We start from the raw sequence: 70,152 nt of genomic DNA on the forward strand, positions 1-70,152 counted from the left end.
AAACCAAAAATAAATAAATAAAGAAAGAAAGAAAGAAAGAAAGAAAGAAAGAAAGGAAGGAAGGGAAACTAGAATACTGTGTTGCCTTATGCTAAAATGAAAACCCCAGTGTAAGCTGTTAGGCAATGGTGCTCTATAGCCCCGCCCCACAGAAAACATAAAAGGCCATTGCCAACGCTGTCCATTAGCCTCTAGTACTTGACAATACGACCCTATATTGCTGAAGACACCAGAAATGAGTCAGAAGATGGAAGGGTTCGTCCTTACAGGCTTACTTCCATAGTGCTAGGAAGGTACTACTTCCTGGTCTACATGGCGAGTGTGAAATCAGACTGAGCTGTTAAATGGAAAGATCCTGTCTCAAAACAACAATAAACAAAAGACATAAGCCTCCGAGTCTGGGGACAAGCAGCATTTCCTTTCCTACGTTTGTTTTGTCTGGCCAAACCACCCTCTGCTCTTAAAGGCCAAGCTGAAGGTTTGTCCCCGTGGTCACGGATGAGGGAGAGCTTCTACCTGTGCTGGCCTGACATCAACCCACCCTGTGTATTAGTGACTCCCTCACTGCTGTGACCAAATGACTGACAAGAAGCCATTTAAATGCTGGGCATGGTGGCACAGCCTTTAACCCCAGAGTTCGAGGCCATCCTGGTCTACAGAGTGGCTTCCAGGACAGCCAAAGCTACACAAAGAAACCCTATCTGGAAAAAAACAAAACAAAACCACATTCCTGGACTGTGCTTTGAATTGCAAAGGCAACTGTGGGCGTGTTACTTTTCTCATCTCTGCCTAACCAACAACTTAAGTAAAGAGGGGTTTATTCTGGCTCACAGCCGCTTTACCTCAGAGATCTGCCTGCCTCTACGTCCCAAGTGCTGGGACTCAGGATGCGCGCCACCACCACCTGGCTTATAAATATGAATTATCATCATCATCATTTGTTTTTCAAGACAGGGTTTCTCTGTGTAGCCTTGACCATCCTGTATTCATTTGTAGACAATGCTGACCTCGAACCCACAGACATCCCCCTGCCTCTGCCTCCCCACTTAAGTATGCTGCACCCGGCTTAAATATGGATTTTTAGACCCAGTTCTCAAGGCTAGCATTAACTGCTTCGTTCTTCAGAACTGGTCAGCTATTGACCAACCAAACGTATCTTCTTTCCGAAGTCCCCTCCATGTCAGGCCCTTCACACTGAGGACCTCAGAGCTGTCAGGGTGTCTGCACTGTTCACATAACACAAGGCTATCTGCACACTGGACACACACTATCTAGAACATTATACAAACTAGACGATGAGGAGACCAAGAGCTGTGTCTTCTACCACATTAGAGGGCCTCAGCAGGAAGGACAGCAGGACTCTCCCTCAGGCTCTTTAACAGAGGCAAGCTGCTCCTGCAAACCCCGCCGCGGGCCTGTGCTTCAGGATGACCCTTTCTGGGCTAGGCTGACAGAGTACTTGCCCTGTAAGCATGAAGACCTGAGTTCAGGAGCTCCAGAAGCTCGGTAAGAGAAAAGCCCATGAGCCGGGCGTGGTGGTGCACGCCTTTAATCCCAGTACTCGGGAGGCAGAGGTAGGCGGATCACTGTGAGTTCGAGGCCAGCCTGGTCTACAAAGTGAGTCCACAGAGAAACCCTGTCTCGAAAAACCAAAAAAAAAAAGAGAGAGAGAAAAGCCCATGGCAGGCACCGGGCACCTCAGCGTGGGAGAGGAGGAGGAGATGGAAGCAACCTGGGGCTCACTGGCCAGTCGGAGGCTGAGCCATCCAGCTCTGGTTCTGTAAGAACCCTGTCTCAACGCATAGGAAAGAGGGCAGCCGAGGAGAGTACCCAATACCAGCCTCTTGATGCCTCACAAGCCACACCATGTCCTTTCCAAAGATTTTAGAGATGCCAGTGGGATGTGAACACAGCAGGCAGCAAGCCTCTGCAGCCCTGACGGCCGGGGAGTCCAGGAAGCTTGGGCCAAGCTTTTGCCGGAGTTCCCTGGCCCCACTTCTTAGCTGATTGACTTGATCGTGTGTCTTTTCATCTTGTTGGTCTGTTTCCTCAATTCTGTAATACGAAGGCCAGGCCAGTTGCAAGGATCCTTCCAGGTCTAGGAGGGTGATACCAATCTGGGTCCCATCTACAGAAGGAGCATCAAGGAGGCGTCATCTTGCTGGTCTCCAGTCTGGTCAGTGTGCTGAGGGGATGCTAAGGTGCCAGTGGGGCCGCCTCTCCAGCACAGCTCGCAAACGACCTCGGACAGAAGATGCAGCTGAGGCCTGGCAGCCCGGCAGGACGCTCTTCAGCCCCGAGCCCGAGCTGCTCCTCACGCCCATCCACTGTTAATGACTGCCTTCAGAGAAGCGGGGGAGTGAGGCTAGGAGGCCCCACCAAGGACACCAAACACAGCACAGCAAACCAGTGCCCATTGGAACATTTATTTCTCAGAGAGAAAATATGACGTCATATTATGGTAGGTAAAATTATCTCTCGTATTCTTTACAGGCATAGACTTTTCTGTTTATTACCTCTCTTATAACCATCTGTTATAAACAATTCTAGAAGGCAAATAAAGTCACTTTCTACAATAAATAGAGCATTGTGTGCTTCGCAGCAGACGCGACAGAGACATGAGGCCCCGTGCCACACAGGATCTGAGCCGCACCCTGTTCTGAAAGAGCAGTTTTTAAAATGGGACTCAGAGAGAGAGAGAGAAAGGGACTGAAAAATAGAGACAGAGTAGATAGTGCTGGGGGAAGGAAATAGAGAGAGAGGGAGAAAGCCCCGAGATCTTACAACACAGGTTTAGACAAGGGTCACAGAGTCCACAGCTGACCAACTACCTGGGGAGAGGGGGACACAACGGCTCCTTTAACTAGACCGCCCTGCGTGGCCGCACAATGGAGGATCCCGATAAAGGAGGGCACGGGCCTGAATAACTTACGACAGTATCTTACAGTTATGTACACCGCGTCCTGTCCCAGCTGTCGCTGCACTGTTTACTGGACAGATTCCCGCCCTCTCGATGAGTTTGTTGGTTCCCTTTTAAACGCTGGTTCATGTCCCAAATGTGTAAGAAGTTGGTGGTTGGTTGTATTTTAAAAAGTTTGAGTATGTAAAAATGGCAGTGGTCTCCCCAGGGACTTTGTTTTGCCCAAAACTCCCCTATGAAAAAATGTAAAACAATTAAAAATAACATCAAGGTAGAAGTGAACATGGCAATCAGCGGTCTGCAAACCCGCCTGCGGCTTTGGTGCTTAAGAGGTGAAAATTCAAGAGCAGAAGCCTCAACCGTCTGCTTGGTTTGTCAGTCAGCATTCCTCATTCACAGTTTTCTTTTCCTTCCTTTTGAAGGGGAGGGGAGGAGGCTGAGGAGGTGAAGGTAGGGAAGAGGTCGAAAGTAGGATTTCAAAGAAAAGGGCTGTGTTCCCTGTTCTGGGAGGCAGGAGCAGCCAAGCTGGGGGACAGGGGTGCTGGAGGGTAGTGCCATGCCGCCTGCGGTCATGTGACCCAGTAAGGCTTAAGGCTGCTGCAAGATGATAAAACCCCAAGAGGTAGGGTACGCAGCACACCAGCTGAGGGGCACGCGCCACTCACGGTATCCGCCCAGCCTTGTGCCCACCCTCAGCACTCTTCACAGCAAGCCGAAGGAAGGGCAGGAAGCCCAGTCCACCCACACAGCACATGCGTGCAGCTGGGCTCCGTGTGTGGCAGCACAAGCGGACCTCTATGGGTGTGGGGAAGGGTCCTTCCGGGCGGGACTGGAGTACCTGGCAGACACCTATCTAATATAGCAGCTGGCCAGGAAGAGAATGGGGCATCAGAGAAAAAGATCAATTTGGTGAGGTTGCTGTCAGTTTGGCACAAGGGAGAGATGTGGGAACGTGGGGAGGAGAGCCTGGCTGGGTGTGGGAGATGAGGTGGGAGGTGTGAAAATGGGTGATGTGGGGGGAGGGGAGTCAGTGGGTTCCCGAGGGACCCTGGCACATCTCTGGGATCAGTGTCAGAACCTTGCCTGCCCTGAGGTATGGTTAGTGGGGAGAGGCATGGGGGGAGCCAGCTGGCCCCAGAAAAGCAGCCTAGTACCTCTTGCCTTGTGAGCCAGGTCCATCTCCCTGGCTGGCCAAGACTCTCAACTGTTTCTACTTCTAAGAGGTTCTTCAGTGGAATACCCCAGGGACCTCGGTGGGGGTTTTTGGCACGCAGCGGCCCTCCAGGGGAACCACATGATTGGTCAATATTGGGTCTTGCCCTTGGAGACCCAGTCCAGTCAGGGCCTGCCATGAGACAGAAGCTGCCAGCCACATACTTGGCAGAGGCAGAAGAGGCTTCTCATGCCTCAGGGACAGAGGAGAGGTGAAGAGGCAGACACAGGCCCAGTCCACTCTTACAGGTAGCTGGAAGTGACGAAGGAGTGGGTTCCACGCACTCGGCTCAGATGCATCATGGCGCGGTCATAGGCCACCTGTACTGACTTGCGGATGCTGGTCTTGCGGCCTTCTAGCATCTTGAGCTTGTCCACAGTATCCTCCACACCCAGGGGCAGGACTTTGTCCCTTGGAAGCCATTGCCTGAAATGCAAGCACAGCCAAGATGCAGCTGCACCTCAGGGGCTTGAGGGCTCCTCTGGACCCAGCTACCAGGCCAAGGTCAAGAGGCAGGCAGAGTGGAGAGCCCCTTTGTCATGCCACAGGCAGGCTTCTTACACCTGCAGGGTTAAGCCTCGCTCTTGGGCATTGCTGTTACCAGCAATTCTATCTCCTTTCTACAGAGATATGGGTGACACCACACTGCCCAGACTCCCTCGGGACTGAGACATAAGTTCCCCAGCTGCTAGAGTGCTGCGTTGCGTTTCCAGCTTAGTTGGAAACTCTCTCAAGTTGACTAGCTACCATGGGAGCTGCCCACCGCAGGATCAGGTGAGTTAGTGACTGTTGGCTTACGGGCACAGAGAGCCCCAATTCCCAACGCCTCTCCTGAGCTCTACTCAAAGCGTACTGCAGCTGGACTTCCTCCTCTGCCCGAGGCTGGAGCCCTTATTCCATCGCTATCTGGGACACCTGATGAAATGCTCCCCTAGGAGAGCTCCCAAGGAGGCCGCTCCACCCTCACGGAAGCACCTTAGCTAGTGTCATCAGGAACAGCTACCACAGGCAGCATGGCCGGCCAAAGCGTCTTCCTCATATGGGGTGGAGCCTGCAAGGGTCCTGCGGCGGCTGTGTCACCTACCAGGTTCGTTTGTTGTCAAAGAAGAGGACAAGGAAGAGCTTCTCTCCAGCCTCTGCCTGCTTCTGCTCGCCCAGCTTCAGCACGTCCAGCGGAGGGACAGGAATGGGGACACCATTGTGCAGGAGGCCCTCCCGGGGCATCTTGGGATCGATGATCTGGAGGCAGAAAAGGAGACTGGCACTGAGCAGGCAACTGGGACATCTAAGGCAGAGAAGTAACCCTTCTTCACAGCGTGTCAGAGAAAGCCTACAGGCTGCTTCCCTCTCCGCCTCTCTTTACCACCTTTGCAAGTCACCTGCAGTCCTCAGGGCCTTGCTCCATTGGGCACCTAGGCTGTGACCATGCAGAAAGCTCAGCCAGGCACAAGGGCAACACCTTTGGTCTGTGTAACAGCCTCTGGCTACCTGCCACCTTCCCAAGGGCTCTGGGGCCAGTTACCTCTGCGGTATGATTGGAGAGGAGACAAAAAGACCGCTGAAAGGCTCAGGGTTTAAAGGGAAAACCAGAGCCCCGGAGGGACTAATCTCCAGAAGGGCCCATCTTATTCTGAGCAGGAGTGTCAGCCACAGCGCAGGAGCTCTCTCCCGGTCTGTGGAGCATCCCAGCGCTCTTAACTACCCACACACCAACTCACTTCGATCGCCTGTTGAGGTGGGAAGTCCGCAATAGGTGTTAGCAAACAGGGAAACACCAGCACAGGAAGATGGGAAACTATGGCTGAGACTGGAACCAGCTGCTCGCAGAGGCTGGAGCCTCAGCGGTGGGCAGGCAGTCAGGCCTGTGCTGCAGGCAGCCTCCACCCCAGCTGCCTCGTAACCTCTGTGCAGAGGCCAGAGAGACTTGGACACTGACAGAGGACCTAGCCTTCTCTAGAGACAGAGCAATCTTCCTTCCCATGCCCTGTTCCAGGGGACCTCCTCTCATAAGCCAGCACCCTCAGCCCCTCCAGGGTAGGCAGCTAAGAGAGGTGCTCTGCCTCAGAGTTGAAGGTACTGAGAGGCAGCCCAGCTGTGAGAGCATGTGCTGCCATTCTACAAGACCTAGTCTGGCTCCTCAACCCCACAGGTGGCTCACAACCGTCTGTAACTCAGGTTCAGGAGAATATGAGGCTCTCTGGCCTCCTCGGGCACCGGACATGCATGAGGTGCACACACACACATCCATACATGGAAGCAGAGCACTCGTACACATACACAGTGAATAAATACATCTAAACAGATTGTTTAAGACTCTAAGAAAGAACGACATAGCTGGGTGTGATGGCGCACGCCTTTAATCCCAGCACTTGGGAGGCAGAGGCAGGTAGATAGCTGTGAGTTCGAGGCCAGCCTGGTCTACAAAGTGAGTCCAGGACGGCCAAGGCCACACAGAGAAACCCTGTCTCAAAAAACAAAACAAAAAGGAAGAAGGACGTCTGGCCCAGCCACAGCTACTCGGTGGCCAAAGCTGTCCCCCAGGCTGTCACTCTTCCTAGGGCTGAAGCGGGAGATATAATGACAACAGAATCAACAGTCCTGGGCTTCCTCAGCCACCCAAGAGGCCGCAGGGCGCTCTGCTGTCTCCACCAGACCAGAGGACCCGCGGAGGAGGAGGAGGTGGAGGAGGAGAAGAAGGAAGAAGAGGAGGAGTCTGATCTGAGAACAGCTTTCACAGCCCAGAATGCTAATGGACCATTTGCACAATGAACATGATGCAGGGTTACAGAGCATGGACACACAGCTCGTGCTAAGGTCTGACGTAACATACAGGAAGTGTGCGTATACACTGTCACAGCTGCAATACATTAGCACCAATAAAGAGAACAGTACAAACATTTAGTCCAGGTAGTAGAAAGGGCTCTTAGACTTTTTTTTTCTTCTTCTCCCTTTCCTATTTTCCCAAAACTCCTGGAATGTGCATATTACTTTTTGAAAAGCAAAACAAAACACATGACACTCCCCGCGCCCCACCCCCGGTTTGTTTTAAAGAGACTGACATAGAGTGTAACATGCAGAATCTCCATGCACAGGCAAAGGGCTGCACAGCCTGTGGCAAAACAGAAGCACAGATTGTGTTCAGGTGGTGACTGCATTTCTTCTTCTTTTTTTTTTTTTTTTTTTTTTTTGAGACAGGGTCTCACTACATCGCCCTAGCTGGCCTGGAACTATAGAGACCAGACTGGCCTCAAACTCAGTGAGATCCACCTGCCAATGCTGAGCTCAATGGCAGATGCCACCAAGTCCCAGTGTTTTGTTTATGATTGTCTCTCTTGCATTGTGAAGTTTAAAAACAAAACAAACAAACAAACAAACCACTCCAACCCTGTCAGCACTATCACTTCCTACTGACTAAGCTAGGTCCTGTGGCCTCATTTTTACAGGGCTCCCACTTTAGTGCTCCAGCTGCCGGGCCAGTGTGAATTTTCCACACCTGCCATAGCTAAGGAGGGGCCGAGGCAGGCAAACCAGGAAGTGGTGTAACTTCATCACTACAGGATTCTTCATCACAAACAGGATCAGCGTTCCCTCCTGTATCTCAGGGGGCTGCTGTCCCGCTCAAGAATCACAGAGAGAGGCAGGGCTAGGAACGGACCAGAGCTGTGCATGTGAGAGGCTGCTGGGTGGCTCCCACCCGTGCTATAAAAGCCTGAGAAAGCACTGATGCCCGGCCCAGCCTGTGGAAGACTTATTTAGTGTTCTAGGGTGGAGCTGACTTTACACAGCTTTTAAAATCTCCCCAGATGGTTCTCACAAGACCCAAAGGTCTCCAGTGGTAGTGTCCTCCAGAGCCTGTGGCCATTCTCTCCCGACCTGGGAAAGCTTTGGGAGATAGCAGCCTACCCGTAGGAGCATAAGCCAGAACTAGCCTCTGGGCAATTTGGCAACTTGTGCCAGAGTTCTGTATGGATGCTGCCCCGGTGGGCACGCCTACGAAACAATCACACTTGTACACCAAGATAAAGCTAAGATATTCACTGACAACTGCTGACCACACTGAACAAGTAAACCTACACAGGGAACCAGGAAACGTCAAGGCATGGTACAGGAGAGCATCTGAAAGACGACGTTATCATTAAAAATGACATCACGAAAGTTTTTCATCACGTGAGATGGACATGTAAGGTTAAAGGCGGTTCTGCCTCATATGCACAGGCTTGTGTGGGGGAAAGGGGCTGAGTGCAATCCTGAGAGCACAGGACTGAGGAAGAGTGTTAATGCAGTGGCTCAAATCAAAGGCTTTACATCACACTGAGCCCCAGAATCACACCCTATCTGCTGCTTATTGTCTGGCTGACAGCAGTTACCAAACCCTGCTCTCTTCCCTACAAACAAGGTTCTATCCCTGGCCTCTCAAGGACTTAGTACGGCAGGTGGTTAGCAACACCACTAAGCATTAGCAGTGCTCTGACACTACACTGAGCAATGTTCCTCCTACACAGAAGCAAACGAACAGTGCTGCAAAGCCCTACGAGCCTGGTCTCTGAACACCTGGAGCCGTGTGTGTGTGTGTGTGTGTGTGTGTGTGTGTGTGTGTGTGTGTAGGTGGGGCTCTGCCGTTGTGTGTCTGTCTGTCTGTGGGGGGGTGGGGCTCTGCCATTGTGTGTATGTGTCTGTGTGTAGGTGGGACTTCTGTTGTGTGTGTGTGTGTCTATGTCTCTGTGTGTGTAGGTGGGGCTTTGCTGGTTTGCCCCAGGAAAGCTAGAGTAAAGCCCCCCTCCCCTCTGCAGCTAAGGGTCACTGACTCTGACCACATTGATCGGATAACCCCTCAAGGCAAGGCAGGGGCCAGATCCGCCAAGGGGAGGGGGACAGGAGGGTGTCTCTGGGGCAGACTCACCAAGGCAGGGTAGGAGGGGTAGCCTCGGCACTTGGCCCACACCAGCTCCAGGGGCTCCAGGTCTCCGCGGTCTTCAAAGGGCATCAGGAGGCTTCTGCCTGGGGTGGGGGAGGGGAGGAGACAGTGCCCAAAGGGGACTTGGCATGGTGCCCCAAAGCCCTGCCTGTGGCTTCCATCTGACTGGAAGAGCCCAGGACTGAGCCAGCAGCGCCCCTCCACCCTTCCTTCACCCTGCCCCTTCCTTGGGAATTCTAATACTGGGTCAGGGGTCAGCAAAGTAGCCTGCAAATGGCCAAACAGTAAATGTCTCATCCTTTTAGGAGGTGCACGGTTCCTGTGGCTGTAGCATGAAAAACAGCCATAGTCTAAACAATAAAACTTGTGTTTCTGACACTGAAATTTGAATTTCATACAATCTTCATGCTATCAAACACCATGTTTTGCATAATTTAAAATGGAAAGCCACTCTTAGCTCATGAGCCACATCAAAGCAGACAACAAGCTGTAGCTTACCAACCTCTGACCCTGAATTCTGGGGTAGCTTCTGTGGGAAAATATAGGGCCTCATAGGGCGACAGGCCATACCCCAGCCTGAGCCGACTCAGCACTGTCTGGACCTGACCCCTTCTCATGGAGGCTTCATGGGGAGAAATGCCAAGAACGTCTCAACAGAACCACTCACTAAATGTTTTTCTGACCAGGCTGTAATGGGCCATCCAGAGTCCCTGGCTGCACCGCAAACCAGCAAAGCCAAGCAGGGTAGCAGATCTTTGGTGACCCTAGGTATCTCGCCTGGGACAGGGCTGCAGGTCCTCAGCTTCAGGAATGCTCTGAGCCCCACACCTGTGAACAGCGAGGCGGCCGCTCCACCCACTAAGGAAAAGGCTCAAATCTGAGAGCAGAGATGCATAGTTAACTACGATGAAAGAGACCCGTGCTGTCACGACGCCACGGAGGGAAAAGCATTCACAGCAGACCCATCCACTGCAACTTCGAGGGAGGATGAGCAGAAACCAGTGCAGCCGCGTGATGGTGAAAACACAAACCAGTCCAGTCCTTCTGGAACGCAATTCCATTCAACATCCCAGGAGCATTAAAATAAATGTTTGAACCATCTGCTCCAGTGGACATCTCTAGCAAGTCATTCTAAGAAAGGTGGAGTCAACCCATGTCCACTAGAACACTCGAGTCACTCACAAAACATTAGAGGTTAGATGGGTCCAGTACAAAAGCCCAGGAAAAGCATGAGCCGACAAGAGAAAACATCCGAGCAAAAACCGGTGGATACAAAAGCGCATGCCTAAGAGGAAGGGAGGCAGCACAGAAACAGAGGCGGCTGTGTTCAGATGGGGAAGCCACAGGAGCGCAATTCTTTTTAAATATCCTTTGGTGTCGCTTTTACTTTGTCGGTTTAAAAAGTAAGAAAAAAAAATGTCACCACCAGAAGCACAAAGTGTGTCAGAGCCACTTCCTGGCTTCATGCTTAGATGTACAAATTCATCTGGACATGAGACCTGTCATCTGAGTGCCGACAGTCACAACGTAATGGAACTCAAAGGCATGCATCCGTCCACAGACATCGACATCAGGAAAGGGGACATGACACTAAGGCTGAAGGAAATGGCTGGACCAGAGAGAACCCCCGTGTGTTAGAGGAAAACATCGAAGGCGGGCCATCAGAGTGCGCGTGACAGATAGCGAGAGTTAAGAAGCCACTCTGGACCTGCTCCACCCTGTTGCTCCTGCCATGCCCTCACGTCCACTAGGCCACACAGACACGGTCTACAAGCCAGGTTTATTAGTGACACGACATTACTGAGGAAGGACTCTTAAGGGTACAGCTGTGAACAGGGCCTTCCTCCAGCCTGACATTGCAGCAGTGGCCTGACCTATGCACCAGGTCGCTCAGTGCAGCGCTCAGCATGGAGACACGCCGAATGTCTACCTCTGGAGGGCTTTGCTGAGTCCTCCCATCTGATGGGCCACTGGGCCGCCGAGAGAAAGCAAAGTTCCCAGGGTGCACTGTGAACCAAAGGCAGGAACGGTGGGCCCTCCACACTTCTCCTAAACATACACACAGGTTTCAGCTTGGAGACACATTAGCTCTGAAAAAACAACAGAAAAGCTAGCAGCTCATGTTCTAGAGGGAAATGCTGGCTTTTGTGAGAGTGGCTGGGCTTCTGTTACCATGGGTACATGTTAACTATTCAAATTGTGCTGGCTAGTTTTTGTTTCATTTTTCAATCAACTTATACACAAGCTAGGGTCGACTGGGAAGAGGGAATCTCGACTGAGAAAATGCCTCTATCACACTGGCCTGTGGGCAAGTCATGGACATTTTTTTTAACTGATGACTGATGGCGGAGGGCACAGCCCACTGTGGTTGATGCTATCCCTGGGCCATCTAAGAAAGCAGGCTGAGCAAGCCATGGGCAGCAAGCCGGCGAGCAGTGTTCCTCTACAGCCCCCGCTGCGGCTCCTGCCCTGGCTTCCCTCCACAGTGGACCCTGAAGCTCTCCCGTGAAGATCCCCTCTGCCTCCAGTTGCTTTTGCCATGACCATTAGCACAGCAACAGAAACTCAAATACAACACAAAGCGAAGATAGTTAAAAACAAAGACAAAACAGAAACCAAGAGCCAAGGCCATCTCTCTAGCCAGTGTCTGTGGGTGTGGGCCCTCACAGACTGGCAGCCAGGCTGAGCTCTGCCGGGGCAGCTCGTAGAGCATGCTCCTCAGAACAGGATTCCCGGCTCCACCCACACTCTCCTCACCTGAGCCACTGTGGTCAGAGTCTCCGTTCACACCTTCCAGGAAGGGCACTCGGGACAGGGCTGGCTTCCCACGACTGCGTTTGGGAGGTGTCAGGCCGCTGCACACAGAGCACAGGTGACATGAGCAGTTTTAATGTAACAAGGCCGCCCCTGCTTCCCCATGCCTAATGGAGCTACAGAAGCGCAGCGGCAAAGGCCAACGGTAACCCACGGCACGTGTGACCTGGGCGTTTCCACAGAACCCTCTATGTGGAGGGGCTGCTTCTCCTATGAAGGGGTGCATTTCATGGGCACAGGATCGCAGAGTTTTAATCACAGATCTCTGTGAGCTCCGGGCCAGCCTGGTCTACAGCAGGAGACCCTGTCTCAAAGACCCCAAAGCACAAGAACAGCAGCAGCACAAAGAGAAGGCGTCACCCAGTCTCCGCTCAGCCTCTGAGAGGACAGGCTGGCCACAAGGAGGCCCTTGCTCCTCCATCCGAATTGGTACTCTGTGCTTCACAGGTCTAGAGAAACCAATTTACTTTTGAAGTCCAAAAATTTGCCTCTTTTCCAAATGTTCTATAACAGGCATGTCTTCTTTCTAGAATTAGCAAAGACATTTTTAAACTGGAAAAAAAAAAAAGTCTATTTCTCACTTCCAAGCGGTTTGTGTGTGAAGCTTTTCCTGAATAGGGGTAGATTTTTTTTAAAAAACCTAACTAAAAAGGAGACCAATTTCTTTCTTTAAACAAAGCTACTGCAAAGAGGTAAAGTCCAGTGGGTAATATGGGTTTGTGGGTAAGGGGAATTGACGCCAAGCCTGAGTTTGATGCGCAGACCCACATGGGAGAGTCCTAACTCCTACAACCTGTCCTCTCATGTCCACAAACATCAACACACACACACACATGCTGTAAGCATTTTTAAGAAAGTTAAGTGCTGGACATGGTGGGCACACGCCTTTAATCCCAACATTTGGAAGGCGGAGGCGGAGGCAGAGGCAGAAGCAGGTGGATCTTGGTGAGTTTGAGGCCAGCCTGATCTACACAGCAAGTTCAAGTTCATCGCCACCCAGGGATATATAGTAACACTTTGTCTCAAAAGAAAAAAAATAAAGAAAGAAAGGTAAACGATGTATTTGACAAAGACAGGAAGTGATAATCAAGGCTGAGCAGAGGCCACTACCGCACTGGGATTTTACAACAGCTCCACATGCAGTCTTAAAGCACAAGCGAGAGCTGAGAGCTCCGGGGCAGCAATTCTGTGGCTGGGAAACCCCACCCCCACCAAACTGAGTAACATTCCTGCTGCTGGATGTGGTGGTGCACACTTTTTTTGTTGTTGTTTTTTGTTTTGTTTTTCGAGACAGGGTTTCTCTGTGTATCCTTGACTGTCCTGGACTCACTTTGTAGACCAGGCTGGCCTTGAACTCACAGCGATCCGCCTGCCTCTGCCTCCCGAGTGCTGGGATTAAAGGCGTGTGCCACCACGCCCGGCCTGTGGTGCGCACTTTTAATGCCAGCACTCGGGAGGCAGAGGCAGAGGCAGGTGATCTCTGCGATTTTTGACTAGAAAATCTACAGAATGAGTTCCAGACCAGCTGAGCTGCAAAGTAAGACTGTCTCAAAAATAAATAAAAATATTGCCTGTCTATCAGTTTTTTTAAAAAAAGGTTTATTTATCTTATATACAAGTGGTCTATCTGGAGGTCACCTGCTGCCAGAAGAGGGCATCAGATCTCATTATAGATGGTTGTGAGCCACCAGGTGGATGCTGGGAATTGAACTCAGGACCACCAGAGGGGAGCAGTCAGTGCTCTTAACCTCTGAGCCATCTCTTCAGCCCATCTATAACTTTTCAACCAGAAAAAGTGGTTAAAAGATGAGTCAAAGGGTGGCGCGTGGTGGCTCACGCCTTTAATCCCAACACTCGGGAGGCAGAGCACTGTGGGGTACACAGGCGGATCACTGTGAGGGTGAAGCCAGCCTGGTCTACAAAGTGATTCCAGAATAGCCAAGGCTATACAGAGAAACACTGTCTCAAAAAAAAAAAAACAAAAAACAAAAAACAAAAACAAAACAAAACAAAAAAGTAGTCAAATTTTTACAGAAAAGACAAAAGGCTTGCAAAACCCTGGACAGGATCAGATAAAGCAAGGGGTGGGAACGGCTAGAGTGTGGAGCTTGGCCTCACCGAGTCAGAACTGAATGTATGCTAAACCCAGCGTAACCAAAACCTGTGTGGGAAGCAAACCAGCAAAGCCCGATTCATAGGGAAGATCCAGTCCACTCCCTACAAAACCTGCTAGTGACGTCAGCAGGAAGTCTCTCAGTTCACACCCTGGACCTGGAGACACCTTAGGATACGGCAGGAAAGAGCAGGGCGAGGCAACCAGTCTCGGTCACTCCTGCGGCCCTGAGCAGCCGGGGCCTGTGTGGAGCTGTGGAAACCCACACAACCACACACTCTGTGAGTGGGCTCATGTTTCCAGGTCTAGAGCAGCACAGATTACTACAGCTCTACGACAGAGTGCCAGTGCAGACAGGAAAGGCCTCGGAGACTGGGCTGCAGCAGACAAGCTGTGTGTGGCTCTGAGGAGGCAGGCAACGCCGCTGAGGCTTGCTGTGCAGAGACCCAGGCCAACACAGGGCAGCCTGTCTGCAGTCCATCCGGACAGTCCATCTGTCTGCAAGGTAACCTATGGGAACTGACAGGTATCTTAACGAGTGGCTCACACCACAGCTGGAGGAATGACCCAGGAGAACGGGTGTGGTGGGGCACCAATGTCACCCTAGCGCTGCGGAGGAGGAGCAGAGGGACCAGGAGCCCAAGGGCCAGCCTCAGTCATAGTGAGGTCACAGCCTGCCATGGGAGTGCAGCAGCCAATGGAAGAGCCACTGGGAAAGACCAACCACAGAGCAAATGGCCAAGGGGGAGGGGGATAGGCTCGCGATCAGCACACACCTTCATCCCAGGGAAGGGGTGGGAGGGGAGAAAGAACCCTTGGATCTCCCACGTGAAGGTGCTGGCACCTCCTGTGTAGTTGGCTCTCTACTTCCATCCTGTGATCCTGGGGCCTGAACCCGCTAGGGCCCAATCTCTCATTTTAAACTCTGAGAAGCAGACTGAGTGGGAGAGGAAACATCTTTCCAGGAAACTGCTCCTCTAGCAAGCAGAAGCCAGGGGGAAGCAAAAAGTGGCAGCTGACTGGAGCTCGCCTCTCTTCACAAAGGCGAGCTTCACCCGAACCAGCAGGCTAGCTAGCCGGCCTGTTTCTTGTGACTCACAGGCGGGAAGTGTGCCCTTCGGTGAGGGAAAACAGTACCTTTTCCAACCCAGCCAAGCGCTGGAAGGGACAGATGGCTGACCTCACTCTTACCACAACTCAAGTAAACTGACCTCTCAGACACTCCCATGTTCCCTTAGCCTGAGTGGATTTTTCTTTTGTGTTTTGGCAGGGCTTTGCTACACAGCCTAGGTTGGGCTTGTACTCATCATTCTCCCATGTCAGTCCTAAGTGTGGCGGTTACCGATGTGGGCCACCGTGCCTGGCCTAAGTCCCTATCTTTGAAGGAAGCCAGGAACCCCAACCTGAGAGCCAGCAAGGAGCACCACCTTCCGACATTTTCTAGCCCTGGTAAACTGTCTCTGCCCCCATCTACTCGCTCTATGTCTCTGGAGGCTTCAGCAGACAGAGAGGGAGCCAAGGCAATCTTGAGGTCTCAGGGGGAGGAAAACCCCAAAGAAACTGAAGCAGGAAGCCAGCACAGGGCCAGTGTGTAACCGGAGGCCGCAGGCCAGCACAGCTGCCCCAGAAAATCACAGGTAAGTGAGTGTCCAGGCTCATGGCAGTGAGGACTGCTTTGGAAGGCTTGGGATGGAGGCCAGCGTTTCGGTGTCTTCCTAAAGCAGGGCTTGCCTCAGCTCTCACCTCCCGCTGTGGCACCAAGGAAGGCCCTCTCATGCAAGCACCCCTCTCTACTCAGTCTGGGGGGCGGGGTCATAAGGCAATGAGCTCAGTAAACGCTTAGACTTCGGAGAAATGAAGGCCCTGGCCTCAGAAGTCCTCCCTTCAGGTTGAAGAGCAACAAAAAGCCCAGCCCCCTCAACTATGACAGGCAACCTGAACCTCTGAAAAAAAGGCCTTAAAAACATCACGTTTGCTCTCCCCTCAGTCCCACACAATGTCCCTAAAGAGGCCACTGCTTTGGGCACTGGGTGTCGCTGGCCCATGCTTGGGATGCAGGGGTGCAAGGGCTCAGACTTGGAGGCTTGAGCTGTTTAGTTACAGCCTATTCCAAAGAGCTGAGGGGTGAATCCAGGCCTGGTGGTACACCTGCAAGCTCAGCACCTGCGGCAGCAACAATGCTTGGAATTCCAGCCCAGCCAGGCCTACACAACAAGATCCTGTATCAAGAAACAAAACATAGCCAAAAACGGCTCCGGCTGAAGCCTACTGGTAGGGAGAGCACTTGCCCAGGCACATGTGAGGCCCAGGGTCCAATCCTAAGCACCACAGAACAGAAGCCAAAACAAACCAAAGAGAGCAATCCTATGGAACCCTAGGGGGCTTCAGTCAAAGCCACGTGCAGCAAGCTAGGTTTTCCACATGAGCATGTCCTGGGCAACAGGAGATGGAAGGCACACACTCAACATCAACACCGCTCCACTCCATTAGAACAGACCTGAGAATCAAGAGCACCTCATTCCCTCAGGGCTCAGACCAGAGCCTAAAGAAATACCAGCAGTCACAGCCAAGTAAGGAAGCCCCTCCTGTCACTGAGTGGAGGTGAAGAAATGGAGGTCTCAAGGCTCCCCGGGCTTTGGGGATAAACATCCTTACCTGCCAGCTTCAAACGCCAGTCCTCCACTGAGACCCAAACTACATTCCGAGTCAGACCCGCTCTCAGTGTGTTTTCCAAAGCCGTTAGTAACGCCTGCCAAGGACACACAGCATGAGGCCGGAGTGAAGAAGCCCCCCCCCACACTTCCCTGTCTCAGGGGACTGGAGTGGGTGGGTGGTTTCCCTCCCCTGTAAGGAGCGCATTTTAGGGGGCATAAAAAAAGATGAAGTCAAAAAAAAAAAAAAAAAAAAGATGAAGTCAGCACACACTTGACCACACTGAGGAAAAAGAAAAGGCTTCTCTACCCAGGCAGGCTCACAAGCCCCTCAATTATCAGGGAGTTCCCTCCCCAAGCTCTGGAGAAGCCACCTGCCTCCCCTCTTCTGATAAGCACTCCTAAGCCCTCCCATCCCAGCTGGCAACAGTGGCTTCCTTCTTCAGAAAAGATGGCAGGAGAAGCTAAGACAGGGTAAGGCTCAGTGTCAGCCACACCCAGTGCTGTCTCCAAGAGCTGGTGAGCTGAAGAGGGCAGACTTTGGGGACTATGGCAGTCCAGAGCATAGCTGAATGGAGCATTAGAACCCCACCCTCCCCACCCCGTGAAGTGGAGGAAGCTGTTTGGTGGGAGCCTGGTTGGGGCAGCGAGGGCGGTTTCATCCTGGGCTCACCTTGCTGCGAAGGCTTCCTTTTCCCTGTCTACTGATTTCCTGCCTCCAGAGTCCTACAGCTCTGACCACTGAACCAAGTCTTAACCAAGTCTTAACAGTGGACCAGAGACACTGTGAGGCCAGCCACACGTGCCTGAGCCAGAATGTGTGTTTCCTATCCTGGCCCTTCCTCTAAGATGATGACCTCAAAGGGAGTCAAGAGCTCAACTGTGCCTTCCCAGCAAAAGGTCAGCGCCTGCTTTCTGAGCTCCAACTAAGGCGCCTTTGCTGCTCTGAGGACATGAAAGCGCGCGCTTCTCTGTCCTTCTGGAATCTCTGTCCCCTAAACACAAACAGCTCAGACCTTCAACTCCTTCGCTCTCTGATCTTTACTCCAATGTCCCCTTCCCTGGCCACTTGTCACACCTCCCGGCACTATGCCCTCTTCTCTGACGGTTTACTCTGTGTTTTACGACTGTCTCCAAAGCTTCTAGTACAAGAAACCTCATTTGCCTTTGGTCTATCTCTCCCTTAAGAGAGATTCTCATGGCTTGTTCAGTAATTTTCCTCCAGTGCCCAAGACAGTGTCTGATAAAAATATCTTGAGCAAACTGAAGGTAGAAACATTAAGTCCCCTTCCCTCGAGGCCTGAGAAAGCCCAGGATATAATCTGGCCCTTTGAAAACACCTACTCCAAGCCTGTTTCTTTCCTCACAGGGGCCACTACAGATGGCTGACAGGGGACGGTGGCCTCTGGCAAGGCAAAGCAGCAAAGCCGATGGGAACTAGCAAAAGAAGTCACAGGCAGCGTCACCTGTCTCTTCCTCCCCTTCGCTGTCACTGCAGCTCCTGCTCCTTGGCCGCTTCCTGGAGTAGTGCTCGTCCTCCGCGCTGGCTGCAGAGGCAGGGGAGTCGGCCAAGCCCAGGTCCTCGCCGTTCTCCGGGCTCCCGTCTGGAGTCCTCCGTAGCTTAGCTCCATTCTCAGCCTTCTTGAAGAGGATGGCTGCAGGGCGGCCTGCACTGCTGAGAGGGGTGCCAGGGGGGCTGTCAGGGTTTGTGAGAGACAGTCTATCGATGCCATTGTCACTAAGCAAGCACTGCAGGGGCTCGCTCCCCAGCTGCAGGGCTGGCGTTTCTGAGAGCTCATCATCTTCCACCTTGCGGGACTTTGGGAAGCGGACTGCTGGTTTGCTGTCACTGATGGGTTTCAGGGTGGGGGGATCTGGAGGAGAGTCCTGTTCGGACAAGGAAGGTGCAGGCCCAGTGGGTTCCAGGGTTGGTGGGGCGGGCAATTTGGAATCATCTGTTAGAGAAAAAGAGAACCTGCTTGAACATTCTAGAAACGGTCTGCTCCTATGAGCCAGATACAGACTCTGATAAGCAAGAGCCAAAAGCACGGGCTGTTCCATGGCTTTGACGCCTCGTAGGCCTTAAATCTGAGCGAAAACTTAATAGCTTTTTTTTTTCCTTTTGGTTTTTTCGTGACAGGGTTTCTCTATGTAGCCTTGGCTGTCCTGGACTCGCTTTGTAGATCAGGCTGGCCTCGAACTCACCACCTGCCACCTCTCTAAGTGCTGGGATTACAGGCGCGTGCCACCACACCGGCTTACTTAATAGTTCTTAATCCTTGCTGTGTGCTGTGACCCTTTAATGCAGTTCATGTTATAGTGATTCCCAACCATTAAATTATTTTTGTTACTTCATAATTTTAATTTTGCTACTGTTATGGATCATAATGTAAATATCTTTGGAGATAGAGGTTTGCCAAAGGGGCAGCAACTCACAGGTTGAGACCCACTGAACCAGGAAGTTCTGTGAGAATTCTAAGCCTAGGATACAGTCCAGACCAAACGAAGGCAGATCACCGAGAGACGATGGATGTATTGCACAGAGCTTATAAGGTAAGCCTCACAATGTGTGTTGCAAATGTCACTCAGGCCTTAGAAAGCCACCTGTGCAGTCACTAATTAGGTGAGGTTTCAGCTTGCCAGACTGGAGGATTCCGTTTCTCACAGGATGTCAGTGTTTTCTCTTTCTCACCTGTCCTGGGTTCTGTCTTGTGAGGGCACGCGGCAGGCAGAAAGTGATTGCAGACATAGGGAACCCAGGCCAAGCACATTAAGTCAGCAGCTCGCAAACAAGTGTGCTCCACTTGACACTTCACAAGCCGCAGCCCAGATCTCCATAGGGACCTCTGCGACTTGATCGTGAGGACCCTCTGGGCAATGCTGGGCAACAGGTCCACTGAGCACGACCCTGCCCTGCCACAGGCAAGGAGTGTGACTCAAGTGACACACTGACTGCCATCTCAGAGTATGAAGAGACACAATGGTCACGTGGCCTTCTGATGTCATGCGGCTTCTCTAGCATGCCTCTGATCTACGATAAAACAGGCCAGTATCTGCAATTTCAGCCTTACAAAACCCATGTTTAAACTAGGTGAGTGAGCAGGGCGTGGTGGTGCACGCCTTTAATCCCAGCACTCAGGAGGCAGAGGCAGGTGGATCGCTGTGAGTTCGAGGCCAGCCTGGTCTACAGAGTGAGTCCAGGACAGCCAAGGCTACACAGGGAAACCCTGTCTCGAAAAACCAAAAAAAAAAAAAAAAAAAAAAAGGACGAGGAGACACGGGAAGCGGCTCAGCTCATGAAGGGCACCTGGGTTCTGAGACCCGCCTCCTCAGTCAGTAGGGAGGGGGTGCTCAAAAAGCTTCCCAGGCATCTCTAATAAACCGTTGGCTGTCAATGCTGCTTCCACTTGAGAAGCCACCTGCTTAAATCAGTGAGGCCTTTTCCTGGGATGGGCCTACAGCCTTGGCCAGCTGGGATTCAAACCAAGAGTCCGTGCCACAAGAAGGGGCTCACTTCTCTGCGTGTCCTCCCACATGCAGTGTAAGCTGCTCTCGGAGCTTCTCCACAGAGCAGCAGAGTAAGCTGACTTAGCCGGGCATGCCATGCAGCTGTATCAGCTGCAAAGCCGCCTAGAACGAAGCTCCTGGGCTCCAGCACCCTATTTCTCCGAACCTCTCACAGTCCTGCAACTGGCCACGCTGGACCGTCTGGGTCCCCTGGGAACACAGACAATACAAGAGCCAATGTCTACTCTGACAAATCCATTTCGTTTTCTACTGATTGCAAAATATTTGTAAAAGCATCTCAATTGTTATGAGGAGAGACCCCAGGGGCTTTGCTAACCTGCAAAGTCAGATGGACACGCAGGGAAAGATACTCTCAAGCTATTTTAGCCCGTTACTCCTCCTGGCTCCCTACCCGCCCTGGCAGCCTGCCTGCCAGTCTGTGGTCTCTCACCTCGGTCCCTGTCGTCCTCTGGCTCCTCGTGCAAGGCCTGCCCCAGCACAATTGCATCCCCGCGAGGTCCTGCTGGCAGCTCCCCATTGGGCACGGTCTTGTTCAGTGACAGCAGCTGTGCTGGCGGCGGCGGTGGCTGTGCTAGCTTTTGCCGAAGAGCATTGATCTCCCTGCGCAGCATGCGGACACGACGGGTGCGGGCCCCGCTGGACCGCATGGCGCTCACCAGGTCCAGTTTCTCCAACAGCTCCTTCAGCTGCACTTCCGGGGACAGATGGGCCCGGTTCTCTGGGATGAGGATGTTGTCCACTGCCAGGGAGAAGAGAGGACAGAAGAGGCTGAAGGACCTGCCCAGCACATGGCCAGTGACTTCCAGCAGGGTCAGCATGGGAGAGATGGGGATGTGGGACACGTCTGTAGGAAGCGAGTCACAGACGGGGCTGTGGCCACCCAGCAGGCATGCAGTGGCTTAGCAACCCTGGCCTGAGCGACTGTGGTGCTCAGAAGTATTCTGCTGTCTGGTCCTCCCATCCCATGCTCTTGGGCTACAGAGCAGGGACCACAGGAGACTCCTGAAGAGGCTTTAGCCTTACAAACACACAGCTCCCCCTTTCCTGCACCAGTTTACCCCTCAGAGTTCCTCCAGCTACTCACACCCTCGGTTCCCAGCCGCGGCTTCGCACCTCTGAGGCCCACCCGAGTCCTGGCCTTTCGGGGCCCCGTTCTTGTGCCCCTCTTCCTGATGCTTCTCCTCCCTACCCATCCAGGCTTCTCACCGTCCTCCCAGGAGAATCGGTAAAAGTCTTCCAATTTGGGTGATTCGGGCAAGTGGGTGCCCCTCTCAGGATCATAGCCGATGCTCTCCGCCTGCCGCCGGGCATGCCGCAGGATGGCCCCTCCCAGGTCCCGTAGGCGGACAGCTGCTCGGTGGAAAATTGTGTCTTTAGCATTATACTTCATGCAGTTGGTAACTATAAGGTTAAAGTCCTCCTCAAACTCCTCCAAGGTGTGGTACAGGTGAGATTCCAGCTTCCGCCTCATAGTAGAAAAATCCATTGGCTTGGATATGAATTCCAGGTAATCTGGAACCTAAACATATAAAACCTGTAGAATGACAATAACCACTGACGAGCCACACAGGCACACCCTGCACTGCTGCTCCCGGCCCCAGCTCTGCTGTGGCCACGGCTGGCTCACCGAGAGCCTCGGGGCCTGGTCCACCCAGACCGACAGCAAGTCTGCTCGCCTGCCCGACAGCACCCCACCCTCAGTTCTGGATGGCCTGTGGCCCAGCCCCTTCCTTGGCCTACTCCGCGGCTGTTTCCAGGGCAGGCTCGCTACGTGGAGGGGTGACTTGCCTCACTCAGGTTGACGGGCTCGGCAAAGATGTGCGCAGGGTCCTTCTCCTGCAGCAGGTCCAGAGTCGTCCTCAGCAGAACGGTGAACGGCATCAGCTCCAGCTCCATGGCAGCCTGCTGCACTTTGACCTGGAAAGAGGGCAGGCGTGATCACAGTGCCTCCACAAAGAGGCACTCCATCTCTTTAACCTGACTGTCATCAATCCTGTGGAACAAATCTTCACAAGGAATGAGGCTGACCACCGCCACCCCGAGGAAGACACAAACAGTGCTGACTTCATGTGGGCTTCACCCATACAAGGGACTAAGGCAAGCTCTCCCACATGCTTGCTCACCCATCTGCTCTTCCATCAAGGCACACGGCACTACGGAGCCTACTCACTAGCCTGCAGCCGTGCCCTTACTTTCCAGCCTCCAGAACTGGAAGCCACAGCAACTCAGTCTGTGATCATCTACGAGAGCGGCAGAGAACAGACTAGAACAAACAGCTACTTAAAAAATGTTTCTAAGCCAGGAGCAGTGACGTACACCTTTAATCTCAGCACTCCTCGAGGCAGAGGGCAGAGGCAGGCAGATCTCTGTGAGTTTGAGTCCAGGAAAGCCAGGGCTACACAGAGAGACCCTGTCTTGAAAAACCAAAAACCAAAAAATGAAAGAAAAAAAGGGGGAAAAAGTTTTCTACAAATCAAGAACCATAACAAGACTTATAGAAGTAATAATTATTAATTATAACAACTAGCACTTTTGCCGGTGTGGTGGTGCACACCTTTAACCCCAGCACTCAGGAGGCAGAGGCAGGTGGATCACTGTGAGTTCAAGGCCAGCCTGGTCTACAAAGTGAGTCCAGGACAGTGAAGGCTAACACAGAGAGACCCTGTCTCTAAAAACAACAAAAAAAACAAAAACAACCAAAAACCAATTAGCACTTTTATGGTCCCATACTAGGTCTCAAGTAATGACCTAGGCATTTTTATTTTCAGTTGTGTGTATACATGTGTTGGGAGGTGTCTAAGCATTTTATGTAACATTATAGTGAGTATGCAAGGTATCTACAGAGAGACATTTCACAACAAGGAAGTGGAGACAGAGAGCTCCAGGTCCCATAGCTAACGAGCAGTTAGCAGAGGGCTCCAGTCAGCACCCACAGAGTACGCCTGCCACGAGGTCGCACTGCTCTTCTGTTGGTGATGCAGCAACTGCAGCAGAGATTGATGCCCTCGCCTTACAAATATGGCACATGGAGTTTGGTGACAACATGACTGAGTTACCACAGGTTATCTGGTTGGGAAGCAAACTGAGAAAGCCTTTGAAGCCGGGCCTTACACCAAGCACCCCGAATGTGAGCAGATGTGTGAGCGCCAAGAGCTCTCACTGACAGCATCTGTGTGGGCCCAGGGTGACCAGGGAGCCCAGGCTCGCCCCTCAGGCACCACCTACACAGTTACAGTAGAGCCCTGTACAGTGTTATCTTTTATGAGTGCTCTGACATGAAACACCACAAAGCCGTGAGTGAAACAGATGAGCTCCTGCCTCTTGTCCACATCAACATAAACCTGCCTAGCTACCATGAGCCAGGGCCGCCTCCTCCGCTCAGTTCTCTGAACTAGAGGCAGGAAGACCGTCTATGCTACAGGACCAAGCCTGGTTACAAATTACAGTCTGAGCTGTGGAGATCTTGAGATATCCCCCCAGGCACTCATGCTCAACACACTGAGAGCTGCTCAGACATGGAGGACTCAAGCTGTTGACCTAGAAGAATAGGGCTTGTGCTTACACTGACTGAAAGGGGAAGACAGCTTTAACCCACGCCTGGAAAGCATTCGAGTAGTAGCTGCTATTCTTGGATTAGAGAGAAGAGTTTGGGCTTGTCATCTGTTCAATTAATAATATTTGCTGTGTGCCATGTTCGGAGCGCACCAGCAGACACTCCAGCAGGACAGAGTATCAGCACCACCGTTAATAACAACAGTGACCACCACCTCTCCACCCTGACTATGTGCCAGGCCTGTCCTCAACTTTCTTTTTTAATGATTTTTTTAAAAATGTGCACTGCTGGTCTACCTGCATACATGTCTGTGTGAGGGCATCAAATCCCTTGGAAATGGACTTACAGACAGTTGTGAGTGCTGGCTGGGTGTTGGGAATTGAACTCAGGACCTCCAGAAGAGCAGCCACTACTCTTAACCGCTGAGCCATCTCTCCAGCCCCACTATTCCCAACCTTTACAAACATGAATTAATCCATCTTATAATGTCAGCTCTGCCGTTATCTCTATACTAAAGAGAAGGCAGGTATTCAGGTTCCACAGTTTAATGCTATAGACACAGGAAGTAACAGGGCTAGGCTGGAGACCTGCTCTAGCAATAACATAGGTCAACCCTCTTAACCACGTGCTACGCCACGCCTTCTCAGCCCTGTGGTCGGGGACCTTGAATGTTCTTGAACTGAGAACAGTTTGAGTGACTGCAAGCCCACAACTGCGTAAGGCCCAGGGAGACCCTCAGATTGTCATCTGGCAAGGTCACGTGATGGCCCCAGAAGCTTGTCGAAACATCCAGGTCAGTCTCCCCCCAAAACACATCCAAGCCAGAAACTCCAGTCATGGGCTCAGCTTGTGGGACTACGTGAAGCACAGAGGTGGGCGGCAGTGTCTCCCCCTCCCCTAACACCAAGCGAGCAGAGCATGGCGGAGAAGGCCGCCAGCCCTCACACCGTCAGCTCACCTGCTCGCGCTTCAGCTTTTCCCTCTTGCGGATGAGCTCGATGAGCAGCCGCGCCCGCTCTAGGTCGTGCCTCAGTTTCTGCCAGTACTTCAGCTCCTCCTTCACCGCGCTGGTCTTCTCATCCTGCTCCCGCTGGACAAGGCAAGCACACGGGGGCTGTGGCCTCCTCCACTGGGAACCCTGCCCTCCAGCTCCCCTCCACCACCCCCCATGGCCTTTCTTCCAAGCTCCTTAAGCGATGCTCAGGAGCACACAGGGAAGAGTCACGTCAGATGGCTTCCCGGCCCCAGGGACGCCGCTGCCGGCTATGGCCCTCCGAGCTGGGGAAAACTAGTCCGACTGGGGGTGGAAATTAGTGCACCCCAGAGCTTTTTGCCTTGGCTAGAAAACAGAGTGAAGTTGTACTCGTGGTAGCTCGTGGTTTAGAAATATTTTGGTAAAACAGTGAGAATCAGTGAATCCTGGGCTGGAGAAATGTTCAGTGCTCCAGAGTGGGTGGTGCTCTCTAGTCAACAGGAGAATCCGTCTCTAGTCTCTACAGGCACCTGCACTCCTGTAAACACACGCACACACGCATGTATGCACGCACACACTTAAAAAATTTTTTAAAATGGATTTAAAAAAAAAAAAACAAGCCAAGCATGGTAGCACGGACCTGTAATCCCAGCACTTGGGAGACAGAGACAGGGGGATCTCTGTGAGTTCGAGGCCAACCTGGTCTACGAAACAAGTCGAGGACAGCCCAGGGCTGCACAGAAAAACCCTGTCTCAGGGAAAAAAAAAAAAAAAAATCAGAGAATCCTGTTCTGGAAGAGGTCACTGTTGCTGAGGGAAGGAGCACCCTCCTCTGGCCTCTGAGGTACATGTTCTCAGGTGTGTACAGTCTCACACACTCACACACACACACACACACACACACACACACACACACAGAGAACAAGAAGAGATCAGCACAGGGTACAGTTGAGGGTGTGTGTGGGGGGAAAAGGTTGTAAAGGATGTCATGGAGCTCTGTGGACACAGTGATCCACACTGTCAAATGTAGGACAATGTGAGGTGACAATCTGAGGGAAGACTTGCTGGGAAGAGCTTGCTGATGCTGCAGAGACTTCAGGGAAGCAGAGGTCCAAGAGTTCAGACTCAGAGACTGAGAAGCTGGTGACTCCGGAACTTAAGAGATGACATGCAGACAGGACCCAGCGGCCGGGCCACGTGAAGCTTGTGCTTCTCCGCAGCGGTGAGGGGACCCAGGGACGGGTGGGAGGAGCAGGCGGGAGGGAAGGACGGGTGATCTGGACAACAGGAAGGCAGCTAGGAGCAGGAACCCCCTGCAGTGACTGCATAGGCTGCAAACTGCAGGTCAGACCATCAATTGTATATTTACTATGCAATGTTTGAGGGCAAAGGGCAGCTGCTCTTGGTTTACGGTTGGGCCGCTCTGCTCTCGTCCAGCCCATCCCTTCTGTGACATCACTGGGCTGGCTCTTCCCTGTCTTGGAGTTTATCCTCAAGTCCAGCCTTGTAGTGACACATTTTTAAAAAATTTCTATTAGCCTCAAAGAGTCTAAACTTTTAACAGACTCTATAGCTCAGTTAATATGCTTTGATATAATTTAAGACCATGGGCTGGATCTGCTGCCCTACTGTGTGCTCAGCCTATTTAAGTTTAACTGCCTTTTGGAAACTAGTGTAATCAGCCCTGCTGACCTTGGGTTTCCTGTGCAATTATCTTTACCACCTTAGCAAAGCGTTCATCTTGTTACGTTCTCTCCCGTGTCTCTGGCCCAACCTAGTGTGTGTGCATGTCTGTGTTGTGATAGTTACTTGGTGAAAGCACTCAACAGGTTAGAAGCGACCTTAAAACAAATGTCCACCATAAAATTTTAAAACAGCATGTTTGTTAAGGTCTGTTTGCAGTATTGAGTGTTTCTGGGTCAGGTTAAAAATGACTTCTTCCTTGTAAAACTGTCAACAGTGTCTGTAAGGAACCCCTCGTTCGGGCCGGAGAGATGGGGCAGCACTTAAGAGTGCTGGCTGCGGCCGGCAGTGGCTCACGCCTTTAATCCTAGCACTTGAGAGGCAGAGGCAGATGGCTCTATCTCTTCGAGTTGGAGGCCAGCCTGGTCTACAAAGTGAGCCGAAGACAGGCTACACAGAGAGACTCTGTCTCGAAAAAACAAACAAACAAACAAAAAACAAAAAGTACTGGCTGCTCTTGCAGAGGACCAGGGTTCAGTTCCCAGCCACCACATGGTAGCTAACGACCATTTGTAACTGCAGTTCCAGCCCATCCAACGCCCTCCTCTGGCCTCTGTGCCTACCTGCTCAGCGTTTCTCTGTGACTGTAAGTGGGGGTGCAGGCGCCTGATGAGGGGGACCCCGTTGCGAGCCTGCCGTTTCAGTAGCCAGTAGTTGTGGAGCCGCTGCATGAACTGGCTTTTCCTCTGAAAGGAGAGACCACTACAGATCTTGTTCAACCTTGAGTAAAGGCACAGGGGGGAGAGACGGGTCAGTGGGAAGCTCAGGCAACACACAGCAGGGCACCCCACTCAGCTCTCAGTTCACTTCTGAACCTGGGAGAGGAACACAGAAAAGGTGACCAAATGCCTTGCCTGGGGGGTGGGGGTGGGGGTTGAGGAAAGACAGCAGTTAGGCAGCTCAGACTGAGCAGTGTGTTTCACCTGCTTTTCTGGCTTGCCTTGCAGTCCTGATCCTCCAAAGGAGCCCTGTCACAGAAGCCCTACTGCCTGCTGTGAGGTGCTTTCAGTCCAGGTCCTGAGAACCAGGCCCTTGCTCCTGACCCACAGCATCCTCTTGGTAAAGGCAGCAGAAAGGAAACAAGACTTTGAGTAAGCCTTGTGCTGTGTGGCCAGTTTCCTGTCTCTTGTGGCTGAGGATCTCAGCAAACTCTGAGGTAGCCACAACCAAGCTCAAACAAAGTAGGCCAGGCCACTGCTTTCTGCACCCAGATGCAACCCTCTGGGAAACCTGACCTGAGGGGGCATGTGTGGGAGAGGTGGGGTCTCATGCTACCCAGGCTGGCCTGGTACTTAGGATCCTCCTGCCTCAGCCTCCCAAGTAACTGTCATCGTACCCAGCTGACCTCTGGTTTAAAACCTCTTAGCATCCTAAAAAATGCCTAATTTTGAGCCAAAGGGGAAAAGGAGAAAAACAAAAACAAAAACACAAAAAGCCCCAAAACAACGACAAAAATCTAACATGTAAGAGGATAGGATAGAAGCTCTAAGATTGAAACCAACAAAGCCGGCTTAAGATCTGGGTTTACCAGCCGGGCGTGGTGGCGCACACCTTTAATCCCAGCACTCCGGAGGCAGAGGCAGGTGGATCCTTGTGAGTTCGAGGCCAGCCTGGTCTACAAAGTGAGTCTAGGATGGCCAAGGATACAGAGAGAAACCCTGTCTCGAAAAACCAAAAAAAAAAAAAAAAAAAGATCTGGGTTTACGCCAGGTGGTGGTGGCGCACACCTTTAGTCCCAGCACTTGGGAGGCAGAGGCAGGTGGATCTCCATGAGTTCGAGGCCAGCCTGGTCTACAGAGAGTTCCAGGACAGCCAGAGTTGTTACACAGAGAAATCCTGTCTCGAAAAACGGGGAAAAAAAAAAAGATCTGGGTTTACACAGTAACACTTATGGGGGGGAGGGGGACAGGAAAGGATCTCACGGACACCTTCAAGAAGAGCAGCCCTGTCCCCACATCGCATAGTATGGACAGGCTCCTGAGGAGCACACAGGCTGCGGAGACCGCAGCTCCGATGGCAGCCCTGGGGAGGGACCCCCCTCCATGAGCTCTTCACTATGACAATCCGCACCCAAGGTGGGCAGGGCCCAGTGCACCTGCGCTTTCCTCTGCCTTATCTCCTCACCCCACTCCACAGGAGGAGAGCAAGTGTAGCTAATCGAGGTGGGGGGCGGGCACTGCCAGCCACACCTTCTCCATCTCCACTCAGCTGCTCCTGCCCCAAAGCCAAGCTTAAGCTTATCTAGGCCTTTCCCCAGAGGACAGATCCCCACCAGCACCCATGCCAAGCACACCTGCCCACCTGCAGGCCAGCCCCCTCCTTCTGCCTCCTGGCCATGGTGGGGTCAACAGCGTTTGTGCAGGTAGGGGAGGGGTAACAACCACGCAGCCGCAGCAGCAGCAGCAGAGCCACCATTTATTGAGCGCTTACTACCTGCCAGGTGCTGTGCTAAGTATTTGACTCCGGCTGCCTCCTTTACTTTCCAGGAGGCTACCTGGTGAGTTTGCTCACAAACCCAGGCTTGAAGCAGTGAAGCAACTTACCAAAGGTCACAAGGGAATCAGCTGGTGTGTTTGCTCTTAGTCATCTCAAACAGTGGCTGTGACAACCAAAAGCTAGCCCCGGGGCACAGCCACCCTACCAACGGGTAGTAAACACTGACCCAGTTACCTCAAGAGGTAGACCAGCTGTGTCTAGAAGACACACAGAGCTGCAGAAGTTCTGTCCTGATCTTGTTCTGGTACCTTCCCGGCGGCGTGGCAAGTCTGGCTACCTGTTCCCTTCCTAGGACGGATTTCCTACAACCAGCCAGTACTTCTTCATCCCTAACCTTTCTCATCAGGACTCAGGCAGAAGACAGCCTAGCACTCACAGTCCAGAATCTGCCGCTTTCCACCTGGCCCCACGCCTTAGACAGGATGTGGCGTGTAGTAAGTGCTCAATAAACACCTCGCTGAATAAAGAAAGGATGAACAACTTTACCTCCGCGGCTGTGGTCTCTTCATCTGGGAATGTGGGAGAAGGTGCAAGGACGGCATTAGATGAATACTCCAAGGTCCCCTCTTTCTCTAAAGCTGTAGACCTTTTCTTTTCTTTTCTTGGGGGTGGGGAGGTAGGGGGTGGGGGTTTAGGGTGCAGGCAAGGTCTCACCATGCAGCCCTCACTGGCCTGTAGACCAGGATAGACTTGAACTGGGGGTTAAAAGTATGTACCACCACACCCAGCTACTACTGTATATTTCTTAAAGGTATTGGCCCTGAGGTGGGGTCTTCTGGGATGTCTTCCTTGCTAAGCTCCCTGGGCTCCAGTGGCCCCAGCTACTGCACTGACCCCCCACCCCACATACATCCCTCATGAATAAGAAGTCCAGGATCTTTCCCCGGGACAGAGTTTTCTGGAAGGCAGGTGTTAAGGCCTTAGCACAGGCTCCCCATTTGGAATTGGTTTTGGGGGAGCCTGTGTGACAGTCCTTGAGGTTGTCGCAAAGATGAGGCAATGCGAAGGGCACGACCTGCACATACAAAGCCCAGAGATGATAACCATCCAAAAGCACATGGATTAACTGACAGTGAAAAATCAGCCTGTTCACAATGCCATTTAGTGCCACAGTGGTTTGACACACTGTCACCTGTGTTCACAAGCAACTTAAGCCATTTATGTCAATCTGAACCAAAGGTGACACACTACTCTGAGGGCACGGGCAAAACCACAAGGCGGGCCCGAGTTCCAGAGGACAAGCTTAGATTTGGGAGCACCGAGGAGTTGAGACATCTATCAGCCATATTTGGGGAAGAGCTCGCCAAGGTGAAGAACAAACCGAGGATTCCTCAAGAGCCCTTCTGAGGAGCCTCACCTGTAAGAGGGTATCTGCGGGACTGTGACCACAGGCACAGCGATGGAGAGTGTCTCTCGGCCAGCTTCCTCTGGCTCCTTCTTGATCTTCTGCTTTGAGCCCGTCTTATTCTTCTTGGACACCACCTTGAGGGGGCTGCCCGCTCTACCGTGGCCTTCCTGGCCCTCCTCCACGGCTTCTTCCTCTTCCTCCTCCCTGCCGCCCTCTTTCAGCCCATCCTCATCCCCAGCTCCACTGAGGCTCCCGGGTGAGTCGCCCTTTCTCCTGGCAGTGGGGACACTTGGCGAGTGGGCCTCACAATAGGCAGTCTTGCGCACAGTAAAGATGGTGCCGTTGAGGCTGGTTTCTCTCATGGGTTCAATCTTCATGAAGAGCCCGGCTCGCTGTGCGCACGTCACGTGGAAGGCGGTGTAGCAGTTCACTTTATGGCACTGGATGGCTGCACCCAACCCTTTCTGCTTGCAGATGTAGCAGGTCAGTTTCCAGCGGGCTGGCGGGATGTTATCAATGCCCTCGATAGGCTCCAGGAACACGGTGTTGGCGAAGCAGACTTCAGGGATCCAGATGGCACAGACGACGTGGGCCCAGTGGCCGTCACTGGTCTGTTTGAAGGCCCCACCTTTGTTGGGGCATAGGACACAATCCACGGGCCGAGACGGAGACTGCAAGCAGCAGCGGCATAGCCACTGGCCCTCTGGGATATAGGGAACACCGTAGCACTCCTGGTGCACAGCCAAGTTACAGATGTCACAGAAAAGAATGACGTTGCTATTGTGGCACTCGTCATCCAGGCACACGCAGCAGAAGGCATCTTCGTCAATCAGCGACTGCTGAGCCCCACTGCTGCGGCTCTCCAGGTAGGACTCCTTCTCCAGGCGGTCCATCAGCAGCTCGAAGGTGTCTGCCGACACTGAGCTGTACCCGTCTGCTCGGCGCCTCGCGTTTATCATGTCCAGCCAGGCCAGGTCCTCCTCGTCCATGTCATACTCTACCTCGGCATCCAGGTCCTCAGGAGGCTTCTCGATGTAGCGGTAGTAAGCCGCGGGCAGGGGGGGCGCCTCCAGCTGGCTGCCTGTGTCCAGCACACGGAAGCTGGGCTGTGGGAGGTGGAAGGAGGCGCCGGGCGCATGCTTGGAACAGGACTCCTTCTTCTTGCCCTTGGAAGAGGGCTTCTTGGACTTGGCGGGGAGCTGGGGCTGCTCGCTGTTCTCCTTGTTACTGTTGCACTCGGTGATGTCCTGGGCGGTCAGCTCGTCTTCAGTGATGATCTTGAGCGGGTCGTAAATGCTGATACGGTGCAGGCGGCCATCGATGTCGACCTCGACGATCCTCTGCGCTTGGGCATACGTCAAGGTCTCTCGTGTGGGCGAGCACTTAACTCTGTACGGGGACGGGGATCTCCGGCCCTCGGCATTCGGCCGTGACTTTCGGCGAGGCTTCCGCATGGCAGCTAGAAACCCCGAAGACAAACCTAAGGAGAGATGGCCGCAGAAGTAAGAACTGGATAGTTGCTGATACCTGCACCGTTCACCCTTCAGTCTGACCAAGTAGACGCCAAGAGATCTGGCCTGTTTCCTCGGTCTAAACAAAAGCCCTTTAAAGCAGTGGTCCTAGCCGTCACACCTGGGATCCCAGTACTCAGAGAGGCAGAGGCAGGAGGCTCTCTTGTGAGTTCGTAGGTGCTAGGTGACTGAAATTAAATATTTCTCTGCATGTGTGTGTGTGTGTGTGTGTGTGTGTGTATGCCTGTGCGTCTGCCCACTCAAGCACATGTGGAAGCCAGGAGCTGAAGTTAGGTGTCTTCCTCAATCAGGCCTCACCTCACTTTCTGACATACAAATCTATCGCTGAATCTGAAGTCTGGGGTTTCAGTTAGGTTTGGCTGGTCGGCGAGCACCCGGGAACCACCTCTTTCTGTACCCCAACATCGGAGGAGGGTTAGACCCACCTTACACTTGATTTTTAGGTGGTTTCTATGAATCAAACACAGATCCTTCAAGCTTACACAGTAAGCTGTTTACCCACTGAGCCATCTCCCCAGCCCTGAAATTAAACTTAATCCCTGTCATCACTGAGCCCTGTCAGGGTCAGAAATGTAGACTGATCTTTATGGGCCAAAATGAGATCTAACACTAACAAAACATGCGATGCCATGAAACAGGTGGTTATGGGAAAGATGATGGTTATGGATTCAGAAAAGAAGATCCAAGTCAGAAGGATTCTCGAGCTCAAAGCCAGCAACAAAGCAGGACACGCTGTTCACTTGTGTGTTTGTACATATGAGGCAGGGCTGCCCTAGTGCTCAGTATGCAGGGTACTGTGCCCAGCTAAGACCATGGTTTTTTGTTTGTTTTTTAAAAGGGAGGCAAAGAGAATAATGGTGATCGTGAGAATTATCATCCACTTTCAAGCTTTATAAACTAAGGAGGAGGATGATCCCATCAGCGGGTCAGACCATCGCCAGTCCAGTGCTAGGCTGAATGGCACATGCCTTTGATCCTAGCCCTTGGGAGGTGGAGGTAGGTGGGTGGACCTCAGTGACATGGAGGCCAGGTTGGCCTACACAAGGAGTTCCAGGCCAATCAAGGCTACATAATGACAACCTATAAATAATAAATAAATAAGTAAGATTACAGGTCTAAATAGAAACCCTATCTCAGGGTTGGGCGACATGGTGCACGCCTGTAATCCCAGCACTCGGGAGGCAGAGGCTGGTGGCGGATGGATCTCTGTGAGTTCGAGGACAGCCTGGTCTACAAAGAGAGTTCCAGGACAGCCAAGGCTACACACAGAGAAACCCTGTTTTGAAAACCAAAGCAAGGGGGCTGGAGAGATGGCTCAGAGGTTAAGAGGATTAGCTGTTCTTCCAGAGATCTGAGTTCAATTCCCAGCAACCACATGGCATTTCACAACTGTCTATAACTCCTGTTCCAGGGCACCTGGAACCCCCACATGGATACACATGCAGGCAAAACACCAGTGAATATAAAATAAATTTAAAAAAAAGAAAAAACAAAAACAAAAGACTGCTTAGGCCATTTCCAACTGCAAACCTTGCCGCCTTATCTCTTACATTTTAAGGAGCCTGTCTGAGATCTTCACTGGGCGTTGTCTGAGCTGAAGACTCAGGGTACAATGACCTCAGAAATCTCTTTCCCATGGCATTTTTATCTAATCACCCTAAGGAGCAGAGGCAGGAGTTTCCAAGGCCGTCCTTATCAGGGAGACTTTTGAGACATGCTGATGAAAGTTCAGCACATTTTTCTTTTTCATACTTCTCACAACTACCTCAGGAGAGTGTGCAGACATTGTCCTCTCCACTTCAGGCATGAAGAAACAGAAGCTCAGAAAAGTGGGACTCAACCAAAGCCGATGTGAATCCAGACCTCCTGCTCAAGCTGGGAGGCGAAACCCACCAGAGAGATGCCAGGGTCCGTACAAAGACGTTCTGACCACCAAGAAGACTTGATACCCTATTAGCATATAAAGGGGGAGGTGGTCCCCCTCAGGCACAGTCATAGGGGAGGGGAGTAAGGGGAAAGTGGGAGAGAGGGAAGAATGGGAGGATACAAGAGATGGAATAACCATTGAGATGTAAGAAGAATAAATTAATTAAAGAAAAAAAAAGATGTTCTGACCAACCGAGGTTCCAATCTTGGTCCTATACAACCCGGACAAAGTTTGTAATTTCTCTGTGCTTACACATCACTTCAATGAAACAGTGCTGGGTGCAGTGGCACACTTTTACTCAAAGCACTTGGGAGGCAGAGGCAGGCCTATTTCTGTAGAATTGGAGGCCAACCAGATCTGCAGATTTTCAGACCAGCCACAGCACACAAGACTCTCCCTTAAAAAATAAATGTACTGGGCCGGGCGTGGTGGTGCACGCCTTTAATCCTAACACTCAGGAGGCAGAAGCAGGTCTACAAAGCGAGTCCAGGACAGCCAAGGCTACACAAAGAAACCTTGTCTCAAAAAAAATAATAATAATAATTTAAAAAAAAAACAATAATTTTACTGGCTGGGTGTAGTAGTGCACACCTTTAATCCCAGCAATAAGGAAGCAGAGGCAGATGGATCTCTGTGAGTTGAGTTTGAGGCCAGCCTAGTCCAGGAAGACATCCAGGCCAACCAGGGTTCAAGTACAGAGAAACCCCGCCTCAAAAAAACAAAAACAATTTACACAGGACAGAGGAGATGGCTCAGCGGTTGAGGGCACAGGCTGTTCTTCCAGACGATTCCCAGCAACCACACAGCAGCTCATAACTGTCTATACCTCCAGTTCAATGAACACAACACCCTAACAGACATACATGCAGGCAGAGCACCAACCCACATAAAAAAGTTTAAAGTAAATAAATAAATATAAGGGCTGAAAAGATAGCTCAGCAGTTAAGAGGACCTAGGTTTGATTCTCAGCACCCACACTGTGGATCACAACCGTCTATAATGCCAGTTCCAGAGCACTAGAAGCCCTTTTCTGAATTCCCAGAGGAACCAGGCATGTATCAGGCAACATACCCATATAGATAAAAAGAAAAAATTTAACAATTTCAAATAAAGCTGGGCTCAGTGGCTCATGCCTGGAATCCCAGCACTCGGGAGGCAGAGGCAGGCGGATCACTGAGAGTTCGAGGCCAGCCTGGTCTCTACAAAGTGAATCCAGGACAGCCAAGGCTACACAGAGATACCCTACCTCGAAAACCAAACATTTTAAATCAATAAAAGCAGGAGCAAAAACACCTCCTCCTTAAGGAGGATCAGTAAGTTATCCATAGTGAAAAGGCCTTTCAATCCCTAAGTGTGACTTCAACTAATCCGGCTGAGGATCCATTTGGAGCCAAACGAAAAAGAACCATTACAGCAACTCTTTTCAGTTTCCCGAAGCCCTGGGGGGTACACTAGATGGTTTACAAATGTCTCAGAAGCAGACCCAGCCAACAGACACCACTTATGCCCCCAACTCTCCAAAGGCAAGGAGTCTCTGGAGGGGGACCACATACTCCACTACCAACTTGGAAGAGTCTACAGGGCCCCCCTCGACACACTCTGTGGTCTCAGAAGTCGTTTCTCAAGCCACCCCCACACTCCAGTCTCCGTCCCCACTCGGGGCTCCCGCGGTCACGCAGAGCAAACCCATCAAGTTTCGCTTGACTTCTAGGAGCTAACTAGCATCTAGATCAGGGTGTGTGGTTTTTGGCGGGAGTTTCCTCACGTACGCGACTCTTCCCAGACACACGCTCCCTAGTATCCCCAACACCCTCCCTCCAGAGACGTTCTTAGCTGCCCCTGAGCCGCAACCCGAGCACCTCACCCTGGCCCCCCAATGAGGAGTTTTCAACAATTGGACGGAACCTGCCCTGCAAAGAGACTCAAGAGACCAGGTAAGACTCCAGACTAGGTCCCGGCCCCTTTAAAGGGACACCTCTTCCGGTGGAATCTTCACGGGCCCCCTCGAAGGAGAAAGGAGAGAAACATCTCCCCAAAGACCAGAGGGTGAGCGTACCAGACTGACGCCGAATCCGACCCCCACGGAGAAAGCCAGAGCCAGCAAACGAAGTGGGGGGGGGGGGGAGGTGGTAGGAGGAGGGAGACACGAGGGGAGGGGAGAAAACAGAAATGCGAACACTCATTGGTCGCCCCACCTGCCTGTCAAAGAGGAACCCGGGCGCCAAGGGCGGCCCCCCCGAGGGCGGGACGCTCGCCTAGTCTAGCCAATAGGAGAGCACAGGGAGGGCGGGGCTTAGCAGCCCGGCTGCCAGGACCAGGGAGAACCAAGATGGCGGGTGCGGGAGGGGGTCCTCTCTTTGCAGCTCCCCCTCGCGCGCCCTCCGCGGCCGCGTCGCCGCCCTCGCTCCAGGGGAGAGCTCGCGCGCCACCCCCGCGCCCCACCGGGACGCCCCCGTGAGCCCCGGACGCCCCACCCCATCCCGCGCGTGCAGGGCTCCGGTCCGGTCTGCTCCCCCCGCCGCCGCCCCCGGCTCGCTCCGGCCCCCCGCCGCCACCCCCCATTTTACCTAAGCCGCCGGCCGGGCCCCTTCGCTTCGGGGGGCCCCCCTGGGGCCGGGCGGGCCGGGCCACCGAGCAGCTCCGGAGCGCGCCGCCCGGCTGAGGGAGCGGGGCCTCCTACGGCACCGGGCCCTCCGCTCCGTCTCCCCCAGGCCCGGCCGCCGCTCCCGGGGGAGGAGGGGGAATGGAAGGCTCCGCCGCCGCCACCGCTGCCGCCACGGAGCCCGGCCGAGGGGAGGGAGGGAGGGATCAGCCCCCAGGCAGGATCCGCCCCTCGGCCTCCCCCCCGCCACCTCCACCCCTTCCCTCGCTCCCTCCCCGGCTCGAGCCGCCGCACGCGAAGCGGGAGCGCGAAAGCGCGGGGGGACCGGAGCGGATGCCCCCGCCCGAGCCCGGCGCGGCGGCGGTGGGGAGACGGAGCTCCGAGCGGCGGCGCCACCGCCACGGGGGCCACGGTCCCCGGCTCGGCCTCACGGTGGCGGTACGGACGCGGCGGGGCCCGAGCGCGGGCTGGCCGCCCCGCCGCAGAGCTGACCTAGTCGGGGTTCCCACTCTGAACGCAGAGAGCCATGGCCTCCCCTCCTCCCAGCTAGAGCGTGGGGTCACCTGCCGCCCCCGACGCTCAGCACACACACACACCCCGTGCCCCCCGCCCCACGAAGGTTGCGCCACGGCGACACCCCCCCCCAGAGGTCCCAGACGGTGTGTGATTTCCACGAGCGCAGGTGGCTGCGCGGCTCCCAGAAAGCCGTCCCTCCCCAGACCCCCAGGACAAAGGTCTAGCGATGTCCACCCTTCTTCCCCTCCCCCAGTGAGGACAGCCCGGGGAAGGCACCCCTCCCTTCCCCCCGCCGCCTGTTGTGTGTTCAGGTGAGCCTCTTGTTCCACAGAAGGCTGCAACAGACCTGACTTTTCCATCTGTGTTTAAAAAGGGGGGAAAAAAAGTAAACATAAAAGTTTGACAGTCTGCTTAAGCGTGCCTCATAATTCCGTGTGTCACTCTAGGCATGGGAACTGCTTTTCTCCTTGGATCCAGTTTGGCCAGGAGTCGGTTAATTTAATGCACTAAGCGGCTCTCTAAAAGACTGTCAAATAGCAACTCCAGACTTTGAGGAGTACTCAAGCTGGCTCTTGTTCTAATAAAAGAAAAATAAAATACAAGAAAAGGTTCCTTTCCCCCCACCCCGCCCTCCCGCGCGCCGGCGCGCGCCTTGTACCCATAAATTTGAAAGCTTACCTCTCATGACTGAGGTATTAAGCACCAATACTTAATGGTGCTTATAAAGGATATATGGATAAGCTGCCATCGAATATGAAGATGAATGACATATTTTGAAAGCGTTTCCTCTGCCCGCTGGTGACACTTTCACAGTTGCTCCCTTGTCTCTGGTATCCAGGACAGCGGATGCTACATTTGAAAGGAAAAAGAATAAACTTTGAGGGTCCAAATCTTTTAAGTGCTTTACATGGAAGTATAGGTGTTCGGCATCCGAAGTAAACAACTCAGAACTTACCAGTTCAGTTACGCAAGGAACTTAGTTTTCATTACAAGGGTGTTTTCTTGATAGATGATTGATAATAACGCACTGCAAAAATAACCAATTTTTAAGAAGAAAAGGGCGTGGCCTGTGGAACTGAGCAGGGGCCCAGCAGTGTTTTGTAAGCTTTGAAGCTGATGTGCTGTGAATTAGTGAGGTGTTTTAAAGCTCGGGGGAATACTCATCAGAGGGAAGGTGTGGGTAGACTAATTGTGGAAGGGAACACCCTGGAGGAAGAGAATATTGCAATTACTTTTAGTTTAAGGCTTTTTTTTTTTTTTTTTTTTTTTAAGGAATCGAAACAGGGATTTTGTGTCTCGTTCTTTTACAATATGAAATGTAAACATTCGCGTCTACTGGGTTTCTTATCTTTCGTTGCTTGGCAGTTTTATGCATTGTACATTGTGCACTTGTTTCTTGACCAATGTTCTTGAACTTTATTTAGCGTGACCTCATTTGCAAGATTGGGAAGTTGCCTTTCCCTCTAAAATGAACAAGTAAATATCTTGAGAAGATGTGGCCACAGTCTGCACTCGCGGTGACTTAAGAGCGGTCCAAACCACAGGGCACCCTAATCGTGCCCACACCAGCCTTCCCTGGGCATTGTCATAAGACCTTAGTCAACTCATGTTTCTCCTCTGCCCTCACCCCCACTTTTAAGGTGGCAGCATTAGAGCCACCTTGTTGTCCTTTTTGACATGGGAAATTCGTCTTCTGTAGCGTAGCCCCACACATAGCCAGCACTCTGGGATGTAATCTCAGATGCAGCATGCAACAATTATGTCATTAAAAACAAATTTGGATCAGACATCCCAGAGGCACTGAATTTAATTCACTTTAATCTTCAGCTATTTTAAAGAGTTTGAATTCATCAGTCCCTGGCCTGCCCATTAAACAGTGCCACAATTAAGTTCAACAAAACAAGATCTCTGCCTTTGACTCTAAATATTGTTTCTGTTTTAATATTTTGGGTTGTTCCCCCCAACCCCGCAAGACAGGGTTTCTCTCTGTAGCCTTGGCTGTCTACACTCCCTTTGTAGACCAGGCTGGACTTGAACTCATATCCACCCGCCTGCTTCTGCCTCTCGAATGCTGGGAGTAAAGGCGTGTGCCACCCACCTTTTGTTTTAATTTTTTATTAAAACTGTTGTGAGCTCTATATACTACTTTAATCCTAGCACTCAGGAGGCAGATCTCTGTGAGTTCCAGGCCAGCCAAGGCTACATACACAGCCCAAATACATATGTTATTTTTGTTGTTGTTGTTTGGGTTTTTTTTTAATGTTTTTTTGTTTTTTGAGACAGGGTTTCTCTGTTGTAGCCTTGACTATCCTAGACTCACTTTGTAGACCTGGCTGGCCTGAAACTCACAGAGATCTGCCTGCCTCTGCTGGGACCAAATATATTATTAATACATTTATCCACCACAAGAAAAAGGAAAGATCCATGAAAGAGCTGAAACTAAAAAAAAAAAAAACCAAACAAAAACCAAAAAACCAAACAAACAAAAAAACCAATTAGCTGCATGTTGTCTTCATGGCTCATGTCCTTTGTCATCACCGACTGTTGAGTCCCTTTCAGTCTCCTTTCTCTTTTTTTTTTTTTTTTTTTGGTTTTTTGAGACAGGGTTTTTCTGTGTAGCCTTGGCTGTCCTGGACTCACTTTGTAGACCAGGCTGGCCTCGAACTCAGGTCTATCCGCTTGCCTCTGCCTCCCGAGTGCTGGGATTAAAGGCGTGCGCCACCACACCCAGCCTCATTCCCCTTTCTGCAGGGTTACTCTGGAACCTCATGAACACTTGTTTACATAGGAACACATATGTTAAAGTCTATGAAAACAGATGCTTGGGTGAGCTCCGTTAATATATACTATAAGGCCTGCCTGCTTCTTTTTATTTTTATAATGCATAGTTATTGATAGTAAATTCTTTAGGTTCCCCTGCTCTGTAGGTGTGAGTGGGTCCTATACATAAGAATAGCAGCAGCAGCCAGGCGTGGTGTCGTGGTGGCGCACGCCTTTCATCCCAGCACTCAGGAGGCAGAGGCAGATGGATTGCTGTGAGTTCAAGGCCAGCCTAGTCTACAAAGCCAGACCAGGACAGCAAAGGATACACAGAGAGACCCTGTCTTGAAAAACAAAAACAAGGGGGCTGGAGAGATGGCTCAGCAGTTAAGAGCACTGGCTGCTTTTCCAGAGATCCTGAGTTCAATTCCCAGAAACCACATTGGTGGCTCCCAACCATCTGTAATGGACTCTGAATCCCTCTTCTGGCGTGCATGAAGACAGAGCACTCATATACATAAAATAAATAAATAAATCTTAAAAAAAAAAAAAAAGAAAGAAAGCCGGGCAGTAGTGGCGCACCCTATCTGGAAAAACAAAGCAACAACAAAAACAAAAACAAAAAAAAGAAAAAAATAAAACAACACAACAACAACAACAAATCAAAACCAAACAAACAAAAACCCAAAAAGAAAAAAAACAGGCCTTCACTAAATAGTTACATGGTTTCTAACAAAATATTCCCTAAATACTTGGCTAAAAGAATTCTGACAAAAAAAAAAAAATTCTGACAATGCAGGAAGAATGCCGGAGGTGAAACCAACCCTCTCAGACTGTGTGGAAGATGATTTGAGGCAGGTTGGATTGACGATCCAGCCTTGGGAATGGAAGGAAAGAAAGCTGGTCAACTGTTAGAGCTCTTAGCTATTCACAGCTATTCTCTCGCTGCCCACAAATCTAGCTCCAGGGCATCTGATGCTCTCTGCACGCACACGCGCACATACACACACACACACAGGCTAGTAAAAGTAAAATCCAGAAAGCCGTGTGAACATAAAGCGATCCCGTACAGACCAGCATGGGAGGATGTTAGGTTGGTGACAGCAGCGCAGTGAAGGGAAAAGGAAAGGTTGGGTTGAGTGGGTGTTAGGACAAAGGGGCTAGAGAAAAGAACAGCACTTCCTGTTTTAGGGATGCTAGCAAAAATCTTTGCTGTTCTTAAACCAACTTGAACTAGTTTCGGTTTGGGTTTTTTTGTTTGTTTGTTTGTTTGGTGGTGGTGGTTGCTTTTGGTTTTGTTTATTTTCAGAGCAATGGAACAGGCTGGCCTCAACTTCACAGCGATTGGCCAGCTTTTGCCTCCCCTGTGCTTGGGTTAAAGGTGTGCTCAGTCTTGAGCTAATTTAATGAATAGGGAAATCTATTGACGCTCATCACCATAAAGCCTAAGGGCAAATCTAGCTTTGGAAAAGTCAAGGTTCTGCGGTTGACATTGTCTCTAAGCCATTCCAATCCAACAGTGAGAGCAAAGATACAAGCTAGGGCTGGGTGCAGGACACCACGGCTGAAGACCTGCCCACAAGGTGAACAGGAAGAACTGGCCCCTGAGAGGCCTGAATGTGCTCATACACTGGCTGCTCTTTCTAAAGGACCCGGGTTCAATTCCCAGCATCCACACCACGGCAGCTCACAACTCTCCGTAACTCCAAGAACTGACACCCTCACACCAATGCACATAAATTAAAATTAAATAAAAAAAATTTTTAATTTAAAAAATAAAAATAAAAAATAAAATAGGCAGTGGTGGTGCACGCCTTTCATCCCAGCACTCCGGTGGCAGAGGCAGTAGATCTCTGTGAGTTTAACGTCAGCCTGGTCTACAGAGTGGAGTTCCAGGAGACAAATCAAGGACTTTGAAGAGCAACCTTAAGCTAGACTTTCGTTTGTTTTTACAACCGATTCATGTGCAGCCTTGGCTGCCCCGGAACTTATTATGTAAATCAGCTGGCACGCACCACCACCCGTGGCTGAATCTAAGTTCTAATGGGAGGTTGGTTTTTTTTTTTTTTTTTTTTTGGTTTTTCGTGACAGGGTTTCTCTGTGTAGCCTTGGCCATCCTGGACTCACTTTGTAGACCAGGCTGGCCTCGAACTCACAGCAATCCGCCTGCCTCTGCCTCCCGAGTGCTGGGATTAAAGGCGTGTGCCACCACACCCGGCTGGGAGGTTGTTTTTTAAATGCTGGCATGGGGACTGGAGATATGACTCAGCTTGTACTGATCTTTCACAGGAACCCAAGTTCAGCAGGGCTGAAAAACCAAAAACCCAAACAAAACAAAACCAAGTTTAATTCCCAGCAACATATTTGATGACTCACAACCACCTGTAACTCCCATTCCAAGAAATCTGATACCCTCTTCTGGTCTCTGCCAGCACCTGCATGCATGTGCGCATACCCCCACACAGACTCCAGAGGCTGGAGAGATGACTCCCAGGTTAAGAGCATTGGTTGCTCTTCCTGAGGCCCTAAGTTCAATTCCCAGCCACCATATATTATCTCATAAGCATCTATAATGAGATCTGGTGCCCTCTTCTGATGAGCAGTATACATGCAGGCAGAGCACTGTGTACATAGTAAATGAATCTTTCTTTAGAAAATGCTTATCCAGGGGGTTGGAGAGATGGCTCAGAGGTTAAGAGCACTGGATGATCCTCTGAAGGTCCTGAGTTCTATTCCCAGCAACCACATGGTGGCTCACAACCATCTGTAATGAGATCTGGTGCCTTCTTGTGGCCTGCAGGTATACACGCAGGCAGAACACTGTATACATAATAATAAATAAATCTTTTTTTTTTAAGTGTGGGGAAGTCGGGCGTGGTGGCGCACGCCTTTAATCCCAGCACTCGGGAGGCAGAGGCAGGTGGATCCCTGTGAGGTCAGCCTGGTCTACAAAGTGAGTCCAGGACAGTCAAGGCTACACAGAGAGACCCTGTCTCAAACAACAACAAAAATAAATAAATAAATAAACAAATAAAATATTTTCCAAAAAAAAAAAAAGTGTGGGGAAAACCAAAACCAAACCCAACTTCATGAGATTGGATATAGGAAAGATTTTTGGTTTTGTGTTAGTGACTTGAACATTCTTTGGAATATGAGCATCTCAAGAGATGCTAGCCAGCTTTGGAGGCAAGGGAGGGCATCTGTCCAAATGGGAGAGGAAGGCTACGTGGACGTCATCATAATGGGAAGGATGAGTGGCTCTGTAGCTAGTGAGGGAGCCTGACCTAGGCATGTCACCAGCAGGAGCGAAAGGAAACATGTACCCAAGAACATGCTGACGTTCAGACTTCTTTTTTCATTTTTTTTTTTAAGACTTATTTTATTATTATGTATGCAGTGTTGTCTGCTTGTTTACCTGCAGGCCAGAAGAGGGCACCAGGTTACATTACATATGGTTGTGAGCCACCATGTGGTTGCTGGGAATTGAACTCAGGACCTTTGGAAGAGCAGGTGGTGCTCTTAACCACTGAGCCATCTCTCCAGCCCCCAAGGTTCAGACTTCTAACCTGCTTTTGTTACTGATTCACAAACTGTATAGCATCTAATCTGTACAAGGGGAAAGGCCCTCCAGTCAGACAGACGGACAGACGGACAGATAGAAAAAGAAGAGAATACAGCCCTAGGTGGCCTAGAATTTACTATGTAGACCAGGCTGGCCTCCCACTCACAGAGGCACACCTGTCTCGCCCTCCTGAGTGCTGAGATGAAAACCACACGCCACCACACCAAGCTCCTAAACAAATTCTAACCGCTCGAACTCCAATGTGACATCCAAGTAAGGACCAGACTTCCACTCTATCCAGGCCCTCATTCTCCATCCTTATTTAATGCTGCCAGTCCACACAGAACTCTAGAGGACAAGGTAACACAGCAGATCATCTGGAAATGATCTACCTTTTTTTCTTCTTAGACAAAGGTTTCTCTGTGTAGACTGAGTGTCCTGGATTCACTTTGTAGACCAGGCTGGCCTCGAACTCACAGCGATCCACCTGCCTCTGCCTCCTGAGTGCTGGGATTAAAGGCACGTGCCACCTCACCTGGCTAATGGTCTAGCTTTTGGTAATTCTGTCCTCGCAGGATTACAGGCATGATGCGTTAGCTCTTTCCACTGGACACTGTAGAATAAGGCCACAGAGCAACTGAGCTGTATCAGCCAAGATGCCCCGTCCTCACTGATTGGCACTAGTCTTTCTAAGTAATGGGCAAGTTTACTCAGTACCTGTTACCCTTGCCAACACTGGGACCCTCTTTTCCCCCTAATCATGTGATCTAGGACTCAAAATTGAATTTGGATAGATTGCTCAGCAGTTAGGGACAATGGCTGCTCTTCCAGAGGACCTGAGTTCAGGTCCCACCATCCATGGTGGGTGCCTCAAAACTACCTGAAACTCCAGTTCCAAGAGGGGGTGGAATCACATGCCCCTGTCTGGCTACTGCGTGAACATGGCACTTATGCCTATATACTCACACAGATTCACACACACACACACACACACATTCACACACACTCACTCACACACACACACACACACACACAAATAAAAGCAAAAATAAATCTTTTAAAATAAATAAATATGGGCTGGAGAGATGGCTCAGCAGGTTGGGAGCACTGACTGTTCTTCCAGAGGACCCGGGTTCAATTCCTAGCACCCACATGGCGGCTCACAATTGTCTGTAACTCCAAAAGCTGACACCTATAGACATACAATGCACACAAAATAAAAATAAATAAAATTAAAAAATAAATAAATAAAGACTCAAAATGATCAGTTGGGAAAACACTGCCCTGTCTTTTTCTAGAGGCATCCCTGGCAGGGGAGTCCGACGTCATCAGGACGAGAGACACTCATTTGGTGAGTAAGTCATTAGGGTTAATCATGAAAGGTGACGGGCCACTCCTACCCTTTCGTCTCCATACCTATCTATTCTAATTACAGAAGCAGCTACAGTCATGCATTCATTGTTTTGTGACTCAGGGCACCCTGAATACCAGAACCCCAAATGCCAGCACCCTGAATGCCAGCACCCCAGCCTCCCAAGGTGTTGTCCCAGTCAGAAGCCCAATTCTCCTCACCAGGGCTTTCTGCAGTGCCAGGAAACCAGTTGTCGGACTAGAGTGGACCGGGTGTGGGTAGCTAAGTCCTGTGACTGTTGCGTTTTCGGGAATGGCTACAGCCTGACAGCCAGCTTCACTGCTGATTGGCTCAGACAAAGCGTGGAAGAGGAGAGTGGACACCAACGCCCAAGTCTCCCCAGTACCTACTGCAAGGCTGGAACAGACTCTCCTGACAAAAAAAAAAAAACTAATCACGTGTGTAATCAGTGGGGCCATGGCTTTGCTTCAAGAGTGGGGACCTCAGCTGTGGTCTGTAATTGCTGGTGAGGCCTCCTACAGACTTCATCTTGAGATCCCAGTGGCTACCCACTCAAGATGTATCACTGGACCAGCAGGTCCATATAGATCACTGGGTGCTACTGGCCCCAGCTTCATCCCGCATCACAGGACGCTTTAGCTACCAAAAAAAAAAAAAAAAAAAAAAAAAAATCCTGCCCCAAATGTTCCTGACTGACACAAAAAGCTACAACACTGGGGGCTGGAGAGATGGCTCAGCAGTTAGGGGACCTGGAGGACCTGGGTTGGGTTCCTAGCAACTGTGCCAGTCAGTTGACAACTGCCTTTAACTCCAGCTCCAAAGGGGTTCAAGGCCCCTGGCTTTGGTGAGTGAGTGGGAAACACCTGCACTCACACACAAATGTGCTCACACACAGACATAATTTAAAATAATAAAAAGAAATCTGTGTGGGGGGCTGTAGAGATGTCTCAGTAATTAAGAGTAACAGGCTAAGCCGGGCGTGGTGGCACACGCCTTTAATCCCAGCACTCACGAGGCAGAGGCAGGTGGATCGTTGTGAGTTCGAGGCCAGCCTGGTCTACAAAGCGAGTCCAGGACAGCCAACGCTACACAGAGAAACCCTGTCTCAGCCCCCGCCCCCGCCAAAAGAGTACAGGCTACTCTTACTGAGATTCCCAACACCCACAGGGTGGTTCACAACCACTTTGAACTCAAGTTCTAGAAGATTCTGACCTGCAAGGGTAGTGCATAAGAATGGTTCACAGACATACATGCAAGCAAAACACACCTACACGTGAAAGTTTTAAAAAGAAATATTAATAAAAATCTCTTCAGCAGAGCATGGTGGTGCACACCTTCAATCCCAGCAGAGGCGGGTGGATCCCTGTGAGTTCGAGGCCAGCCTGGTTTACAAAGCGAGTTCAGGACAGCCAAGATAGCATAGAGAAGCCCTGTCTCAAAAAATAAATAAATAAATAAATAAATAAATAAATAAATAAATAAATAAAACTATCTCTTCGCTTGGGAGGCAGAGGCAGGCAGATCACTTTGAGTTTGAGGCCAGCCTGGTCTACAAAGCAAGTCTAGGACAGCCAGGAATACACATCGAAATCCTATCTCAAAAAATGGAGGGGGGGGGGCATGGGGGCCAGGGGGGAGGCCGGGAAAGGAAGCCAACAACAACAACAAAGTAAAGGAAATTAATTACAGATATGCGCACATGCCAATCTGACGGAGGCGACTCCTCAGCTGAGTTTCCTTCTGGTTTGTGTCAAGTTGACAAACACCAGCCAGAAACGCAACCGTGGATTTCTTCTTTTCCCCGGTGACTGGCTGAGGAACGAACACGTGGTCAGTCCTACACAGGAAGCTCTTAAAGGGATTCGTCAAGAAGCTTCCAGCTGGCCACCTCAGCCTGAAAGCTCCTCACATCTACCCGGGAGCTGGGTGGAAGGAGGAACCGCTCCTTCTCCTGTAGAGATGATGACACCGTGACACCGCATGGCTGAAGCCATTGTCATCAGTGACCTTGTCACAGTCATTCCTGACTGAAGGAGGCAAGCCCAAAAGGAAGGCCGTCTGACAGAGAGATGGGTGAGCATCATTAAGAACCACTTGGATAGGGGCTGGAGTGATGGCTCAGTGGTTAAGAGCGCTGCCTCCTCTTCCTAAGGACCCGGGTTCAAATCCCAGCACCTACATAGCAGCTCACAATTATCTGTAACTCCAAGATCTGACACCCTCACACCAACACACATAAATTAAAAATTTTTTTAAAATATTAAAAAAAAAAAAAAAAAAAGAACCACTTGGATAGAAGGTTCAGCAGTTAAGAACATGGACTGTTCCTGCAAAGGCCCCAGGTTCAACTCCCAGAAAACACATGGAAGTTCACAGCTGCCTGTAACTCCATCCCGTGGAACCAGTTTCTCTCTTCTGGCCTCTGTTGGGTACCTATACACATGTGACATACACACATGTAAATGAAAAACAATTTTTAAAGATTTATTTATTATCTATCCAGTGCTCTGCCTGCATTTACAGCTTCGGCCAGAAGAGGGCATCAGACCACATTATAGATGGCTGTGAGCCACCACGAGGTTGCCGGGTATTGAACTCAAGACCTTTGGAAGAGCAGTGCTCTTAACCTCTGAGCCATCTCTCCAGCCCCTAAGAATAATTCTTAAAGAACCACTCTCAGCAGGGTGTGGAGGTGCTCGCCTGTAATCCCAGCACTTGGTAGGCAGAGACAAGGAGATCTCTGTGAGTTCCTGGCCAGATTGGTCTACAGAGCGAGTTCCAAGCCAGCCAGGGCTACAAAGAGAAACCCTGTCTCAAGCAAACAAAAAAACGAAAAAGAGAGAAAAGAACTACCCTGACAGTACCCTGACCTCTTGATTATTATAATTGTTTTTGTTGTTGCTGGTGGTGGTGGTGGTGTTTTGTTTTTATTTTTCGAGACAATGTTTCTCTTGTAGTCCTGGCTGTCCTGAACTCGCTTTGTAGTAGCCAAAGCTACACGGAGAAATCCTGTCTAGAAAAAAATTAAAATAAAAGGCCAGGCAGGCCAGCCTGGTCTACAAAGCAAGTCCAGGACAGCCAAGGCTACACAGAGAGACCTTGTCTCGGAAAAAAAAAAAAAAAAAGACAAGCAAAAAAAATAAAAAAGTTTTCATTTATTTTATGTGTAAGACTGCTTCCCTGCTTGTATTTCTGTACGCGAGCATTCAATGCCTGTGGAGACCTAAAATGAGAATCAGTTTCCCCGAACTAGAGTCACAGATGGTTGTGAGCCTTCGTGCAGGTACTGGGAACCAAACCCAGGTCCTCTCGAAGAGCAGCCAGTGCCCCTAACCACCGAGCCATGTCTGCAACCCCTAAGCTGGCTGACTTTTTTGGTTCTTCTCAAGGACGCAGGGTTTTAGCACCCTTTAGCTGTTTGCTGTTTTCTTCTATCTGACAAGAGGTTTGAGAGGGCGAGTGACATAAACAGGCTTGAGAGTGGGACAAAGGCAGGTGCACTCTGCGAGCACTTCCAGCAGGAAGGCAGGTGCACTCTGTGAGCACTTCCAGCAGGAAGGCAGGTGCACTCTGCGTGTGCTTCCAGCAGGCTTAAGCAGCATGTGATGATTTCCCAACGTAATGTACGTTACGGTTTCCTTTTCTGGTGGCTATGACAAAACGCCGGCAAAAGCAACTCAAAGGAAGGAGTGGCTCATTTTGGTGTGTGGACAACCTACCACGGTGAGGAAGGTGTGTGCCAAACTCTAGTCAGTAGGCAGAAAGAGATAAGTGCGGGCCCCTGGCTGGCTTTTTGTTTGTTTGGTTGTTTGTTTTGAAACAGAGTTCTTGTGTAACAGCCCTGGCTGTCCTAGAACTCAGTCTGTAGACCAGGCTAGTCTCGAACTCACAGAGCTCCTCCTGCCTCTGCCTCCTAAATACTGGGATCAAAGGCGTGCGCCACCATGCCTGGTTCCTCAGCTGTCTTTGATCTAGCCTGGGACCCCACCCATGGGAGAATGTTACCCCACAACCCCTCCTCAGTTAAACCCCTGGGGGACACCCTGATAGACGTGTCTAGGAGTGTATCCCCTAGGATCCTAAGTCCAATCAAGTTGACAAGCTCACAATAGCATACCGGAAATACCCAGTTCCCCATCCATGTAGGCATCCTTTCACAGTCCCTCCTTCCGAAGGCACCAAAGCCACTGGGGTGGTTTTCAAAGACATTGGCATTGCCCACCAAGGCCGTAGGCCTTTGGTGAAATGGGTGTGGCCCAGGCTGTCTGAGGCACAGCGGTGCATGCATATGTTACATAGGACAAGCCCTTCCAATGTTTGCTTCTTTCTTTTCTTTTTTTTTTTTTTGGTTTTTCGAGACAGGGTTTCTCTGTGTAGCCTTGGCCACCTGGACTCACTTTGTACACCAGGCTGGCCTCGAACTCACAGCGATCCGCCTGCCTCTGCCTCCCGAGTGTTGGGTTTGCTTCTTTCTTGAAGATTCTTTCTGCATTATTTTAAGAAGTTTCTGGCCGGGTAGTGGTGGCGCACGCCTTTAATCCCAGCACTGGGGAGGCAGAGGCAGGTGGATCACTGTGAGTCAAGGTCAGCCTGGTCTACAAAGCGAGTCCAGGACAGCCAAGGCTACACAGAGAAACTCTGTCTTGGGGGGGGGGGGAAAGAAGCTTCTGGAACATCAGAATGTCCCGTGGGTTTGGGGAGATGATTCGGGGGTAGGAGCACTTGCTGTTAAGTATGAGAAGCTGAGTTCAAATCCTAGGACCCACATTAAAAAGTCAGGCATGGTTAAGGTCAGCCCAGGATTGAGATTAGGAAGTCAGGGAACACATAGAAACACACACACACACACACACACACACACACACACACACACGCATGCATGCCACCCCCACCACATCACACATAAAGGTGGTCCATGGAGAGGTGGTTCAGTTGCTAAGTGTCTTCTAACAAGCCTGGGGACCTGAGTTTGATCCACAGAACCCAGGCACAGTGGTACCAGTGTGTGATTCACTCTGGGGAGCTGGGGCTAGCCAGATCCCCCCGGCTTGCTGGCCAGCCAGCCTTTCCCAGTTGACAGGCTGCAGGCTGAGGAAGACACTCTGTCTCAGAAAGGTGTCTGGCATCTGAAGGACACACACACACATGCAAACACATACACACACAAACACATACGCACATGCACAAACACATATACACATACACGTATGCATGTACGCGCACACACACACACACGCAAATACATACACACACAAACATATACACATATGCACAAACACACACACACACGCAAACACACACACACGCAAACACACACACACACAAACACATACATACATATAGGCACACACACACAGCTCATCGTTAAATGGAAACCAGAGTGGATCAGCACTGTGATTAACCAGTTAAGCAGAGGCTGGAACTGTTTCAGCCACAAGCACAGTGGACCTTACCTACAAGTACACCCACAGTGGAAATTTTAGTTCTAAACTAGAAGTATTTCTCCTCATTTGGGGGGCAGACACAAAGTCTACTTTGGCTATAAATTAGGGGGGAAACTATATGCCTTTTAAAAACATGTATTTATATATGTAATTTATGCATATGAGTGTTTTGCCTATATGTATATTTACACATCAGAAGAAGGCATTGGATGCCATGGGACTCTAGTTATAGATGGTTGTGAGCCACCATGTGGTTTCTGGAATTGAACTCAGGACTTATGGAAGAGCAGCCAGTGCTCTTAACCTCTGAGCCATCCCTCCGGCTCCTATATGCTTATTTTTTTGTTTTGTTTTGTTTTGGTTTTGGTTTTTTGAGACAGGGTTTCTCTGTGTAGCCTTGGCTGTCCTGGACTCCCTTTGTAGACCAGGCTGGCCTCGAAATCACAGCGATCCGCCTGCCTCTGCCTCCAGAATGCTGGGATTAAAGGCCTGCGCCACCACGCCCGGCCCTATATGCTTATTTTATTTGTTTGTTTGCTTGGCTTTTTGAGAAAGAATCTCACTGAGTAGCTTGCCTACTCTGGAATTTAGACCAGGCTAGCTTACAAATGACAGAGATCAGCCAGGCAGTGGTGGCGCACGCCTTTAACCTCAGCACTTTGAGAGGCAGAGGCAGGCAGATCCCTGTGAGTTTGAGGCCAGCCTGGTCTACAAAGTGAGTCTTGAACAGCTAAGGCTACACAGGAAAATTCTGTCTCAAAAAACAACAAAACAACAACAACAACAACAACAAAAACAAAAGATAAGAGTGTTTGTTTGTTTGATTTTGAAATAGTGCTTCTCTATGTAGCTCTGGCTATTCTGGAACTTGTTCTGTACCCCAGGCTGGCCTCAAAATCAGAGATCTGCCTGCCTCCACCTCCAGAGAGGTGGGTACGTGCACCACCACCACCTGGCTTAAAAAAGTAAATCCTGGGCCTGGAGAAATGGCTCAGAGGTTAAGAGTACCATCTGCTCTTCCGAAGGTCCTGCGTTCAATTCCCAGCAACCATGTGGTGGCTCACAGCCACATGCAATGAGATCTGGTGCCTTCTTGTGGTAAGCAGGCACACGTGTGGGCAGAATATTGTATAAATAATAAACAAATCTTTTTTTTTTTTAAGTGAGTCCTTAAAAAAAAAAAAGAAAGAAAAAGTAAAAATGTAAATTCTGAAGCAATCACAGATCTATGGTATGTGGCAAAGATCATATAAAAAGGTCCTGGGTCCCTCGACTCAGTCCCTCCACTCCCCAGTGGCCACAGCTTGGTTGTGACCCTATAACAATAAGGTAGCCTTTGGCTGGCCCACGTTGGGAGAGACTAAGGCCATGCCTGCCCTGTTGGCATCACAACAGCGAGATGAGATGAAGGGAGGTTGGTTTAAGGCATAAAAGAGTCAGGAGCCTTTAGTGAGCAGCTCCAGTCGACACTCAAGCTAGACTGACGGCAGCTCCAGTCGACACTCACCCCACCCCAATCCAGGGCCTCCACCTGGAACCCCAGGGAATGTCAGACACAAAGGCCAGGAGCAGGAGAGAGGCCTCCTTCATGCACTGCGGTTTTGGGGCTGCTGGGATTGCTCCCTCTGTGGTGACAGTTGTGTCATTTCCCCTGTAAGTTCTGCTCCCGCTCTGCACGCTGGCCACCGCCATGCATGCCGCCTCGGCTCTCACTACCACAGCACCTGCCCTGGGGCCTCCTCGTAGGGGCCCGTCCACCCACCCAGCGCAAGCCAAGTGAGGCCTGACCCGGGATGACCCTGGCCCTGTGGTCCATCTGGGTGGAGGAACTGTGACACTTTGCAAGGACACCTTTCGGTTGCATGAGAGGGGAGGAGAGGAGGGCATAAACTGTCGTTAGGGGATTGTCCCTGGCTCTGGGTTTCTTGTCTCTGTGCTTGTTTTCTGAGTCACTGTCCACCCACAACAGCTCAGCCACCAAGGTCAGGGTCACAGGCCCTGCCAGCAGTCACCTCACTCCTTCCAGCCAGCCAGGGGGACCCAGCGGGTGATACTCAAGGCCACGAAGCCCTGTTTGCTGGAGAAACAGCCTAGATTTGAGATGCTGGATTGTTTGGGTCTGCTGTCTTTTTGAGGGGCTGCTGTTCTGGGATAAGGAGTCCTCTCGGAGGGGCAGCTTGGGACCAGCCCTTGGCCACGGCCACTGTGCTCTCTGTGGTCGGCATCACCATAGGACTGACTGACCAGAGAAACAGCCTTGGGGACTTGGTGGCATCAATAATGTCTTCACTCACCCACAGATATTTGTTCCCAGGTGGGCCCACAGTGACAGAGAAGAGGGGACCAAGGTACATACACTGTCTACTGGGGAACAGTGGGGGGGTCCCCTGCACTGGCAGAGGGCTGTGTGGCACCATCAGGAAAAAATGGGTTCCTGTGGCTAAGTATGTTTAGGAAGGCAAAACAGAGCTCTAACGGGGTGTGCTCCTTTAGTCCCAGCACTCCGGAGGCGGAGGCAGGAGGATCTCTGTGAGTTTGAAGTCTACAAAGTCTGTGAAGTCTACAAAGTGAGTCCAGGCCAGCCAGGGCCTGCACAGAAAGTCCTTGTCTCAAAATAAATAAATACTTACGTTCTTCGGGACTTGTCAGGGGCTCTAAGCTGATAATGTACACAGACAGACAGCCTTATGGCTGCTGGCTGCCCTGGCATAGACACAACCGGCAGCGACAGGGCTGGGGGAGGCAGTGCTACAGAGGGTAGGCAGGCAGCCCTGGAATCCAGGTTCAGCTGAACCCTGACGTCAAGCCCCTCCCCCGTGGGTTCCGATCCTGCCTCCTGCAGCCCTTTCCGTGGCATCTGATGCCAGTTTATGAGCCTTTTTTTTTTTTTGAGACAGGGTTTCTCTGTGTAGCTTTGGCTGTCTTAGACTCACTTTGTAGACCAGGCTGGCTTCGAACTTACAGAGATTCGCCTGCCTCTGCCTCCTGAGTGCTGGGGAGCCCTCAGTTTTTGTTGTTTTCAATTAAGCTTTACTTCAGCGTGTTTATGTGTACAGAAAGCAGAGGACCCACAGACACTGCCCGTTACCCCCAAACCCCCAGCTGCTGTCTTTTTTTTTTTTAAAGATTTATTTAGTTATTATTATGTATACAGTGGCCTGTCTACATGTACACCTGCAGGCCAGAAGAGGGCATCAGATCTCATTATAAATGGCTGTGAGCCACCATGTGGTTGCTGGGAATTGAACTCAGGACCTCTGGAAGAGCAGCCCGTGCTCTTAACCTCTAAGCCATCTCTCCAGCCCCCAGCTGCTGTCTTGAATGAACATGGTGCACTGGCTACACGTGGTGGCCTAACACCTGCACGTTATGGATAACTTGTGTCCACCATACACTTGTAAGTTTCCTCTAAATGGCACAGATTCTAACAAAATGCCCGACATGATCAGGAGACCTTCTCAGCCCTAAAATACACGCCTTTTGACCCTCTGGGAGAATGGAAATTTCTGGAATAACCCATACAGAACAGAGCACTTTTCTGCAGGACTTGTCAGAGCCTTCAGCCTGCTAGTACACAGGGCCAGCCTCATGGTGGATCCCGGCCGGGATGGACAACCCATGGCTGGCCTCCCACGGTGGTGCGGTTCTGCCTTGGCCTCCTGATCCTGAGACAGGTTCCTCCATTACTTTGTCTACATTTGGGCTAATGCAGCTTTAGTGGCTCTGCATTCTGGCAAGTTCCTTTGGTGTGTATGACTTCAGACGTCAGGGGACCCAAGGCGGGAACCCAGGCCAGGCTGCCAAGTGCCCTACATAGTTGAACCTGGTCTACCATGGCGGAGGGAGGAATCAAGCCATCACTGGCTGCCTTACCCTGAGATGCAGCTTCCCAGTGCAAAGCATTATGGGAAGGACGGAGGTTTGCCATCTTAGCCAAGAAAAGCTGGAGGCTGCCTCCTGCAGCTCCTTGGCAGCCCCTGTCTTTTCATGTCTCCATTGCTTCTCAGGCACCCAAAACACCTTGCCAGCAACAAACAGCCCGCCACCTGCAGCAACTGGGCCTCAGAGGCCTAACAGGACAGAGGACAGTGCGACCTAGGAGTGATCGGTAGCAAGCTGACTACTGCTGCCACCCCAGTCCCACATTCACTCACATCCCCTTGGAATCCCAGAATGAGACTTTGTTTAGGAAACTTGTGCAGACCAAAGCTTTTGCATTGCGCTAGACGGGCCCTAACTCCAAACACTGCCACTCTGCTGTTGTTTAGGCCCACCCACCCTTGTTTTGGGACAGGGCCTCACTTACGTAGCCCAGGCTGACCTGACTTGGAACTTGAGACCCTCGGATTAAAGGCATGCGACACCACGCCCGGCTTATGCCTGTGTTTTTGAACTCCAGAAATGTGAGGAAGACATCTCTGTTGCTTTAAACCTCTATGTTGGTTTCTGTGCTGCGCCCACCCCAGAAGCAAACCCTGCCAGGGGTCTCAGCCTGGCTAACACATCCTTAGTTCCCGCCAGGAAGGAAGGAAAGGACCCAACAGTCAGGCAGTCACCCACACTTTTGTTTTAATACAGCCTGCTGTGACCACAGCCTCCCCCCTCCCCCGCTCCGTGGCCCCCCTCCCCCGCAGCAGGTTGGAATTCTGCTCCCTCAGGGCTGATCACTGAGCCATTGGAAGATACTTCTCTCGGCTCAGGAGGCTACATTCCCGTAAGCCCTTAGATATAAGCGGTGAGAAAAATATTGGTCCTGGGGCCAACTGTGTCCTGTCTCCCGGGCTCAGCTGCGGGTGGGACTGGACAAGTCACTGCAGTTTCATGCCGCTCCGTCGCCGAGAGTCCTTCCGAGCGATGGGACTGAAGTTCAAGATCTCTTTGTAGATGTGTTCTGTAGAAAGAGAGGGTTTTAGCGTGCGCCAGAGAGAGCCGGCCCTTCAGACAGTGCGGTAGAAACCCCTTCAAGGAGAAAACCCCAGGCGGGCGTGATGGCGCGCGCCTTTAATCCCAGCACTCGGGAGGCAGAGGAAGGTGGATCACTGAGTTCGAGGCCAGCCTGGTCTACATAGGGAGTCCAGGACAGCCAAGGCTACACAGAGAGACCCTGTCTCGAAAAACCAAAAAAGAAAAAAAAAAGGAGAAACCCCACAGGGGACACGTGTGCCACCTTCGGCTGCAGAGGAGGGCGGGTGCGGGGAGGACAGAAGCGTCTCTTACGTTTCCATTCGTCCACAGTGAGTTTCTCGTGTTCTAAGGCGTCATCAAATGGCTGCTGGGCCTCGGTCTCCTCCTCAGGGTCCCGGAAGGGTTCAAAGAAGGGGTGGGCGAGTGCCTGGGCGGCGGTCAGCCGCTTGTCCACATCCAGCTCCAGCATCTTGTCCAGCAGGTCCGCAGCTGCAGGGACATGGCGGTGAGCCTCCGGCCTGGCCGGGGACAGGTGGCTGCTGGGATGGGCGGCAGGCACCCCGGGGGTCGGGACCGGGACTCACCCTGAGGGCTGGCGCGTGGGAAGAGCTGGGTGAAATCCTTCTTGGGGCTCCGGGGCAGGGACTGGATGTAGGATTTGGCCTAGAAGACAGAAAAGCACAGAATTCTTCAGGCTCTGGCCTGAGGGGAGAAAGTATGACTGAAGGCCAGGATGAGTCCAAGGTAGGATGAGGATAAGAGCGTCTGTTGGCACAATGTTCTTTTTTTTTTTTTTTTTTTTTTGGTTTTTCAAGACAGGGTTTCTCTGTGTAACCTTGCCTGTCCTGGCCTCGAACTCACAGCGACCTGCCTGCCTCTGCCTCCCGAGTGCTGGGATTAAGGTGCGCCATCACCACTACGGTGGGGAGGGGCGGGGGGGGGGGGGGGGGTAGACTGTGTAGTTCACCCTTGTTCATTCAAATGCTGACTTCTCTACCCCACTATCTGGTTTCAACCCAGACACTGCATTGTGATGTTTATGCTAAGTATCTCCTGCCTCAAGTGTGTGTAAACATGTCACCATTGGTTCTCAGTGTTGCCAACAAAAGCCAACTAGCCAATGCTGAGCAATGGAGAATAGGGCGGGACATCCTGGGGAGTGAGGGGAGGAGAAGGAGAAGGACAGGAGGGATGCAGGTGGGGAGGACCAGGAAACCCCAGGAGAATAAGCTGGACATAAGGTATGAGTAAAAAGCAAGCATAATGTGGGAAATCTGACTGGGAGGAAACCATGCTGGCTCGGAGGGTTAGGATGCAGTGATTATTGGGCAGCGCTGTGCTCTAGGCTAATTAAATAGGTCCTAGTCTCTGTGTGTGGTTATTTGGGTATAAAGCTGGTTAAGGAGTAACTGCTGATTTATTGAAATAAATCAATATTAAACGTTAATAATCATTCAGCAGGGTCCTGAGGGCAGAGACCCCTCGAGAAGGTACCAGCCAGCGCCACTCACCGCCTTGTCTTTCAGCTTCTGCACAAACTCAGCACCTGGCACCCCGGTCACTTTCAGGATCTGGGTCAGCTGGTCCAGGTCTTGGCAGCCAGTTAAGGTACAGCCTTGCTTTGCTCTCTGCGGTGCTCTGAGCCTGCCCGCCCCACCCCTTGCTCTAGCCAGCCTGGCAGATACTCCTGGCTATGGCCCCACCTAACCATGGCCAGCACTGGGGACAGTTGGAGTGGCTCTCTAGAGGCCTTCCTGACAGCCCAGGTAAGGAGAAGGCTGCCCAGGTGGGTGAGGCCCACCCCCACCAAATTACCCTCCCATGTTCCCTCTTTGTTTTGAGCTGGATGCCCCCCCTCACTTGTTTCTTCATCTGTTCAGCCCATGAGGGCTCCCCATCTGCTTATGGCTGATTTCCTAGCAGAGGTGGGGACAGAAAGGACTACTTCTTCTTCTTCTTCTTCTTCTTCTTCTTCTTCTTCTTCTTCTTCTTCTTCTTTTTCTTCTTGACAGGATTTCTCTGTGTAGCCTTGGCTGTCCTGGAACTCACAGAGATCTGCCTTGTTCTGCCTCCTGAGTGCTGGGATTAAAGGCATGAGCCACCTGACAAAGACTCTTTTTCTATCATTTGATTATCTGCATTTTCATGCTAGGGGGTTGGAGAAGCTTGCTGCTTTTCCAGAGGACCCAAGTTCAATTCCCCGCACCCATGTTTGATACCTTTTAAAACCCTGTAACTCCAGCTCCAGGGGATCTGAAACCCTCTTCTGGCCTCTGTGATGCCACATATCACATATACACATAAATAAAATACATCTTTAGCTGGGCGGTGGTGGCACATACCTTTAATCCCAACACTTGGGAGGCAGAGGGCAGGCAGATCTCTATGAGTTTGAGGCCAGCTCGGTCTACAAAGTAAGTCTAGGACAGCCAAGGCTAACAGAGAAATCCTGTCTCAAAAAACAAAAACAAAAACAAAAATCTTTAAAACCATTCTAAGGGATGGGCCTCGGTTGCTAGGCTGGTTGCCTAGCAAGTGTGAAACGTTGGGTTTCATGCCCAGCACAGGGATGTGTGTACACGTCTGTGACCCCAGCACTTGGGAGGTGCTGCTCATGGTCCTCTTTGGCTACACAGTGAGTCTGAGGCCCTGGGACATGGGAGACCCTGACTTACAATGAAAACTAAAATGTCAAGTGTTGTGTTGCACACCTTTAATCCCAGTACTTGGAAGGCAGAGACCAGCTTGAAGTACATAGCAAATTCTAGGCCAGCCAGGGCTACTGTCTGAAGAATAAAACAAAACAAAATAAATAATTCTTCAGCAGGGCTGTTTGGCTGCCACACTGAGACACATTTAAATATCATTGCTGAGCCGGGTGCTGTGGCGCACGCCTGTAATCTTAGCACTCAGGGAGGCAGAGGCAGGTGGATCTACAAAGTGAGTCCAGGACAGCCAAGACTACACAGAGACACCCTGTCTCAAAAAACAACAACAACAGCCGGGCGTGGTGGCGCATGCCTTTAATCCCAGCACTCGGGAGGCAGAAGCAGGCGGATCGCTGTGAGTTCAAGGCCAGCCTGGTCTACAAAGTGAGTCCAGGATGGCCAAGGCTACACAGAGAAACCCTGTCTCGAAAAAACAAAAACAAAAACAACAACAACAACAACAACAAATAATAATAATGATAACAAAATAAATAAATAAATAAATATCAGCCGGGCAAGGCGGCTCACGCCTTTAACCCCAGCCCTCAGAGGCAGAGGCAGGTAGATCCCTGTGAGTTCAAGGCCAGCCTGGTCTACAAAGCAAGTCCAGGATGGCCAGTGCTACACAGAGAAACCCTGTCTGGAAAAACAAAAAATAGGGGGCTGGAGAGATGGCTGTGAAGGTAAAAGCACTGGCTGCTCTTCCAGAGGTCCTGAGTTCAATTCTCAGCAACCACACAGTGGCTCACAACCATCTATAGTGAGATCTGGTGCCCTCTTCTGGCACGCAGGTGTACATGCAGGCAGAGCACTCACATACATTACATCAAATAAATAAATATTTAAAAAAATAAAAAGAATTGGGGAAGAGGGGATCAATATGATCAAAAATCATTGTATGGAGCCGGGTGTGGTGGTGCACGCCTTTAATCCCAGCACTCGGGAGGCAGAGGCAGGCGGATTGCTGTGAGTTCGAGGCCAGCCTGGTCTACAAAGTGAGTCCAGGATGGCCAAGGCTACACAGAGAAACCCTGTCTCGAAAAGCCAAAAAAACAAAAACAAAACAAAACAAAATCATTGTATGAAATTAAAAAAAAAGAATTAAAAAAGAAAAACCAAAAATAAATAAATAAATATCATTGCTGAGGGAATGGGTCTCCAGATAGGCGTCATCTGCTTCTAGCAAAGGATACAGTCTTTCCCCTTGAAGAGGGTCTTTCCCGTCAGCATTTCTGCCATGATACAGCCAACAGACCAGATGTCCACTGCAAGGAAGGAGCGGGTGTTGTCTGGACCATCTGATAGCCTCTAGAGTAGGTCACCAGGGTCCCCTGGGGAAGCTGACCACTGACCTGTCTGGTTGTAATGCATCCAGCTGAGAATTACCTCCGGGGCCCGGTACCAGCGGGTCACCACATAGCCAGTCATCTCGGGGTCTGCATGCCGTGCTAGCCCAAAGTCTAGGATCTATGGCTCAAGGGACACGGAGAACGAGCTGGCTGAGGAAAGGGGTCCCCGAGGGACAGAGCCCACCTCACCTGAAATTCCATCCACCGCCCCATCCTCGGTGGACCTGCTGTGAGCCACTCACCTTCAGCTCACAGTCTTCATTCACTGCCAGGTTGCCCGGCTTCAGGTCCTGGGTGGGAGGACAGAGAGGGAGCACGGGGCTGAAGCCGAGCCAGCAGGCTGTCTTAGATACGCACACGCACATGCACCCGCACCCACACACGTGCCCGCGCATGCGCAAAGGCCCCCCCCCCCCCCCCCCCGCCCCATGCACTGCAACATGATGAGCTGGGCCACTTCTCTTTCCTTCCAGGCCTCCGTTTCCTCGTGTATAAAATGATGAAGTGCCAGCTCGGGCCTCAGTGGGCAGCAACTCCCCAAAGGGTCTCCCCAAATCTCCCCAGACCATCCACAGCCAGTGTTCCTGAGAACTGTCACTCTCTCCACTGCTGCCAGACCCTTGACCACCTGAGCAGTGCCGACCGCCGCCCCGCCCCGCCCCCTAAGCACACAGAGCCTGAGGCATGGTAGAGAAAAGCACTCACCCTGTGGACGACGCCAGCTGAGTGGATGTACTGAAAGGGGGAGAGGAAGGTGAATTGGAGGTGGCAGCTTCCACACCCCATCACAGCCTGCTCTACCTCTCCACAGAGCCCTTGGCCACTGTGCCGGCCACCCACACCTACCTTCAGACCTTTGAGCATCTGGTACACCAAGTACTGGACCTTATCCTCGCTGAACTCCATCCCCATGATCTTCTGTAAATCTGTCTGCATGAAGGGCATCACCAGGTAGCTGGAAGGCAGGAGGCTTTTTAGCACAGCTCCCAGCCTCCTGTGGGCCCAGGGGTGACCTCGGAGGGACAGGGGGCAGAAGCAGGCCACAACAGCAGCCCTGGAGACAACACCAGGCAAGAAGGCCTAAGAAGTGTTAGGTGGCGGTACAGCACGCCTATAATCCCAGCACTCGGGGAGGGAGAGGCAGGAGATTGCTGTGATTTTGAGGCCAGCTTGGTCTACAAAGTGAGTCCAGGACAACAAGGGTGATTACACAGAAAAAAATGTGTTTCAAAAAAAAACAAAAACAGCCAGGCTGTGGTGGCGCATGCCTTTAATCCCAGCACTCAGGAGGCAGAGGCAGGTGGATCGCTGTGAGTTCGAGGCCAGCCTGGTCTACAAAGAGAGTCCAGGACAGCCAAGGCTACACAGAGAGACCCTGTCTCAAAAAACAAAAAACAAAAAAAACCAACAAAAAACAAAAAAAACAAAAAAGAAAGAAAGGAAGAAAAACAAAAAGGGGAGCTGGTGAGATGGCTCAGAGGTTAAGAGCACTGGCTGCTCTTCCAGAGGTTCTGAGTTCAATTCCCAGCAACTAGACGGTGGCTCACAACCATCTATAATGAGATCTGGTGCTCTTTTCTGGCATACAGGCACACGTGGGCAGAACACTGTATACATAATAAATTAACAAGTAATAACTCTTAAAAAAAAAAAGAAAGGAACAACATCAGAGGTTGACCTCTGACCTCCATATGTACACACATATAAATGCACACATACCTTTATACACATATGCAGCTCCATACACATGAACACATAATAAATAAATAAATAAAACACATGAAGAGCCAGCAGTGCCCAGCCTGGGCTCCTGGCATTGCTGCCACTGCGACCCGATTGGCCGAGCTCAGGATAACCACCCGCATTGGAGCATGCTCAGTAAACTACACGCTGTGTTCACACAGCGTTGCCCTGGCTCTGCCCTCCATGCCCACAGCAGCAGCTGCCAGCGTTTCCTTCTGCTTCCATGCTAAGGTTTCTGGCAGCGGGTCACGCCCAGCCCAGACGGCTCCCCTTACTACAAATGTCTGCCCTTCCAGGAAGCCATGGGAAACAGTCCTCAGAGGGTGGAGGAAGAAAGAGCCTGTACTACCAGGCACTCGGAAGGGATTTTCAAACAGGTCAAGGTCAGAACTGTGACTCCAGGTGGTAACGGCAAAGTCCAGAGCGAAAAGTAGATTATAAACGGTATGTGTATAGCGCACATGCGCACACATACTTTTTTTTATTTTTGAGACAGGGTCGCATTACGTAGCCCTGCCTGGCCTGGAACTCACGGGGCTCCGCCTGCCTCCTGAGTGCTGGGGTTACATGTTTACACCCCTTGCTTCTGTAAGCTACTTCAGGGAGCTGGAGGGACCACTCAGTGGCCAAGAGCACTTGTTGCGTTTCTTAGAGAACCCAAGTTCAAGTCCCAGCATCTATAGGCAACTTCCAACTGTCTGTGACTTCAGACATGTGCACATACCAACACACAACAAAACATACATACATACACATACATAATTTTAAATTAAAAGAAATCTTTAAGTCTCTCTTCTTCCTCCAACGTTGGAGAAACAGTTTACTTCACTTTCTTCACTGCCTCCCACATGCTGGCTCTCAGAACCTCAACTGCCGGGATCAAGGTCTCCAGTGACCACCTCACAACCACAGTGACGCTCTGTGAGTTCAAAGCCAGCCTGGTCTACAAAAAGAGTCCCAGGACAGCCAGGGCTATTACACAGAGAAACCCTGTCTCCAAAAATCAAAAACCAAAACCAAAACAAAGAGTCAAGGGCCCAAGATGGAGTTCGTTATTTTTTCCTCAAGGTCTGTTCTTCCTTCTTAGATTCCAGACAGGGACTGAGACTCCTGGACACCTGTGCTAACCTCCCTCAGCCACCATGTCCAAAGAGATGCCACAAGTCCTGTCAGTACTGCTTGAGGGGGCCTTGGATCTGCCCTCGGGATCCCGTACGGTAATGAAGATCAACTGCAGTGTGGTGTGTCGGGGGTCCTCGACGCTGTAGCTTCTCCCCAGGGGCTCCCTGCTCCTTTCTCATAGCTGCTGCCTATATCCCCCAAATCTGACAGACAGGATCAACACCCTGCTTAAAGCCTCCAGACTTAGTGGGCTGGGGGTGCGGCTCAGCTGGTGGTGTTGCTTGCCTAGCACGCACAAAACCATGACCTCAGTTACCAGCACCAAAGCCTAGAATCTGAGCACTTGGGGGGATGGAGGCAGGAGGACCCCAAGTTCAAGGTCATCCTTGGCTACACAGGTAGTTGGGGGCCAGCCTGTGATACATCAGAGATCCCATCTAAACAGCACAAGACACCAAAACACTCCCACAACCCTTGTGGCACTGAGGTAGGACTGAGGTAGGATGAGGAAAGCCATTTACAGCTGCCACTCACGCCCTGAATTTTCACTATCTCCCAGTCGTCCCTGCCCAGGCACGTGCCAACAAAGCCTGACACCCTGCAACCAAACGCTTTGCTTACTTGTAACAGTCAAACCCCATTTGCCAGACTATCCAGGGCTACCTGACCCTCGCTTCCTGCTGGGCAAACTGTCTAGGTATCCTGAGGTCCAAGGTCACACCTGGCCCCAGGAATTAGTGAGGGGTGTTAGTGCACACTGTGTGGGAGGCAGCAGTTGTCTCTGTCTTGGTGCCAAGGCCTGGTAACAAGTATAGGAGCTGTGCAGACAGCCGGGGGGGGGGGGGGCGGGAACAGGGTCCCTAAAGTTCTTCCACCCAAAGCTGAGGTACCTCTCCAGAGAGAACCTCAATGTGACAGGAAAGAGGCGTGAGAACTGCTAGTGGGGACCCCCTTTCCACCCAATCCTGGAAGCTACCCTAAGCCTCCGTTAAGATCTGCCAACACCCCCAAGCCAGTGTAGCCCCACTCACAAATCATGGAAGTTTCGAAGGGAAGAGGCAGGGGTAAAGACGTCCAGGAGCCCGATGACCTGAGGAAAAGATCACCAGTGAGGCTGGACCGCCCCCCCGCCCCCCTGTTCCCTACTCCTCAAAGCCTTAGCCGCCCTGAGGCCACCAGCCAGGTCACCCTCTGCCACAGGAGGTGGCCTCAGGTGGCATGGGAGCACTATGGGGGCCCAGGCTGAGAGCAAGGTAAGCCCATAGCTCCCAAATTGGGGGTGCAGGGGAGACAATTCCACTTCCAACTAACAAACCACGAGGAAAAAGAAAAAGAGTGACGGATGAAAGGCCTCCGTGTCTCCAGGACATCTCAGCCCCAGCTTTGGACCTTGGGTCGCCAGTCACATCTGTCAGTCTGCTATAGGGCTGGTTCAGCAGCAGGGGAAAGCCCCCTCCACCTCATAGCTAGACACGGCTAAGGAGAGGATGGGCAAAGGGGCACGGGGCTCACAGACTACAAGGCTCTGAAGCCACTATTTGAAATGGACCTCGGCCCTCCAGTCTGGTCCACAGCTGGGTTACCGGCTGTTTGCATCAGACAGGAAGGTCAAATGGTCAGGTACCAGGCTGCCTTGACTTCCAGCCCCATCTGCCGCCTGATGAACTGCATAACCCAGGAAACCTTTCCATGCCTCAGTTTCCTTATCTGTGCCACGGGTGGCATGGGTTACCGAGAGGATTATGTAAGTCAGCCAGCCCCACCCCGACCCCCCACCCCCGGCCATGCACTAAATACTCAGGATTTGTTGTCAGTCTTACAGTCCCCGACACAGACAGCATTAGCTCAAGTGCCCAGGCCCAGCAGAAGCGGGAGTTCTCACAAAACCAATCCCAAAGCTCCCCTGTGCTTACTTCCTCCTCTCAATCGAGATAAAGGTGGTTGTTTTTTTTTTTTTTTTCTGGGAAGTGAGCTGGGCAGGCCCTGGCACCTTCTTGTTGAACTAAGGAGCTGCGAAGCCAGGGTGGAGCAAGGGAGAGTCTTTTCCCTGGCCCTGCGCCCCAGAACCCTGAGCAGACCACTCCTGGGCCCTCTCTCCCTGTCCTCTGATCCCCAACACATCCATTCCCCGGCCGCAGCAGCCTACGTTCTCATGGTTCATGTGCTTCAGCAGCAGGAGCTCGCGGTAAGCGCGCTTGGCAAAGATCTCCGACTGGAAGGGCCGGCTCAGCTTCTTGATGGCCACCTTCTCCCCTGTCCTCTTGTCAGTGGCCGAGCTGCGGGGTCACGGGCAGGTGAGAAGGAGGGGCGACGCAAAAAGCCCGAACTCAGGATCCCTCCCGCCTTGTCCTAGGCCACCCCTACTCCGTATCTCCCCCATGCAGGTCAGAGACCAGGAACTCAGAGGCCAGCAGAGTGTGTGTGGGTCGCGCCGGGTACGGGAGGGGGCTGGGCCGGGGGTGGGGGGTAGGGAAGACACCGAGAAAGGGGCAGCGGGACAGGGACAGAAACAACTCATGCTGACAGGATGTAGAGCAGGCCAGGTGTCCCTACGCTGCGATTTGGCAAGTTCCCCTCTTGGGGCCTCATCTGCAACCGCAGGGATCTGTCCCACGAAACTCCGAGGTCCCTTTTAAAAGTTACAACCTTGGAGAACTAGATTCGGCAGCCACTCAACCCACAGGGGCCCCTAGTGTCTCCGGGTGAACCAGGGGAGGCTGCTAAGGGGTGGCCTGCGGCTCCTCTGTCTCCTAGGGTCCCGGGGGTCTCACCACACCGCGCCATACGCCCCGCTGCCGACGTGCGTGGGCGTCTGATAGGTCTTGGGTAGCTCCCAGGCGGTCTTGTTGATGTCCTGTTTGTAGAAACCCCTTTTCCGGGTGAAGCTCATCCCGCACCCCGTGGTGGCGGCCCTGCGCGGCGGCGGCTGCGGTGGCTGCCCGCGGGCTCCAGGCCCGGGTGTCCCGCCGGGGCCCCCTCCCGCCCCGCGCCCGCTCCTCCCCCGTGGGGCGGCGCACCTGCCGCCTCACCCAGGTGCGTCCCCGCCCCGGCCCGTCCGCCCGCGCTCCAGACTCCTCCCATCACCGGCGGAGGCCCCAGGCCCCACCCGCCACCTGCAGCAGGTACCGGGTGGCCTGCGGGAAGGGGTGCCTGGGAGGCTGCCTAGGTCCCTCCTGCCCTGTCCGAAGAGCTAGGCCGGGCGCGGGGGTGGGGTGGGGTGCGGTGTTGATAGTTTGAGAAATAAAACCTCACAGATGCAAGGCGTGGTGGCTCAGGTCTGTACTATGCAGAGGCAGTTCGAGTCCACCACAGTACATAGTTCGAGGCCAGACTGAGTGAGAACCTGAGAAAGGAGGAAGAAACGAAGGAAGAAACGAAGGAGTGGGGAGAAACTAGAAACAGAGAATGAAGAGGGAGGGAAGGAGGGAGGGAGGGGGGGAACAATGTCATCTTTGGCTACAAAGCAGGTCAGAGGCCAGCATGTGTTACATAGTAAAATCCTGACTTGAAACAATCTTAAAGATGGAGCTGTTGTTCAGCAGCTAAGAGTCTGAACTGCTCTGGATGAGGACCTGAGTTCATCTCCCAGTACTTATGCGATTGTATACATTTAAAAGTAAAGAAAATACGGGGGGGGGGGGGAGGCGCACACCTGTAATCCTAGTACTCAAAAGGCAGAGGCAGGTGGCTCTCTAAGTTTGAGGCCAGCCTGGTCTACAGGGTGATTCCAGGACAGTCAAGGCTACACAGAGAGACCCTGTCTCAAAGAAACAAGAAGAAGAAGAAGAAGAAGAAGAAGAAGAAGAAGAAGAAGAAGAGGAGGAGGAGGAGGAGGAGGAGGAGGAGGAGGAGGAGGAGGGAGGAGGAGGAGGAGGAGGAGGAGGAGGGAGAAGAGAGAAGAAGAAGAAGAAGAAGAAGAAGAAGAAGAAGAAGAAGAAGAAGAAGAAGAAGAAATAATGACTTCCAGATCCTAAGGTTCAGCTATGGACTGTGGCTCAGAATCTCTTGCTCTTTCCTTATTTTTCGGAAACAAAATTCAGACTTTAAATTGTTCCTTGCAGAAAAGGTTTGGTGTCTTCCACCCAGAATCAACAGCTGCTAATTCTAGAGTCAAGATTTAAATGTCCAGGGTAGTTTGTTTGTCATTGGTGGTGGTGGTTTGTGAGACAGGGTCTCACTGCGTGTCTTGGCTGGCCTAGAACCTGCTATGTAGACCAGACTGGCGTCTAACTCATAGCTATCCCCCTGCCTCTGCCTCCAAGGAAATTTCCAGTTCTGAGTATAGGCTTTGGCTTGGTTTTCTGACCACTGTCTTGTTCTCCAGCTCAGCCATGAGGGCTCTGGAAGGACAGGCTCTGCATGTCCCGTGGATGTGTCGATGCTTGCTCCCTGGCTTCTCTGTGAAAGGAGTGAAGGCAGCTTGCTTCATTTGTCAGAGGAGGGAGGCTTACAGGAAAGCCACAAGCCATCTGGGAGACCCCATCAAGCTGTCTACAGACCCCAAATTTTGCCCAGCTGCTTCTCTCACACACAGTCTGCAGATCATTTGGCGAAGCACCCGCACAGAAACACTTGACACATGTTGTGAGCTGGGCATCCACCTTACTCATCGTAAGGCCCATATCAAAGAATGTATACGTGAGAGATAAACACACATGCTTGCCATGCGCCTGCCATTAGCATGTTTTACGTATTCCACTCCAGGGCAGAAGGCTGGTGAGTCAGGCAGAGCATCCTCACCAGAGAAGTGACAAACAGGCACAGAGGGGTTAAGTAATTAGCTAAAGGTCACAAGGCACAAGGGCAGAGCCAGGTGAGGATGAGAAAGCCCAGGCTCTTGGCAGCAAGGTGCAGTGGTGTCCCCAAACCACCTGGGATAGTTGTAAGGTTGTGGCTCCCTTAGTACAGCCCACTTCCTGCCCACATCCGCTTTGCTGATCCTGAGTCCCCCTTGGGAAGAGAAAGGAAAGGCAGGCATCAGGAGTTTGAGACTCTTCGGGTTGGTGGCTCCGGTTTAAGGAACCGTGTTTCGGGAGCTGCTCACGGGTTGATGATAGTTGGCCCCGAGACACCTGGTTTCCGTCTGGGTTGAGAGAAGAGAAGGGGCTAGAGTCTCTGCAGTGGGGTAGAGCTGAGCCCTGAAGGCAAGGAGCCCCAGGGAAGCCTTTGAGGCCCAGTCGTGCCATCCCCGTAGCACAGCTGGCCACTCTGGACTCCTCTTGAGCAAGGATCAGGAAGTGACTCAGGCCTTCGACTCAGCTGACAATGACCCTCACCTTGGGCCTTGCTGGGCTTGGGTTTACTCAGCAGCCTGGCAGCCATGGAGGGAACTGCCTTCAATCCAGTGAGGGGAGTCACGGGGGCAGGAGAAGGGGAGGAGGTTGGGGAGGAGAGGGGAGGAGGGAGGGGAGAGGGTGGGGGGAGGAGGAAGAAGGGGAGAGGAGGAGGGAGGGGAGAACAAAAGGGGAGGAAGACGGACTAGGAAGAGAGAAGGAAAGCTAGGTGTGGTGGCGTGGATCTTTGTGAGTTCGAGGCCAGCCTGGTCTACAAAGCAAGTCCAGCACAACTAAGGCTGCACAGAGAAACCCTGTCTGGGAAAAACAAACACAAAGACAAAAAAAGAAGAAGAAGAAGAAAGAGAAAAACCAAAGAGAGAGAGAGAGAGAGGGAGGGAGGGAGGGAGGGGAGAAGAAGGGGGAGGGGTCACCAAGGGCATCGTGGGTAGCTGGACTCTTCTCCCCTACCTCCAAGGACCTCAGTCCCTCTCCCTCTCAGACACTAAGGCACTGAAGTACTGTGGAGGCAAAAAGTCAGGAATCCAACTTTGGAAGGACACCTGAGTTCCGGCCCTGGCACTGCCTTCTGTGTGACTTCAGACCAAAGTTCTAGCGCGCCCTGAGCCTTAGTGTCCTTGTCCAACAGAGGTGACACAGGCAGGTGGAGTTCCTTCCTTGTGAGGTTCTTCAGACAAGTGCACCTTTCCCCCCACATTTGAACAAATTTTAAACTTTTTTTTTTTTAGACATGGTCTCTCTGTGCAGCCCTGGCTGTACTGGACTCCCTTTGTAGCCCAGGCTGGCCTCAAACTCACAGCGACCCACCTGCCTCTGCCTCCCAAGGGCTGGGATTAAAGGCGTGTGCCACCACCGTACTGCATGAGATTTCTTTTTTATTTTTATTTTTGAGTGTTTTGTTTAATGCACTGTGTTAATGCCTGGTGCCCACAGAGACCACTGGATGCCAGAGCTGGAGTTACAGGTTGTTGTGAGCCACCATTTGCATGCCAGGAACCAAGCTCTGCAAGACCAGCTGCTCTTAACTGCCAAGCCGTCCCTGTGGCTCCTTTTCTAAAAAGTGTGTGTGTGTGTGTGTGTGTATGTGTGTGTGTATAGGTGTGTGTGTGTGTGTGTGTGTGTATAGGTGTGTGTGTGTATGTGTGTGTGTCTGTGTGTGTTTATATGTGTTTGTGTATAGGTGTGTGTGTGTGTGTGTGTGTGTGTGTGTTCGTGGGTATGTGCACATGAGCGTAATGCCCTCAGAGGCCAGAGGAGGACCTCTAATCTCCTATATCTGGAGTGACAGGCATCAAGAGGGACCTAATGTGGATGCTGAGGACCTGACTCTGGTCCCCTTTAACTTCTGGGCCATCTTAGCAGCCCCAGTGCCTCGAACTCACAGAGATCCGCCTGCCTCTGCCTCCCTAAGTGCTGGGATTAAAGGAGTGCGCCACCATGCCCGGCTCTCCTTCCACTCTCGTGAGCCCCCTTTTAGAAGCTTCATGACCTCCCCCCACCACACACAACTCTAGCGTCTAGGAGCCTAGGTTAGAACAATACGTGACATTTGCATGTCTGGGTCTCTGGCTTCCTTCAGCTGGCACACCAACCCTCCGTTCTGTCTGTTGTCCTACAAATGCCATGACTTCATCCCTCTTCATGGCTGCGTGAGATTCCACTGTGCACATGTCACACATTTTCCTTGTCATTCATCTGGTGATGACATGTAGGCTGGTTCCACTTCTGGGCTAAGGTGAAGAGAGAAACAGAGCACAGATGCTGGAGTGACTCTGTGGTGTGCTGTCCTCAGGGTATGCAGCCATTTTTATTTTTAAATGTTTTTGTTTTTCTGAGACAGGGCTTCCCTGTGTAGCCTTGGCTGTCCTGGACTCACTTTGTAAAGCAGGCTGCCCTCAAACTCAAAAAGATCCACCTGCCTCTGCCTCCCAAGTGATAGAATTAAAAGTGTGTGCCACCATGTCTGGCTTGTTTTTGTTTTTTTTCCGAGACAGGGTTTCTCTGTGTAGCTTCGGCTGTCCTGGACTCTCTATGTAGACCAAACTGGCCTCGAACTTATAAAGATCCACCTGCCTCTGCCTCCGGAGGGCTAGGATCAAAGGCGTGCACCCCCATGCCCAGCCACGTTTTTTGCTTTTTTAAAGACATGGTCTCATTATGTAGCCTTCGTTAGCCTGGAACTCTCTCTGTAGCCAGCTAGTCACAGTGCAAGCTAGATGCCAGATGCTCAGTCAGCTGGCTACGGGGGCCAGGTGCTGCCCCTTCCAACATCAATGAGAGCTTTATCCACCCCCAGCAGTCTCACCAGCTGGGAACATGCTAGCATGACAGAGCAGGAAAACAGGCGGGGCAGTGGTAGTGACGCCTGTAATCCCAGAGCTCTGGAGCCAGAGGCAGGCAGATCTCTGAGTTTGAGGCCAGCCTGGTCTATAGAGATCCCAGACAGCCAAAGCTGCACAGAGAAACACTGTCTCGAAAAACAAAAGCAAAAAAAAAAAAAAAAAAAAAAAAAAAACAACAACAACAACAACAACAAACCATGTCATCCCAAGCATAGGCCAACTAGGGTCTCACACCAAACCAATCCGGTTGGACTTTCAACGTGGCTATGGACAGGCTGAACTCATTTCTCATTGCGGGAGGAAGAGCATCCACCTTCTGTGAACAGGATTAAGGTTTGGACCAAGTTAGGTAACTATGGGCTTGCAGAAGCCAGTTCTTTTCCCCCAGAGAGTAACAGTGAGAGAGATGCTGTGAGAAGTGCTCAGCTTGGTGCCGGGTGCACAGTAAGTACCCGTAAGTTGTGCCCCGCCCCCACCCCAGGGGACAGCCAGCCAACAGGTGTGGTTCTGTTCAGCCCTTTCGCTCCTCCGAGGTCATGATTGGGCTCTTTCGGCTCCAACCCACAACCAGCTCCCCTGGTAAATGAAAGAACCAAACACTGGACAGAGACCCATGCAACACTTGGTTCTGGAGGAGGCTCGGAGGGAGGGTAACGGGCTTGTCACACAAGTGTGAGGACCAGAATCTCCTCCTCCACGACTCCCAC

General features: G+C 51.6%; 2 protein-coding genes across 2 annotated transcripts; both read right to left on the bottom strand.

The window, feature by feature from the left end:
* Positions 1–3,607: 3,607 nt before the first annotated feature.
* Positions 3,608–31,770, bottom strand: Brpf3 (bromodomain and PHD finger containing 3). The gene is made up of 12 exons (XM_051153424.1): positions 30,277–31,770; positions 26,987–27,143; positions 24,666–24,797; positions 21,943–22,071; positions 21,361–21,673; positions 20,585–20,893; positions 18,093–18,581; positions 16,631–16,724; positions 11,806–11,903; positions 9,034–9,131; positions 5,218–5,372; positions 3,608–4,559 (listed from the first exon to the last, which is right to left on the bottom strand). The coding sequence occupies exons 1-12, from the start codon at positions 31,719–31,721 to the stop codon at positions 4,376–4,378; spliced, it is 3,603 nt and encodes a 1,200-aa protein (XP_051009381.1). The 5' UTR covers positions 31,722–31,770; the 3' UTR covers positions 3,608–4,375.
* Positions 31,771–54,613: 22,843 nt separating this feature from the next.
* Positions 54,614–64,769, bottom strand: Mapk13 (mitogen-activated protein kinase 13). Its single transcript, XM_051153425.1, has 11 exons — positions 64,581–64,769; positions 63,956–64,085; positions 62,841–62,899; positions 59,650–59,899; positions 59,187–59,234; positions 58,948–59,062; positions 58,789–58,860; positions 56,399–56,478; positions 55,472–55,550; positions 55,200–55,376; positions 54,614–54,873 (listed from the first exon to the last, which is right to left on the bottom strand). Exons 1-11 carry the CDS (start codon positions 64,697–64,699, stop codon positions 54,791–54,793), a joined length of 1,212 nt encoding a protein of 403 aa, XP_051009382.1. The 5' UTR covers positions 64,700–64,769; the 3' UTR covers positions 54,614–54,790.
* Between the last annotated feature and the right edge of the window lie 5,383 nt (positions 64,770–70,152).

This window comes from Acomys russatus, chromosome 11 (genome assembly GCF_903995435.1).
Source record: "Acomys russatus chromosome 11, mAcoRus1.1, whole genome shotgun sequence".
NCBI lineage: Eukaryota > Metazoa > Chordata > Mammalia > Rodentia > Muridae > Acomys > Acomys russatus.

Bases quoted from the DNA above. Each gene is read 5' to 3' on its own strand.
- Brpf3 (XM_051153424.1), bottom strand. From the start codon at position 31,721: ATGCGGAAGCCTCGCCGAAAGTCACGGCCGAATGCCGAGGGCCGGAGA. The intron at 27,144-30,276 runs GTGAGGCTCCTC...CCTTTACTCAAG, and splicing joins CCGCAGATACCCTCTTACAG to GTTGAACAAGATCTGTAGTG. The intron at 16,725-18,092 runs GTGACGCTGCCT...TGTCCTTGGCAG, and splicing joins CGAAGGGGAGGAAGAGACAG to GCGTTACTAACGGCTTTGGA.
- Mapk13 (XM_051153425.1), bottom strand. From the start codon at position 64,699: ATGAGCTTCACCCGGAAAAGGGGTTTCTACAAACAGGACATCAACAAG. The intron at 58,861-58,947 runs GTCAGTGGTCAG...CCTTCCTTGCAG, and splicing joins GATGCATTACAACCAGACAG to TGGACATCTGGTCTGTTGGC. The intron at 54,874-55,199 runs GTAAGAGACGCT...CTCTTTCTACAG, and splicing joins CACTGTGGACGAATGGAAAC to AACACATCTACAAAGAGATC.